Here is a 72,089-nt window from a genome sequence, read left to right as displayed (position 1 = left end):
AAAACTACACTTTTTAAACATGGCAATTGAGCTCATGTTGTTCAGAAGACACCTTTACTGTACATGATTATAATTTACAGATAAAGCCCTTTGTTGTTAGTGAGTTGTGGGCCTGGTGATGTAGTTACACGATCCAACTCCCTTCATTGTTCATTTTCATAGTTGTTGCAGATTTTTTCCTGTGTTGAGAATACACCTGTTCTTGAGCATCGGATTGCAAACTTTACTCACCAATCACTCTTACTTATTTTAATTACAAACTGGCTAGCTAGCAAAGACTTTGCTTCGGCTAACGAGAACATTCAGAAAATAGGCTATTGCAATTAAATCATTACAATCATTTGTGGCTGTGTACAACCAGAAACTCAAACACATTTAAGGTGATGAGTTTTATTTGCAACTGTGGCTGATGGAACTTATAAAAAAAGATAGATATCACAAGTCTAATTGAATGCCGTTGAGCTATAAATAAGTAGTAGGGCATGGGTTCTCTGGATCCTCAATGGAGTTATCACTAAACCATTCAAGGTAGTTGAGTTCACCTATTCTTCACCTTTTTGCTATAATTTCAGAATTTTAAAAATGAAATCCTTATTTTAAAAACTTGAATTGTGAATTGCAGAGCTGGTCAAACGTTATGCCTCCCGATGCTGCTACCTTTTATCCTAACTAGTTGCTTGTTGAAAGTGTTATGTGCTATTGACGTAGGATGGCACATCAGAGTATCCTCATCTTTTATGAATAAGCCATTTTAGCAAATTCTGAGGCTTTTGTTATGTGACTATGAGTCATTAATGACTGATTAATGGGTAGACCACAGGACAAAAGAACCCAAGGTCACCTTAGATCACTGGGAGTGCACTGAATGCTTCCTCTTACAGCAGAAATGTAACAGCACACAAATGAATGGTAGAAAATCCATACAAGAATAAAACATGCTCTTTTAACATGATGACTATCTGCATAAGGGGATAATGTAGAGTGAAGGTGAAAGTATGTAAGGATGTAACTTTCTATTGTAAATTTGACAAAATAAAAACAAAATGGCAAACCAAATAGGATTTTTAAAGATGGAAGTACAGCTTATTATTGAGTGAAATGAAATCTCAGCATTGAAAGAGGCATGTGAAATATAAATCTACAATTTCTCTTTTCAGGTGATGACGGATCTATTTATTTCCAGCCATTTCTACAATTCTATCTGTCGTTTAATTTTTCTCGACATCTTCCATACTTCTCAATCCTAGTGAAACCAGGGAAAACTGGGAACACATTTCATTTCAGGCAGCAGCAGTAGCAGCAGAGGGTGGGAGGAACTGGTTTCAAGCCAGTGCCCTTTTGGTAAAGCTAGAAAAAGGATCCCACAGGTTTCAAACAAGACGATAGTTGGGCAAAAGAATAAATTAGAAAATCTTTAAGATGAAGTTCAACCTGATTAAATGACAAAAAGGATGATGCAAGACAAAGAGAGGATAATGTTACAAATAGAAGAAACAAACAATGGGTCTGGAGGCATAAACAGGAATAGCAAAAACCATGGCAACAGCTGCTGTCAGAGGAATAACGAATGGGAACATATAGTGGTTACCTGAAATTGTTGAACTCTGCTGAAACTTAAGTGCACTTGAGAGACTGTTGAAGTTTTATCTTTATTTTTCCACAATACTATAAGGGACTAATATTAATATAGTAGAAAAGTTCAAGATTAAGAATAACAGAATTGCTTTACTTCTAACTTTGTTGCTATATTACTATTCATACTTAAAACTTTGCACCTAGGTATCTCTTTACCTAAGATGGTGCCCTGTGTGGTGACATAGTACACTTTTCACTGTACTCCTACACAAGTGCACAAGACAAAGCTTAAATCATAAATCAAAAATTTAAAAAGCTTCAAGCTTAGAGATGTGGGTGCGTACAAAGTGAAGAATTAACAACATAAAAGTTCACACTTGTGGACTGCATGGAGGTATTTTGTACTAGTGCTCACTGCTGTAGCTTTATCGTGTTCTCAGTTGAAGAAACAAGACAAGGCACAAGGAATCTCCAATGGATCTGAGAGAAGGGAATGGTGCTTTTACAGGTTTTGGGATGAGATTCAAGGTGGTTACGGGGGTGACGTTTCTGTGGCCTTATAATGGATATCGATCAATATATCTCGTCAGAAATGGAGGGAAAGTCATTAAGGAAGGGAGAAGAGTCAGACATGTACCAAGTGAATGGAAGACAAGTGGAAATTGGTAATAAAATTGATTAAATCTTTCTATTCTTGGCCAGAATGAAAACAATCAATAGTGCCATCAATTTCCTAAGAGTAAAAGAGGTGAGGGCGAGCTATTGAGTAGGATTGGAACAAGGAATGCTCCCCATTGCTCACAAATAGGCAAACTTGAATCAGGCTTTTCATGGCTTTCAATAGCAATACATTTTAACTTGGAGGATCCAAGTCAAGTCAAAGGAGAAGTTGTTTAATGGGAGAATAGAGGATGTTGCAAGAGTAATTGAAGGGACTAGACAGTTGGATTAAAAAGAGACCTGGCACAAATTCATTTTGTAGGGGAAGATAGATTTAAAGCTTGGCCTGTCAGTTTTGCGGAGCTTGAGAGGGAGTTCGGACAGGCTGTATGGACATCAAAGGCTAGGATGTTGAAGGTCTTTCCCCCCCCCCCCCCCCCCCTCTCCACAGGTGCTGTGTGCATGTTGAGTATTTCCAGCATCAGTATCCATAGTATTTTTCTTTTGCTAAATCTGTTTTGTGATAGCCAAGTTGAAGCGGAGTTCATTCGCTTTTCTGAACACCACATTAAAATTAGGCCTAGAAATTTGATGCTGCTACATATGTTTTACAGTTGCCCAATATGGTAGGTTGTACACATTAACATGGCTGCAAGGCTGAACATGCTAACAGCATAAAGAGACACATCCAAGAATTTTATCTTAAGCAAATGTTCCCTTTTCATATGCACACACAGACCCAATGGACTGTTCATGTTTCCTTTTCCAAATTGCTTTTCCTTGAATAGTGCAGGAGTCTACCAGGTTGACAACACACCAAGACCATACTTGTGTACCATATGATTGAATTTTAGAATGGCATTCTGCTTACTCCCTCTGCACACCTCCCCTCCCCAATCACAATTGTCTTCACGCCTAGTCATCACGTTCCCCATATTTGACCCAAGCCCCAAATTTAGATCGTCAAGCTGAAGCACATCTGATGTGAAAGTAGGCCTCAGTCCTGCTCAACAATAAACAATCTAGCTCTCATTTCAACAGGTGCCTAGTTTACCTCAGTGTAATATTCCTATCGTACAATACTATTGTAACTAATTTCATATCTCAAGTAATTTAGCAAATGAACTCATCTTCAACTTGGCAATCACAAAACAGATTTAGCAAAAGAAAAATACTATGGATACTGATACTGTAAATACTCAACATGCACACAGCATCTGTGGAGAGGGGGGAAAAGACCTCCAACATCATAGCCTTTGTTGTCCATGCAGCCTGCCCGAACTCCACAAACCTGACAGGCCAAGCTTTAGATCTACCTTCTCCTACAAAATGATTTTGGACCAAGTCTCTTTTTAATCCACATCAAATAGGTCAGCTCAGTTTTCTTGCAGATAACTGCCTTGATTGGACTAAAAAAAAATTGGCTGCCATTCTGATTCAAACTGAGCTGCATGCCCCACCAGCTCTCTTCAAATGAGCAGAACATGCACCAGCAGTACAGTCCAATAGATAACACATGTGCATCTAGCTCTCCCATAGCAGCAACCACAGCATCTTGCTTTTATATTGCATCAGTAACAGTAAGACATTCTAATGTGCTTCATACAAGCTTAATCAGAATGAAAACAAATCAACAGTGCCATCAATTTCCTAAGAATAAAAGAGGTGAGGGTGAGCTATTGCTTAGGACTGGAACAAGGAATGCTCCCCATTGCTCACAAATAGGCAAACTTGAATCAGGCCTTTCATGGCTTTCAATAGCAATACATTTTAACTTGGAGGAAACAAGTCGAGTCAAAGGAGGAGTTGTTTAATGGGAGAATAGAGGATGTTGCAAGAGTAATTGAAGGGACTAGGCAGTTGGATTAAAAAGAGACCTGGCACAAATTCATTTTGTAGGAGAAAGTAGATCTAAAGCTTGGCCCATCAGGTTTGTGGAGCTTGGGAAGAAGTTCGGGCAGGCTGTATGGACATCAAAGGCTATGATGTTGGAGGTCTTTTTCCCCCCTCTCCACAGGTGCTGTGTGCATGTTGAGTATTTCCAGCATCAGTATCCATAGTATTTTTCTTTTGCTAAATCTGTTTTGTGATAGCCAAGTTGAAGCGGAGTTCATTCGCTTTTCTGAACACCACATTGAGGTACACCAGGTACAGACATCAAATTTCTAGCCCGAATTTAATCACAATAAAATGGCCAACAGCAGGTGGAGAAAACAAAGCCTCATCTCAATGCACTTGTACTCCACACTGTTTTAATCTTACAAAAGATACTTTGGATAGCTTCAATTAAGATAAATCTAATATTTTGAAGTCTGAGACAAATTACAGCTTACTTTATTAATAAATTCTTTTATTTCATTACCTCAAGTGAAGATAAGAAATTATATGCTAAACTTTGTGCTCAAGTCTGCAGAGAAACAAACAGGCACAGAACATGTCCAGTGATTCTTGCTAAGTAGCATCTTGCTGTATTTTTGATCATAAATCAACAGACTAATCAGATTGACACATTAATATCAGGATTCTAGGAAGAGGATCAGTGAGACCTTGCGGGAAAGATTCTTGAAAGTATCCGGACAGGTTGATTAGGTGGTTATGGTATACAACATACTTGCCTTTATCAGTCAAGGTATTGAACATAACAGCAAGCAGGTTATACTGAAGCTGTAAATAACGTTAGACCATACAGAGTGGAATGGCAGTTTTGATCACCACATCCTATTTGAAGGATGTGATTGCACTACAGGGTGCAAACTATGTTCACCAGGCTGTTGCACAGGCTGGAGTGATTCAGCTGAGGGGAACTACATAGGCTGGGCAGTTTTCTTTAGGAGTAGAGAAGACGGAGGGGGTTCTGATTGAGATGTACAAAGTTGAGGGGTAGTGATGGTTTTTTTTATCTACCCTTCCTCCTCTTGAGAAGGGTCAATAACCAGGGGCAGAGTTTTGAGGGGCAGTTTAGAGTGGATTTGAGAAAAATTATATTCACACAAATGGTGGCGAGCACTGGAGCTCACTACCTGAAAAGGATTAGGACAAGGATTTTTGAACTATTTAGATGAGCTCTTGAAACATAGCATTCAAAGCTATAGGCCAAGTGCTGAAAAGTGGGATTGGAATAGATACTTGATGACTGCCATGGAAAACATTGCCAAAAGGACCCTTTTCCATGCTGGAAGAACATCCAACAACTTACCAGTTGCATGTGCATTGAGAGCACATTAAAATCAGTAAATGGCAAAACCTCATGGTACTTGACCACTATTCACATTTTTAAAATATCTGGAAAAGTTAGGGCCATTGCATTCAGGAGAAAATGATTACTGAACATCATTTCCAGGTCAGTTAAACTAATTGAGTACCGAATATAATTCCCTAAAAGTCATGTTGGAGATTTAATGTTATCTCTCACCTTTCTCCTTTCAAGTCTAGCTTTATCACCAAATCTAAAACGATGATCATCTATTGTCAACTCTAGTCATCTTTGGGAAGGCAGAGGGAAATGAACCTGACACTATCATGTACTGGCACTGGATGAACTGCAACGCTGTTTGGGAGTGAGGTCCAAGATTCAGGCTCATCATAAGATAACATGTCAAGTGCACAGTCAAGAGTTAACCACTTTGGGTCTAGAGTTACATCTAAGCTAGTACAGGAAAGGACAGTAGGTTTGCCCCAAAGGGTATTAGTGAATCAGATGGGTTTGTGACAATCTGGTAAGTTTCATGATTGCTCTCAAGTTTAAATGCACAGAAACCCTTTATAAACCCAGTCATTTATAGCCAGTACAACTCAACTCTATTCAAACAAAAGGTTAATATAAACCAAATTATTGAACAAATCCTTTGATGGGCAACCGACAAAGTAGCAGTTTTACGTACCAAGCATAGTGTCCTGAGATCACAGGGAATTAGGTTTAATGACTCAGAAAAGCAGTAGGAAAGATTAGTTTGAGAAGTAACATGACAATGACAGGCTTAGAAAAGGAATAATTGAGGAAAGGGATCGGTTTTCAACAACGAGCATAGAACCAAGGAGAGGAATTTGGTGGGAGTGAGATCAGAGTAGCAGCCAAACTTCTGATTAGATTGAGGTCAGAGACCACAATGGTGGCAAAAGAAAACGTGTTTGATTAACAATCAGGAGAAGCAGAGAGGAAGTTTTAATTTTATCTCCCACTGTGAAGCTGGAGTAAGCCAGCACAGAACAGAGGTAGTATCAATTTCATCTGTGAAGGTATGCTGCAGGATGGAATTTGGCTTCTAATATCTTCAGTCCAATAGACTTGAATTCCATTTATGATAGATTTTAAATTGATTCCAAATTCATGCTCTACTAGAGGAGGAAAAGGGCAAAAGAAACAATCCAAGATAGTAATTATGAAGAGAACATTTCAAAAGCAGAAAAAAATCAAAAGGTATTTTGCTCACATACATTTTTTTCCATTATTCAAGTGTCATATTCACAGCTTTAATTTGATAGAAAATATTTGATCAGTCCTGCACTTTAGAAAGTGTGTTTCAACATAGATGCAGAAAAGATGTATTTTCTGGCTGGACTGTAGGGTAGCAATGTCTAGGAATCGCACCAAAATTTGGGGAAGCTATTTAACATTGAGGAGTTTCATTACTCAAGAGGGCAGTGACTGAAATTCTCTGCTCTGGAAAGCTGTCATTAAAGTGTTAACACCACAAATAGATGTCATTAGTAACTGAAATCTAAGTCTACAGCAGTGTGGAGAAAATGACTGACATAAAATGATCAATCATGATAGAGAATGGCATTGCAAGCTCATAGGGCTGAATAGCCTGTTCCTTGGTTAAGAGGAATTACCTGTAATGAGTCAATGTAATTGTACTGAAATTCCAATTTGTGAAAACCAGAAGCACATTTTTCATATCAGAATTAAATCCAAATGTCCTGTAGTACTAAACCAGGATTACAGGTAACCAAGTGCCACATGCCTGGAAGTTAAATCTCAGGATCATGAATATCAACACTTTTGAACATTTTGCACCAAATATGTTTATAGAAATGTTTTCCCAATCCATGCAATTCAGAAATTGTAAAACACCACTTTATGTTGTGGTAAACAGACAGTGCCTTCATTGTTTAAAGTTTGGAAAAAATCTTCAGCAGCTCCAGGTGCACAAGGGACATCAAATATGAAACAATTACACGATGGCCAGGGCACAAAGCAAACATGAACCAAAAGTCTTCCAAAAGGAATTAGTTCAGTTGTCCTTGAAGGATGTTGGCGGTTAGCATAATTTCTATTAACTCTGCTTCTGAGGAAACTAAATTAGTGATTTCCTACAGTTTTGTCATGGCATTTTAACCTGAGACACACTGACAAAGGGCAACTTCTATACAAAATTCATTTTGTTAGCATTATAGGATATGTTCAGGAACAAAAGGGAAGCTACTGGGAGTTCATTTCCAGTGGGCGGTTTATCAAATTTAGTTCAATTGTTAATTGAATAAAAGTCTTTTCTTCCACAAAAATTCCTTCTTGGGATGTTTAAGTAATCTTACAAATACCTACCATAACTTCATGGTTTGTTTGTAAAAATGAGTAAACATCAGTATTGGGTACACATTTGAAAATGAATTTTTTGTTAAAAAGTTTCAACAGCAGCAGGAATTTGGAATCAATTTAAAAATCTATGGTAAATGGAATGCAACTCTATTGGATTGAAAATATAGTAGAAGGCAAATTACTGTGTACAACATCATTGATTAGCAGTCAGAACTGGCAATCTAACAGCACTTTCACACTACAGTGTGTAGTGTCAGCTTATCTCTAGTGCAAATGGATATTTCGAAGCCGAGCAGTGCTCACATTTATGTAAGTGTTCATAATTCAGACTTCTATGCTGCTTTGGAACTTGCCAATCATTAAAACAATAGAGAAGTGCATGCACATGAAAACAGTTCATTTAGGTGGCCAAAAGCAATTGCAGTCACTTTTTACATAAAACAGCAGTCAATTGGTCTCAAATATTGCACATTTGAGAAACAAAGCTTGATAAAAATGGTAGAAAAAATGCTTTAACATTTTTCCCCGTTTAAGAGTCAATTTTAAATACAGCACCAATGATGGAGAATGACCAGAGACAAAGTGTAAGCTGGCCTGTTGCGAGGTTAATTCTGATGAATTTTCTTCCTTCCCCTGCACCCGCACAGCCCGCCTCCCCCCAAAGCAAGTAGGGAATGGTATAAACTCAAGTTTCAACTTTGACAGAATGCTTTGAATGATAAGTAATCAGATTCCGATGCAAACATGAAAAGAATTATATAGTGGAATTCAAACATTTACGTATTAGCATATACATGGCTGGTTTATGCAGTTTATGCAGAGTAGCAATATTTGTAAATATCATTGTGCCATTAAAATCACACATTAGGAAAAAATATCAATTCCTCAGACATGAACATATCTAAATTTGATTCTTTTGTACAAGTTGATTTTCCCCTTTTGAATCAAAGGTTTTTAATCGGGGGGGGGGGGGAAGAGAGAGGAAAAGAAAAGACATCAGGGAGAAGGCAAAAGGGATTGAGAAGCATCAGCCATGATTGAATTGTGGACAGACTATAGACCAAATGGCCTAATTCTTCTGTATTGTATGGTACAGTCTTAAATAATTGACAAGTGCAAGGAGCAGATGTTAATTTCAGAACAGCACATGGGGAAAACCTAACCATATTACTCTCCAGGGCCAAGTATTAAATAAGCATATAGGTTGGTGTTCATTGCACTATACTGATACTTGGCAAAGGTGATAGTTTTACCAGATTTCAGAGCTGATCCACATTTGCCAGCCGAACTGCTGTCTGAAGGAAAAGCAGCCCATTTGAAGTGGTATGGATTCATTTTGCAGCTAGATGGGCTATAGAAACAAGATCAGATCTTTAGATGATTGTTCAGGTGACAAGATTTTAAAAAACCTTTAGGTAATGAGCCTCTGAAGTCACAAGATGTGCATCACTGGCAAAACTATGTTACCCATCCCTCATTGTCCTTGAGGTGGCATGAGACTGTGATTCACTTTGAATCCCTTAAGATGTGCTGGAAATATTCACTGCTGCTTATTCCTGAGATATTTATCTAAATACAGGATAGTAGGAGAGGGTGGGGCTTGGAAACAGACTCAACCCAGTCCTGCTTTTGCTAGTCTCATTTTATGTTCAATTAACACATTACTACTTGTATATAATGTAAGCCTTTGGAGACAACTAGTTTGGTAAAGAGACCCAAATGCTCGAAGAGATTTGACAGGGCTGTTCAAATGTCTCACCTACATGCCTTTATTTCTTAACCAGAAAACTATTGCAGTGAAGATTCAGTGGCTTTGCGTCAAAAATGGAAGATCAGATCAAGCTGCTTAGACTTTTAGCACGTCCACACTGAAGCACCCTCCCAAACATTAATTTTACACTAAATTTATATCCTAGTGTCTCCATGAAATGGAGATTAATGCTGCATTAAAAGTTAATCTGGAGTTTATGAAAAGAATAAAAGTGGTTAAGACTAAAATTGGGCCTTTGAAGACAGAAACAGGTGAATTTATTACAGGGAACAAAGAAATAGCAGAAGAATTGAATTGCTACTTTAGATCGGTCTTCACACGGGAAGACATGCGCAATCTCCCAGATGTAATAGCAGCTGAAGGACCTGAACTAAAAGGGAATTTATATTAGGCAGGGAAGAGTATTGGAGAGACTGTTCAGCCTGAAAGCTAAGACCCCGGGGCCTGATGGCCTGCATCCCAGGGTACTGAAGGTAGCGGCTCTAGAAATAGTGGAAAATGATCAATGCATCCAATGTTCTATAGATTCAGGATCAGTCCTTGTGGATTGGAGGGTGGCTAATGTTGTCTCACTTTAAGTGAGGAGGAAGAGAGAAAACAGAATTATAGACCAGTTAGTCAGACCTCAGTGGTGGGAAAAATGCTGGAATCAGTTATAACAGATGGAATCACAACATCTGGATCGCAGTAATAGGATAGGTCAGAGTCAGCATGGATTTATGAAGGGGAAATCATGCTCGACTAATCTTCTGGAATTTTGAGAATGTAACTATGAAGATGGACAAGGGAGATCCAGTGGATGTAGTATACCTGGACTTTCAGAAAGCCTTTGATAAAGTCCCACATATTAGGGCACATGGTATTAGGGGCAAAATACTGACATGAATTGAAAATTGGTTGGCTGATAGGAAACAAAAGTAGTGATAAACTGCTCCCTTTTGGAATGGCAGGTAGTGGCCAGTGGTATGCCACAGGGATCAGTGTTGTACATTGTAATGATTAGATGAAGGTATTAAAAGTAATATTAGCAAATGTGCTGATGACAAAGCTGGGTGGCAGGGTGAAATGTGAGAATGGTAGGAGAATACAGGGTGACCTGGGCAGGTCAGGTAAGTGGATGGATGCATGTCAGATGCAGTTTAATGTGGATAAATGTGTGGTTATTCACTTTGGTGGCAAGAGCAAGGTGGCAGATTACTACCTAAATGGAGTCAAGTTAGGTAAAAGGGGTAGTACAACAAGATTTAGGTGTTCTTGTGCAGTCAATGAAAGCAAGCATGCAGGTACAGCAGACAGTGAAAAAAAAATCTAATAGCTTGCTGGCCTTCATAACAAGAGGAATTGGGTATAAAAGCAAAGAGGCTCTTCTGCAGCTGTACAGGGTCCTGGTGAGACCACACTTGGAATATTGTGCAGTTTTGTTCTCCAAATTTGAGGAAAGACATTCTGGCTATTGAGGGAGTGCAGCGTAGGTTCACGAGGTCAATTCCCAGAATGGCAGGACTATCTTACGCTGAAAGATTGGAGCGACTGGGCTTGTATACACTTCAGTTTAGAAGGCTGAGGGGGGACCAGATTGAGATTATTAAAAGGATTGAACACTCTAGCGGAAACTTGCTTCCTGCCTCCAATGCGCGAGTCCCAAACCAGAGGACAGTTTAAAAATAAGGGTGTAGGGCCACTTAGAACAGAGTTGAGGAGAAACTTCTTCACCCAGAGAGTGGTGGGTGTATGGAATGCTGTGACCCAGAAGGGTGAGTAGGCCAAGTCTCTGGCTACTTTCAAGAGTTGGATAGAGCTCTTAAGGATAGTGGAATCAAGGGTTATGGGGATAAGGCAGGATACTGATTGTGGATGATCAGCCATGATCATAATGAATGCTGGTGCTGGCTTGAAGGGCAGAACTGCCTACTCCTGCACCCATTGTCTATTACCACCATCACTGTTGATTCCCCAATAGTGGAACATTAACTTCAGTTTTTGTGCATCAGGCAATAATTCCATCACCATTATCAGAATCTTTCACTAATGTTTACAAAAAGATGCACTTATAAGCTCAAAGTTAAAACTTTCCAAGTACAAGTTGCTTATTTAATCAAAAATGTTGAAAACTTTTAATATATAGCCTCCCTTTGAGATTAGATTTGCAAAAGTGTGATTCGACAAGTTCAAATTCTGCATAGGACTGCAAATATTTTATACAAATCAAACTCCTTACTGAGTTGATTGCAAACAGTCCCTGACAATATAAAACCATTAAAGAAATTTTTATTTCAGTCCCACTACAGTAGGCGAAAGTCAATGCTCCAGTTAGATTTCAGCTTTTCTTGCCATCACATTTTTGAATCAGCACCTTTTTAAGCATCAAGGATGCAGAAAATGCATTCAGGCAAATCAGTAACTTTTCCTTTTAAAGGTTAATGGGATTACATTCTTGATTCTCACCTACCATGCAAAGTACAATTGAATGAGTACACACGGTTAACAGACAGGTTCTTAAACTGAAATACCTGGAGTCAAGTTTGTCCAGCAGAAAACAAGGCCGTTTGCTGGGGGGCAGTGGCATGTGTGGTGTCACACATTCTAGAAGTGCTGCACAGATTAAGTGGAGCAAAAATCACTGCCCTGCACATTCATCTATTGGATTAAAAATATAGTTTGGGGTATCCAGCCTCCTCATTTAAGAGTTTGATCATTCTGCCTTAAAACTTGCAATAAAACGTGGGGGAAATAATCACTAAATATCTAGTTGACATTAGTGGTGTTGGTCCAAACTCAGGTCATGATACCTTTGTGGAGGTAAGACAGACAACATTGAGAACTTAGTTGCTTATATGAACAACTCTGGAGCCAAATTCAAGGTACCTGCAAACTCATTTGTAACTAAAAAAAAAACAAAACCTCAAAAACAATTGTACAAGTTGTGGCACATCTGCAATCTTTACGCCTTCAATTATGAAGACTATAATTTGATCCAAGTATATAAAGTCAAGACAACAGATGAAGATCTTACAGAAATTTTCATTGAACTAACTTCACGAAATCATTCAAGTGCAAATTTTCCAGGACTGATCAATTTTATGTGTATTGGTTCATTTCAGTATGATCATGGGCTGGGAGTTTAAAAAAGTCAATGTTCACAAGCAGGAACATTTAATTTCCTTTAATGCACACCAGTAATAATAAAATTGCATTACATTTATGTAAAATAAATGTTCCAGTTTATATATACAGAAACACTGTACATACCCTCCCAGACCCAACATCACAAAACATACAGGCAAAGCACTGCCCAGCTAAACAGCACAGCTGTGCATCTAAAATCTTAACTGCTCAGTGTTGGAGAAAGTTACTTTAATCCATTCCGGACTAATTTGAAGTGTTGCAAGCAAGCTGACAAATGCTCTCCATTTTTCATTTAAGTGTTGAACACCCCCACAACACTTTAGAAGGCCATGGACAGATCACTGAACTTGTGATGAGAAACTTCCATTCATTGCCCCTTCCTCATAGTCCATTTGGCAGAGGATCATATTATTCTTCAGGAAAAATTTGTCACCCACACAAAACCTAAAGAAAAGATTACAAGTATGAGGGAGTTAGCACAGTTTTCATAGTGAGTGGTCACATGCCATTTTTCACAAGGTACACTGTACAAACTGGGCATCTGGCACAGATTCTCAAATGCTATGCCTTACATCCACACAAAGCGAAGAGTAGAGTGTTCCTCCAGAATTCCTTTTTCAGCCAAATGTTCATTTATGCATAGAGGTATTTGTTGTGCAGGTAAACAACAAAACAAATACTACAGAGAGGCAGGCTCTTCAGCTCACCAAGCCAGTTTTAATTACTAATCCTTATTTAGGTCCACTTAGTGGCCAGACTTTGTTTCTATTCCTCTGTTCATGTGTACATCAAGATTTGCCTTAAACATTGTTGAGGTGATGGAAGGAGGCACGTTAGCAGAACACATTCCAGGCACCCACCAACCTCCGATAAATATACCCCCTCCACTCTCCCCCCTCACCTTGAACCTGTGCCCTCTTGCAATGGGCTTTTCCCCTCCTGGGAAAAAGCAGACTATCCACCCAGTGCCTCAAACTTGGGGTGACTTGTCAGATCACCCTTCAGCCATCTTTCCAATGATAAGGTTGTCCAACCTCCCCTCAACGCCATCCCTGCAGACTAGGCACTATCCTAGTAAACCTTCTCTGCACTCTTGCCAAAGCTTCCATGTCCTTCTGGCAATGTGGTGATGAGCACTACATGCAATATTCCAAGCGTGGCTGAAGTTTTATACAGCTGTGACAACTTGCCAAATTTTATATTCAATGCCCTGGCTGGTTGAAGGCAAGCATACAGTATATGCCTTTTTGACCACTTCCACCTATGTTACCACTTTCCAGGATGTGTGCACTTGTACACCCAGATCTTTGTCAATGCTCTAAGAACTTGTTTACTGTATAATTCACATTAGAATTTGAGCTCCCAAAATGTCCCCTCTCATGTCATGATTAAATCTCTGCCTTTTCTCTGCCCAAATCTCTAATCTCTATCCCACTGTATCTTGTAATAATTCATTACCTGCAACTTCAATTTTGGGGTCATTTGAAGTACTAAATTAGACCTACACTTTACTCCATTTATATTACTAAAAAAAAAAGGCCCCAACACTGATCCCTGCAGACCACAGATCTCCATTCTGAAAAGCACTCTTCCACCAGTGACCAAGCCAGTTCATATCCATCTAGCCATCACATGCCAGATTCCACAAGACATTGAATTTTATATCAGCCTGCTATGGATGTACCTTATCAAATGCCTTAAGTCCATGTAGACATCCACTGCCCTTCCCTCAATCATTTTATCACAAAAAAATTGGAGATATACCCTTCACACAAACCCATGCTGCCTGCCAGAGCACAATAGTGCTTACAACATAGATTTAGATTAAATCCAGGAAGGATTTCAAATCCCATTTTGATCATTTGAATTGGATATCAATTTAGCCTAGAGTTTTTAAGAACAACAATAGTTTGGACTCAAAAAATGCTCTGATTCATGTCAAAAGGGAATTCACGATACTCAGTTGTTCCAGTCTACAGTTCACCTTTAACTGTTCTCAAAAAACATGGGATCAATGCGTTCAGCTCAGTTGCACCAATATCCCCATTGACTCAAAGCAGATCACCAGTTCCACCATTTAATGGATAATATGCAACTTTGTGCAATACCCACAGCTTGCGAGTATAGTTCAATTTCTCAGTGCATACTTCATTATGGTTATTATAGTTGCCATACTAGTGCTCAATCAGCAACAGCCAGCTATTTTTACTCAAATGGTTACTGCTTTAACTGAACCAACAAGGATGCGCTCCTTCCAGTCACCGTAAACTTTCATTTCAGTTACATGTTAACCAGTTGCCCACCCAGCCAACCCCACGGGGAAGATCAGATGTCAATTTCCTGTTCAACTAATAGCAGTCATAATGAGAGCTTCCTTCCTGTATTAGTGCCAACAGGTTGGACAATAAGCATTAGATCTACAAACAAGGATGTATCTTTCTAAGCCAAAATGATCCTGTAAATATTTCAAAACAATTTTTTGAAAGCAATCTGAACTTAAAGGTATATTCAGCCTCCAAGGTGCCAGACAGCTTGGCATTCCATTTCAAAACTCAATTAGCATGCAAAACCGTATTCCATACTTACCCAGCTTTAAAAAAATCAAAGGATTACCTAAAAATATTCCTTCTTGGCATGTTAATTAAAACCACACACCAGACACGTAAAGCAAGTACTTCTGATGTGGGTAAAAGAAATCAGGAACTTATTCTTGAACTAGTCCTAAAGTCAATTTAACATTTTAGTCTTTGCTGGATGCAACTTAGTTCCGCACCTTCTCAGGCTTACCTCTGATTACAGAGCTGACAGGCAAAACAGTCCAAGTGGTAGACATTTTCTCGGGCCCTCATCACCATCTCAAAGGCAGGAATCAGTTTACTGCAGGCTGCACAATTTCCCGTGGTACCAAAAAGCCTGGACAAAAAGATGATTTGATCAGTTCAGTACAAGCCATTTGATAAGTGCAGCACATAAGCTTTGCCAGATTCATTTTACCTTAATAGCTTATTTTTTGTTCACAATGCAAAATTCTGGGATTGGTTTGAAAGCTTAAATATGACAGATTTTGTTTTATGTACTTTCATATTCCACATCTCACTGAAATTACTAAAATGGCTGAGGGTTTCTGGCCAGAGTAGCAACACATCCCCATCAAAATGGATTGTCACCGGTTCAAGCCCACTCGAGACTTGCACAGAATCTGGCCAACAATGCAAGCACAGAACTAAAAGGGATGCAATTTGATGTTAACTACAGTAGCCAGGTTTGTTCAGCTAGGCATGGATGGTGCTAGATCAAACATGTGAAAATAGTCTTCAGACTATTTGTCTTTTTGAATAGTCTCAAATAGTAAGTTGCCTGCTGCATTTATCTGCACAATGGAAAGCAACTATAATTGAAATGAAACCAGCAAAAGGCGCTTAGATGGAGCTCAAATGGAGAATTTGACTACAGCATATTGCCCATCACATTGAGGTATGCGGAGGTTTGTTAAATACTCCTTTAATAACAGGCATGTTTACGCTGCCTGACTCATTGCTTTAATTTCCATCCTGTCTCTTTAAAATTACATAACACTTTACATAATTTGTCTTGCAAAGAGGATCAGATATCATACCAGTTTCAAAGCTGAATGTAAACTACATAGACAAGCTGCACACTGTTCCATCACATGGCAAGATGCAATAAAAACCAGTTAATTTCATTTGAATTTATGTAATTATGCACAAAGTGACTCAACATCCTTTGTTAATTCACCAATTCAGTAATGCTTTTTGAAATCTGGAGTCAAGGGGTTGATTCAGACTTGTTTTAAAATAATTTGGCAGTTTTCAAAAAAAAAAATTTGCTCTACAACAGCTTAGTTTTGAAAGCTTGATCAAAGTAAACCTCAGTTCAGCCAATAAGTTCTGTCCAAGCAAATGAGTATTCAGAAAAGCACTGCCAAATTGTTTTAGGTCTCAGAAGACATTTTCATATTCGCATTTGCCACCTTCCCTTCTGCCCCCACCCTCTCCCTTTGTCTGAACCTCTACTTTCCTCTCACCTTCTCAGGTGAATTTAAAGTATACACTTCAAAAAAATTAATGACAAAATTCACATTTCCTTTCTCCCATCCCTTACATAATTTCAAATAAACCAGATTTTCAGCTTCAATATTGTACCTGCTGTGCAATTTCTTTATTTCAGATTGGAAGTTAAAGCTGAGTCAAATGACAATTCCAGATCATTTTCTGCCCACTGATCTGCCTAGAACCTTTTACAACTTTCTTCCTGTTCCCTACCCATACCATTTCATATAAAACCACAAATTGATTCCACGTCAAAGTTTTCAATTGTTTTAAACCTTCATAATCCATTTCCATTCCATAAATATCAAAATTAATCACTACGTGTATCAATTTTTGTCTATGTTAGAACCTTGGCAAGGGCACAAAGTTCTGAGTAGGAGTGGAAGATGCAGCATCAGGAAGAGGTTTCCTTTTATCCATGTTTGATCTAGTACCATGAGACTTCATAGGGTCTGGAAGCAATGTAGAATACTGCAGAACAACTCCCTCCCAAGTGTATACCCTTTGCCACCACTCCTGCTAAGTATCTTGCCAGTGGGACAAGACAGAGATGGTGGTAACGCTGTCTTGGACATGGTCATAGTCACACTGAGCAGTTAGACTAAATCTGGGAGATAGTTTATCCAATTGTGGCACCAGCTCCCAGATATTGGGAGCAACTCCAGTGAGTCAATAGTTTTGGTGCAGTTTTTGCTGTTGAAGTTGATGCCTGATTGTCTGTCCAGTTTGTTTACGAAGGCTCTTTACTAGTTCATCTAATTGAAAAAAAAGTCTCAAGCCAGAGGGCAGAGTGACCACACAACTGAGTCCAAAGTCTCACGCGGGCCAGACAGGGAAAGATGTCCTTCCCAAAAAAAGTGTTGAAGTTTTAGTTCTAGACTTTTAATGGATTCAGTTGCAACGTGGTGTGGATACGAATCTGTAGATTTCTCATCTAGCAAGTGCTTTTTCACCTCAGAGGGAGATTAAAAAAACTTGATTTGTATGAACTTGACTGAAGTTTCATGTCCATTTCCAAGTCTAACTCACAACAGATGTGAAAAAAAGTAAAGTAGCACTTGACTACACCCATTGTCCTTTCCATCTTAAAGGTCTGCAGATAGCTTAAAGGACCAGTCATTGAGCTCCTTTTCATTGAAGTCAGTATTTTGTGATGTTAATGACTGCTCAGACTTTTACACCCTATTCCCCTCAAGAGGGGAGGAGAGGATATACAGGAAACAGTACATCAAATTCTGAAGAACACAATGTTCTAAGCCCACAAGTAATGTGGTTGGATTTTCCAGTGAAGTCCCATTCAGACTTTTCCTTAACTGCTTTGGTAGTGGAGAGATCTGTTCAATTTTATAAACCACAAACCTAGAAAGCAGGTTAAAAATCATAGGGAAATTTGTGGAAATATTCTGTTAAACACTAAAAAGGAGGCACAAGGTGACTAAAGTGGCTTTTGCTTTCAAGGCTAGCTGCTTCAGTGTTGGATGTATTTTTTTAGATTAGATTAGACTTACAGTGTGGAAACAGGCCCTTCGGCCCAACAAGTCCACACCGACCCGCCGAAGCGCAACCCACCCATACCCCTACATATTACCCCTTACCTAACACTACGGGCAATTTAGCTTGGCCAATTCACCTGACCCGCACATCTTTGGACTGTGGGAGGAAACCTGAGCACCCGGAGGAAACCCACGCAGACACGGGGAGAACGTGCAAACTCCACACAGTCAGTCGCCTGAGTCGGGAATTGAACCCGGGTCTACAGGCGCTGTGAGGCAGCAGTGCTAACCACTGTGCCACCGTGCCGCCCACTAATTATAAAGACTGCTTAAATTTCAGTTCATGTGCATCATCCACATGAAAATTTGAAAAATATATGTGGAATGTTAAATCAATTTATCAAGTTTTCTACAAGCAAATACTACTGCATTATGTAGAAACACATGGGAAGTTACTGCACAGTTCCACCCAGATTTCAGTCCAAGGTTCACAGTCACACTGACATTTCCATCAACCATTAGCAAGTGTTATCCTCTTGTTAAGAAGCTCAATGTCAAAGCAATCAAAAACAGCCAAAAAGATAAACCAATTCAAGATGCAAGGATTTGAGAAACTGGATTAAAATGACAAGTCTGCTAGCTAAATCAATTCCAGTAGTAGAGAAGGGGGAAAGCCAGTGGAGTGGTTTGGAAACACTCAAGGCTTTCAATAAAAAACGGTCAGAGATGAGCATGTCAAATTAAAACATGGATTGGTGGAAGCACACCGACATGGATGTGAAGTTGGCTGGCAAATAAGAAAACAGCAGGAATAAAATGGGTCAGTTTTCCTTTCCCTGGTACCCCCCCCCCTCCCCTATTAAGTGGTAGACACTGACTAGAAGGGTATTGCAGGGATTAAATACCCAGTATTCACAATATCCATAATTTAAGCAAGGAATCTAAAAAGGTAATATTGCCCATTTTTGGGGACAATACAAATCTGGATAAGAGTGATCTGTGGGGGGGATACAGATATTTATGATTTGAATAAGTTGAGTGCATGGGCAAATGCCTGGCAGATGAAGTAGGATGTGAATAAATGGTTATTTTGGCTATAGTTTTTGCTACTAAAGATAACCCACAAACCAGCAGCTCCTGATGCAATGATAGGAAAGCAGATTATTCTCCAAATAGCAATAAATTAGGAAGGGGAGGCACAATGAGATCTGTGTCTTTGCAAACCAGTCCCTGAAAATAGCAGGAAGGTGCAGATGGTATGTGGCCTTCATAGTGACAGGATTCAACAGAAGAAATGTCTTATAGCAATTTGTTGGGAAGCATTATTAAGGTTAGGTAGTGTAAGAAACTTTATTGTTAGGTAGTGCTCACGTAAGGTAGTATTAGCAAGTCTGGAACTTGTTAGCTTCACTAGGCAGCAGTAAGTCATTATGTTATACTAAGAACAGACTGAAAAGCTGATGGCATAGCCTGAAGAGGCCCCAGGGAGGGTGAGAGATAACAGGACATTGGAGCCGTGTCAAAATGCACATAGCTCAAACTGAGGTAATAGAATGTTATCAGGTAAGAACCAATGACATACTAGCATACTGCATATTACCAAATAAGGATGCACTGAGGTGCGAGGGGGCTAAGAAGTTAGGCAGAACAGAACAATAGAATCAGAACACGCCTTCTCCAGTGAGCTAGACACCTCACTGTACTGTGTACGATTCTCTCTCATTAAAACTGCTTATACTTTTAAATCAGACCTGGTGTCTCTCTCCTCCAAACGAACACGGAGACAGAAGTCCTGTCCCAACAAATTGTATGGGGCCCTTGGGAGATTACACCTGTAGTATACAGATTTGGTCTGAGGATGGTGGTTATGGCTATGGAGGGAATGCAACAGATGTTTACCAGATTGATAACTGAGGTGACAGGACTAATGTTAAGAGCTTTGATCAATTAGGGATAGAGATGATCTCAAACACATGAAATCATAACAGGACTGGACAGAATAAGTGCAGGAAGGATGTTCCTGATGACCAGGGAGTCAAACTGCGACTTTTTTTTTGAAAAAAAAAGAGGCCATTTCAGACCAAGCACAAGATTAAAGTGTACTGGAAAAGCATAAGTCAGGTAGTATGAGCAGAAAAAGGAAAATCATTATTGATGTTTCAGGCAGGAGCATGCCTGAAACGTCAATTTTTCTGCTCCTGGATGCTGCCTGACCTGCACTTTTCCAGCACCACGCTAATCTTGTTTCCGATCTCCACCATCTGCAACCCTCACTTTGATCCATTTCAGAACAAAACAAATGAGTGGAGAATCTGCAGAATTCTAAAACAAAGCAATCAAAGCTAAAGCACTTTTTAAAAAAAAGGTGTTAGATATAGTCCTTTCAATTAAAGGATCAATGTGAACAGGTACAGGGTACCAAGCTGAATGATCATCCAAAACCATAATGACTGGCAGAGCAGATCAAAAGGGGCTGAATGGCCTACTCCTGTTCCTAAGTGCAGTCACAAGGACACTAGCCATTTTACCGTCAAAAACATAAAAGGAAAGACAGTTAAGAAATTAACACCAAAGTCCCACAATTAGCCTTTAAACTAATCCTTCAGCCAAAACAGGATAGCTAACGAGATATTGGAGAGGCTAGTAAATTTCAACAAATAACCTTCTAGCTCGGTTGTTTTGACAAGTTCTTAAAATGTCAAGTTTCACAACCTGAATGAAAATTCTGTTCTGCCTGGGTCTGACTGCTAGGTGTCTTTTCTCTGACAAGAATGGGATCATTAGTGGTTGGGGTGGGGGAAGGAGAAAAGGAAGAGACCCCTGCAATGAAGGATCTCCTTTGAGACATGCCCAGAATTAACCACAATCCCCCAGATTTCTCTTGATCAAGGCTTTAGAACAAAAAAAGCTAACTTGATCTTCCAACAATTCTATTATATTTTGCATCACAGCAAAGCTATTACTGAGTGTAGAAGTGTATCATTTTAAATGATGGATAGTTGGTCAAATCAGTATGCAGTCCTAATTGCTACACTATGAAAAAGGAGCTACAAGACAACTTCACTCTTGTTAAGTATGGAGCTTGGTAAAACCCAAAGCCAAAATGGCTTGCAATGAGGGTCAGGATTTCAACTCCTTTTACAAAAGCATCATTTTATCACAAAAACATTGACAGTCTTGCAGAGGAGGGCTAAAATGCTGGAAGACCATTTCTCAGACTCAAATCTGTCACCTTAAAGGCACCCAATATTTGGGCAAAACATTTCAAAAAAAAAGGTGGTCTCAATCTGCTTTAGCATATTTGATCAAGGGATATTCCTTTATAGCTATGGCAGCTTGCAAAGTTGATTTCCCCCTTCAATTTACCTTAAATAATCTCTACGACAGAGAATTAGGTTTGCTTTTGTATAGAGTGTTGATCCGACTTCTCCAAGACGGCAGTCACAACAGGCACATTTTAGACAGTCTTCATGCCAATATTTGTCCAATGCCTTGAGCAAGTAACGATCCTTGATCTTGCGATTGCAACCAGCACAACCCTTCTGCTTGCCTTTCGGTTGCACAGAAAGCATTGGTACACCTACAAATTTAAAAAGCAAGCTTTTAGTCAGAAAGATTTACATTTGAAATGCTTCGCTTCAAGTAGGGAGAGAAATGAGAGTTTACTCAAACTATAGTAATTAGCTCAAGTTAAAATTTCTTACCCAATGACAGACCTGGAGCATTCTGCTTAAAAAGGTCCCCATCAAGTCTTTTGTAGTTTTAATGTGATTACTAGATAACAAACTGGGTTATTTTTAATGACTATTATCCATGTGAAAATACTACATTCCACTACATGTTGCACATAGAAAATACAAAGTTAAAAATCACAACACCAGGTTATAGCCCAACAGGTTTAATTGGAAGTACACTAGCTTTCGGAGCAACATCGTTATCACATGGTGGAGTGTCACTCTGAAAGCTAGTGTGCTTCCAAACAAACCTGTTGGACTATAACCTGGTGTTGTGATTTTTAAACTTTTGTACACCCCAGTCCAACACTGACATCTCCAAAAATCACAAAATACAAATAGCATGACCACAGAATCTCAACAGCATTTTGCTGTTCAAAAATACTTTGCTTTTAAAAGTCAGGAAGAAATGCAGTCAACAATTTATAGAAAACAAAAACAAAACAGCAAACCTTGATGATCAGGGTAAATTAGAAGGATAAATAAGCCAGGATCATGCTCCAAGTAACACTGGTTTTATATACACAAGGCAATAGAACCTAATTTTAAAATCAAGTCAAAGTTAGAATCTTAACACAGAACTCCTTCAGTAGTGCACTAAGTTGTCGATTTGGGCGGAGATTTCTGGAGACTCAAACCCACAACTAACTTGACAGAAAGCAGAGCCTAAGTTATAAACCCAAGTTGCTGACAACACTTCCCTTCCATCTTCATAATTTGAAGATGGATCAGCACTTTTCATCTCTGCCAAGTGTCAAGACCAGCTTCCACAAAATGCTGGAGGTAACTGTTCCCAATTTCACGCAGAGTTGCAATGATCCTGGCATGCAAAGCTTCATTTCCATTTTCTACATTCACACTATGATGTACAAATTAGGCTGATATTAATCCAGTAAAAGCACATTACAAAAACAGTGAAAGTAAAATTGAGGAAGTTGCCTGTTAGAAGCCAATAAGAGCGCAAGTTGAAAATATTTGGAACTGGAGGGAAAAAGTTTACATTTCTTGCTGGATAGAAAAATTGAAGAATGTCTCCAACTGTTCAGTTGCAGGTCCAGCTATGCCAAGAATACAGTATAGACATTTAACATTAGCTTTGTGCACCCAATTAAATATTGCTGCCTAAAATAAAATCCAACTTTGCATTTGTTAAACATCTACTGCTACACACCATAATACATTCACTTTCAAATGGGTTGTTTGAAAGCAACTTATTTTAAATGCTGAATTTGGCAAGGAACTGTGCATTTGAGCTACCATTCCAACCATACAAAACTACACTGAAAACAGGAACATAATGCAATTAGATTATTTCTGATGTTCACTTACACCAATTAGGCCAGATTTACCACTGTCCAAAAACTCAAACATACTTCCTGTTCCCCTCCACACCCAAAGAACCCAAAGCTAGAAAGCACACATTCAACTAAAACAACTCCAGATTTAGATTGTAGTCCTTTCTTAAATTTTATGCAAGGAGATATTTTTAACCACTTTCATTGCACATGTTCCCACCTGTTAGCAAATATTGTTTGACAATACAAACATTCCCATCTTAGTAATAAAACAGGCAAAAAGGAAGCAAATGCCTTGCATCTTTGAACGTTATCTTCTACCCAATACAGTGAGACCAGTCTACCTCAACCTCTATTTTGGACAATCCACAAGTCCTATTTCATATAAATCCAGTGTTACACTGGACTCTGGTACCAACCACTCACGGTTTGGAAAGGAGGAAAAAAGTTCACTGCCAGCAATCCTTTGTACTCCAGGAGTAAGGAGACAGCCTCTAAAGGCACTTAATAATCAGCCAAAAAGATAGATGTCAAAAGAGCCTATATTAAAATCAGTGCTAAAAAGTAAGCTACTAAAAGTTCTGTAGTGGCTGTCATTTACAAAGGCGGTTAGCTGCACAACTAGTTACTTGTAACTCTTGGGCCCCAGAGAGCACATTGGTCTATCAGATGTGCTAGACTGCCTGTTCCTCCACACAAGGTGAGATATCAGATTGAGTGGAGCTAATGCAAATATTAACTTTCAGTACAGAATTGAAAATATCCCAAGGCTGAGAACAATGAGTAATGAACCTACAACCATCTGGGGTAGAGAACACCAAGATTCTCAGCTATCATTCAAGACATCATATTTCACTATAAAACATTAGCCCAAGTCTACACCCGGTTTCAAATCTCCCCAGCCAGAGCAAACACCCAGCTTGTATCCTGACTGTGGGTACAGGAACAGTGCATGCCCAAAAGAGCCATCCCAAGTGATGTTAGATTACATGAACTGGAACCAAAAAGTTTGTAGGGCTAAAAACAAATGCCCACTTGGCACTTCAAGTCCACAAACATTAGATTGTTTCAACTTGATCTTACTGCATGGAGCTCAAAGTCTAGTCTACTTGTAGCACAATTCCCTCAACCTAGAGGTCATTACAGAACCTTTTGAACTCCTAATATCTACCTTGCATAAAGAAGCTGGATAAAACATTTCAAATGTGATCTCACCAAGGGTCTTAAATGATTTGGTTACTTGGTGCATAGTATTAGTAGATTGTAATCTCAATGCCAACCATTTAGTGCAGAAATTAGTTACTTGAAAAGATGCTACAAAACGACAAGAGAAATAAACATCCTTCAGAATAAGCAATATAACCAGTTCAGTGGGTCATTTAAACAATGAGAACATAGTAAGAAATTTAGGTATATAGGATGCAAGCACCATAGAATTGAAAAGAGTCTCATTTTAATGAGATGAGAAACCAGGAAACAGCCTCAGTCCAATAATGTCATGAAAATTTAAGAGAACTGGGTTATTTCAGGAAGCTTTGTACAAATATGAAAACTTTGCCTCCATCACACTGGTCAATTTATTAGATAAGGCTATCACTAATTAGACTGGCGGCTGAAAGGCCTGATGTTTAGACTCTATTCTGAATGGCTAAACAAAAAAAAAGCTTGGACTCCAGTCTGCCCAGGTATCTTGCATTTTCTGTACTCAAGCAAGCAGCCAATTACTCCAACTTTATAAATCAGTCAAAAGTAGGTGGAGGATCAAAGAAAGAAGAGTGAGCTCATGACTTGCTATAAATAACTAAAAACACTAGCCCAACCTAAAAATGACCTGAAGTCTCCACTGATATCACAACAAATAAATATTCCCCTGAGCATTGTCTGAAGCCCTCCACCTCAGCAGCTTGACATTCCACTTCAAAGTCAAAATTTTGATAGTAAAATAGGTGTTCACCCCTCAACCTGATTGGACAAGTTAGTGAATTACTTGGTATATCTTTACAGAAAATTAAAGACTTTCCAATCGTCAAAGAGCTAGACAGTTTTGTACACAAATATTGTCAAGGTCCATATTTGGCATCGGACTTTAGCCCCCATAATGTGCATTTTCTACATTTGTTCCCAAAAGACAGGTGGCTTAAGTACAGTTCCAAATAGGGTAGGGCAGTGAGTTGTTTTGACAATTCATTTTAACTGAGTTTTGAAATTGCTCATTCCATCTGCACTATTCTCAACTAAAACGGATCTACATCCACAGCTCATGTTTGTTATTTCTTGATCCTTGCACAGGATTAATCCATATCCCTTACCTACATTTGAAAATTAATAATCCAAGTTGGAGCAATTTTCAAAAACTGCAATTGGAGGTCTACAGCATTGGTGTCCTTCAGCCCACTACCAAACTATTCAAAAATCACTTCAGCACTTGCAAGTGCACATCCAAGTATAGTACTTGGATGTTACATGAGTTTCTGCTTCTCTTCTTTCCCCCCCTCACCCTTACAGGAGAGTTCCAGATTCCCACCATCCTTTGGGTGATAAGAGGGTCCTCACTTTTTCTAAATTGTAACCTGTAACTATACGTCTAATGCCCCAGTGATAGAACTTCCCATTAAGGGGAAAACGTCATTTGTCTATGCCTGCCAATTTTATATCAATTATCCTCTGCTCCAAAAGAAAAGCCGCCATAGTCAATTCTGAAGGCTTCCCATTTTCCAGCTGTCCCTTTACCTGTGAGCATCTGCCTTCAATCAGCTTTCAAAAGTTCTTGCCTAATACAGTCAAAATTGGCCTTTCTCCAATTTAGAACTTCAACTTTTAGATTAGGTCTATCCTTTGCCATCACTATTTTAAAATGAATAGAATTATGGTCGCTGGCCCAAAAATGCTCCCCCACTGACACCTCAGTCACCTACGTTGCCTTATTTCCCAAGAGTAGATCAAGTTTTGAACCTTCTCTAGTAGGTACATCCATATACTGAATCAGAAAATTGTCTTGTATGCACTTACAATTCCTCTCCATCTAAACCTTTAACACTATGGCAGTCCCAGTCAATATTTGGAAAGTTAAAATCCCCTACCATAACTACTTTATTCTTACAGAAAGCAGAAATCTCCTTACAAGTTTGTTTTTCAATTTCCCTGACTATTGGGGAGTTTATAATACAATCCCGATAATGGTGATCATCCCTTTCTCATTTCTCAGTTCCACCCAAATAACTTCCCTGAATGCATTTCCGGGAATATCCTCCCTCAGCACAGCTGTAATACTATCAAAAATGCCACTCTCCCTCCTCTCTGGCCTCCCTTTCTATCCTTCCTGTAGCATTTGTATCCTAGAACATTAAGCTGCTAGTCCTGCCCATCCCTAAGCCATGTTTCCGTAATTGCTAGGATATCCCAGTCCCATGTTCCTAATCATGCCCGGAGTTTGTCTGCCTTCCCTGTTATGCCCTTTGTATTGAAATAAATGCAGGTTAATTTATTAGTCCTACCTTGACTGTTCACTCATTCTCAACTGTACCAGTCTGATCTTGTTCCTCACTATCTCCCTGGGTCTCTTTCCCCCCCCCCCCCCCACCTTACTAGTTTAAATTCTCCCAAGCAACTATGGCAAGTCTAGCAAGTCTCCCTGTCAGTATGTTAGTCCCCTTCCAATTTAGGTGCAATTCATCCTCCTTCTACCCAGAGAGATTCCAATGATCCCAAAAAAAAAAGTGATTCCTTCTCCCATACACCAGCTCCTCAGCCATGCATTCATCTGCTCAATCCTCCTATTCCTGCCCTCACTAGCTCGTAGCACTACGAGTAATCCAGATATTACTACTCTCAAGGACCTCCTTTCTAAGTTTCTGCCCATCTCCCTTCAGAATCTCAACCTTTTCCCTTGCTATGTCATTGGTTCCAATGTGGACAATGACCACTTGCTGGCCCATCTCCCCCTTGAGAACATTCTGCACCCTCAGACATCCTTGATCCTGGCACCAGGGATGCAACACAGTCTGATTTTTTGCTGCTGGCCACAAACATCTGTACCTCAGACTATTGATCTCTTGGAACCAGACGATTCCCTCATTGCACTGGAGTCCGTCTCGATACCAGAAACTTGGCTGTTCGTGCTATGTTCCCCCGAGAATCCATTACCCACTATTTTCCAAAACAGCATACACTTGTTTGAAATGGGGATAGCACAAGACTCCTGAACTAGCTGCCTACCCGCTACCTTTCCTGGAATTAACCCAACTATTGACTGTATCTGCAACTTTCCCCCTTCCTATAACTATCATCCATCACATACTGTTGCAAATTCCTCATTGCTTTTAACTGTCTCTCCAACCAATCCATTCAATCGGATAGGATTCTTAACCAACAGCATTTTAGCAGATATAAATCCGCAGTAACTTTTAAACGCCCACATCTGACAAATGCACATCACTCTACTAAAAGCCATTTTTTCTCTTTCACAATCTACAGACCCAGAAATTCAGTCTTATTCCTCTACAAAACATTGCTCCAGGTTAAATTAAGAGTTATGGCTTATATTTTAAAGTTTAAATCAGTCCAAAAAAAATGAACCCACACACAATACACGATTCATTTGTTTCTGTGCTGTGAACTTCACCCAAAAAAATCTGTACAGTTGTGAAATTCAAAATACTTGTTCCTCCTTAGCTGTGAATTTCACGGTTTGTTCATTTTCCCAGACACACTCAGATGTCCAGCGATACATGAATTCAAACAACAAAGGCAGTAACTGCGCAGGTTCACTGATGTCAGTTTTATTCTCTCTCCTTTTGAGAGCGCAGACTAATGAGTGATTGTTAGCAATTTTAAAAATCCTGATCAAGTAATAAATGTTAGGGTTAACCCTAACCCTAACAGATTCAGACAAAAGCAAATTCTGATCTTCAGAGAAAACTGGAATCCCAGTTTTGTTCTTCTCCAGATTGAGATCAACAGTGCATTATCACTCCCTCTTTGGAATGCAATGGCCATGTTGCTGGACTGCCAAGCCAGATGAGAGAGTGAAGTGGCTCAAGTTAATAACAGATGTAAATTTTATGTACAGCATCAAGATTCACTAGTTGCTGAGGCTTGAAGTGCTTACTGTTCAAATTGTATTTTTCCGGTGATTCGAGTTGCATCATGCGTGGACATCCTCAATTCAAACTGCAGAAATCCTGGTATTCATTACAGGCAACAGAAGTCCTGCCTTGCCAAAAACCTTCACAAGTATTTGAACAGTTAAATGCAGCACTGGACCCGATTTATGCACTACTCAGCCAGGTGAAAAAAAACAAAATTAGCCAAAATACTAAATATTGAAAAACCTGCCTCCGGTCAGTAACCCCACTTCAGTGTTTACTTGAACCCAAGTCAATATTCTACCTATTTCACATTCTCTCCTCCATCTTTGAAATGGACATGGATATGATCAGACATTTCTACTTCAAAATGCCTGCACTAATTTAAAATACATTAGCACAATTACAAAAAATTGAAAATCTTCAATGTTTACAGTTAGGACAAGGTTGAGAATCTGAGGTTAAAGCTATGCTATACTGGAACATTCCACAATCCATGACGGAGGTTGATACTTTAAAACATGTTATGCAGGTATAATGAACTGAGTTAGAGGTGGTAGGGAACGGGAGTAAACATTCAACTATTCAGTCCCAACTGATGGAGGTTACACATTAGCAAACAAAAGCTGAACATTTTAGGTGATAGTTCTTAAAGTTTACAATTTTAAATTTTGAGTTAACACTCGAGCATATTCCATTAAATAACACTACAATTAAGCTGAACTGTAGATGGGGTGCCTGTTTAATGGCCTGAAGGTGAAGATTTACAGCAAAATGTTCTGGAGCAAATTTCAGTCCACATTGAGGAAGTAACTTTAGTTTCGCAGGAAATAGAGTAAAATCACTGAATAGCTGTTTAAAACCTGTTTTGCCTCATTCTAAGCTTGTGTAGTCTACTTGGCTTTTCAAGTTTGTCTTGTTATTCAGATGTTTGTGTTCTACATTCCCATTTACCCTCAATAACCTGGAAGTATTTTTAAAAGACAAAGGTAGATTCTGATTCTCTTGCTTAATAAGAGGACTGCATTCCATGACTTCAAGGCAGAATTCTAGATGTTCAACAACCCTCAAATTCCATTAATTTGAAAAGTATGATCCAATTTTTAAAAAAAAAAACAGCCCCTTCATTCTATGCTCACCCACAGGACGAAACATTTACTAGTGCAGCTCGAGGACCATTCACAATCATACCTTTCAAATAGGTCAGCCCTCAACTCTAATGGAAGGGAATCTAACCCATCCAACCTAAGTTTACTAGATAATATCTGGAAGGATTAAGTACTTGTCTCCAACATTTGTTTTTGTTTTTAACTAGGACAAATGCAGAGTATTGGAGGAGATGCAGTCTCATTAGCATCTGAACAGAAGCAGATCTTTTTGTATAATTCCTCAAAAGAATAGCATTCCATTAGGCTTAATGACTTGCTGCATTTGCATACTGACTTGCAGAATATCAAATCCTTTTGCACCACAATTCTGCAGTCTTCATTATGTTGTTCCAGTCAAAACTGAACTTCAATTTCCCCACATTATGATCAATATTAATCTGTATAGTTGTCAAATTCAAAATAATTGTTCCTCCTTAGTTTGTAAGTGGCACCATTATGTCTTAAAATTCCCTCAATACCACTTAAGTTACAAAATTAAAGGTCCAGCAAAATTCAATGTTACCCTCTAATTCTTGCAAGAACCTTTGTGGAAGTTTCTGAAACTGAATTTCATAAAGCATTTCACATCAGACTCCCCTTTATCCACAGCATTTTAACTTACCTCAGGTTTAAAAAATCAAGAGGGACATGGATAGAATGAATAGACAAAATCTTTTCCTTGGGTTGAGAGAGTCCAGACCTCTAGGGCCTAGGTTTAGGGTGAGAAGGGAAGAGACCCAAGAGGCAACTTTTTCACAGAGGGTAATGCATATGTGGAATGGGCTGAAAGAGGAAATTGTGGAGGCTAGTACAATTACAACAGTTAAAAAGGCATCTGGAGGAGTAAAATGAATAGGAAGGGTTTGGAGGGACATGGGCCAAGTGCTGGCAAATGGGACTAGATTAGGTTGGGATATTGGGGCAGCATGTAGGAGTTGGACCAAAAGGGTCTGTTACAGTGCTGTATATCTGACTATTGACAGCTTGTGGTAAATATTGGTTTTGTGAAAAGGCAACATTATAACCATGCACTTGGGAGGTAATCTAACATTCTCCATGGAAGTGGTAAAAATGGCCTACAGGTTCTTGCATTTGGTAATCCAGGAAATGGTCCAAAGGAAATTTTGCAACATTTATAATGCATCAAGATCCCACCAGGATGAAGCCCAGTGCCCAGAGACTTGACCCACTGCTTCAGCTTGCTTAGTACTGCTTCCCCGATTGCATTCTCCAGATGCCTTTGTTCCCTTCTAATTTAGAGGAATTACCGGTGGCTTATTGCCTCTTCCTTGGCTGAAGAGAAAATCAAATATGTCCATTAACAACAGATTTTCTAGCAGGAATAAGTAATGTCCACTTGTTTCTACATTTCTACCTAGCTCCTAATGCTGTAATTCATCTAGATTAACCACATCCTTTACACCTTAACTGGCCATCTAAGCTGCCAACTTTAATAAGCTTTTTCCTCAAGTTTGATATTTTCAACATTAACCAGATTCTGGCCAATCCTCTGATTTCTTATGATTCATTTAATGCTATATTATTTCTAATCATTTCCTGGTCCAATATCCCAGTTCAACCAGCACAGCTTTCATGCCCATATAGTATTTTAAACTTCTTGCAACTAAGTCTTAGAACTAATCTCCTCCCTTTCAATCTGGATGCACAGTTCAAATCATGATGGCTGCTACTAGGTGCTGCCCAACTTGGGAGAACATTAATCTTGCCATGTTACACAATACCAACTCAAGCACCACCTTCTCTGGTTGATTCCAACATGTGCTGCTCCAACTCAAAGCATTTTTTGAACTCGGGTCATTAATTACTGATTTTCTCGTCTCTAGATTAAGATCACCCATGATTGCAGTCCCTCTATCACAAACAGCCACTAATGTATGTTGGCCTACAACATGGTTACTGTTCAAGAGTCTATAGATCACTCCCATTAAGTGCTATTATTTGACCTCTACTCAAAACCATATATCCTGATTTCAAACCAAGTTCATTCAAATATGGTACTAAAACACAACCTTGATTAACAGTACTACCACTGAGTTTTTATGTAGCCTATTTCTTGATCATATATCTCAATATTAAGAACCCAACCTTGGTCATCCTGCAGCCATGTCTCTAATGGCTATGGCTCATTTTTAATTGACTTTAATACATGATGTTTAAGGAAACAAACTGCTGAGTCTTCCAAGGCCTGTATAATAGAAATGTATTGATCATATTCATCTGCAAGCACACTAATCCTTTCACAGGAAAGGAAACTTGACAAATTCTGTTGTTTCCTACTACAACATTTATATTTGATATTTTCAGTTGGCCATTCTGATTCTCTTCATCCAATCCATATTCCTCCAGAATGAATCTCTGGATCTTCCACTTGCTACTGTACTTGACAGGCTCAAATTCTAGACAAAAATAAATCAAACTTGAACATGGAGTCCCCTCAAATCAACTATGCTTAGGGCAAAATATAGATCCTTGCAGTACCTTCCAACTAGGCTTCCCATCAAGGAAGCCCAATTTGTTCCTATACTGGTTAATCAGACAAAATCCACAACACTTGCTATTATTTCAAACTAGAAGTCTTGTTTTTGATAAGAAATGTACTGCGGAACCTTTCATAGTTTAAATATATACATTGGTTGAGTGGCTTACTCCTACTCAGTCTAATCTGATCCACCATTTGATACAATTGTGGCTGATCTCATCTTGGTCAACTTTCTGCCCACTCTCCAAAAACCTTCCATTCAAAAATCAGTCCACCTCTTCAAATTTAGTAAGCATCTCAAGCATCCACCACATGCCAGGTGTATGAATTTCATAGGATGCGTGACCCTTGAAGTAATTTCTCATCTGTTTTAATCTGGTGGCCAATTGGCTAGTGGCCTAAACAATGAGGCCCAACAGCTTCTACAAAGTCTGATGTAATGCAAAGGAGGCCAGGTCTACAACAGGTCGCAAACAATTATAAAGACCGGTCTGGGCTGGTCCTTATAATCGAAGAGGTGCTCAATGGCAGTTATGACTTGAAATCTATTGCTCTCGCTCAGTACTTAAATCAGGCAAGACATTTGTGTAACCCCCAGTTGAGGCCGAATCCCTTGGCATCATGAAGGGATCAGATCTTGGAAAGAGAATGGGTATACTTAGGATAATGTGGACTAACCTCACTGGGCACTGAGACCCCTGCTATGACTCCACTTGAGGTCTGAACATTCCAGAAGCACTTATGGGAATAAGGAGCATGATATCCATTGCCTCCCTGAAGGCACAGCTGGCGAAGACCCCATGGGGGACCCAACCTCTTATCACCAGCCACAATATCAGAGCTCAGCAAATTGAATCCAATAGTCCACGCACTGTCAGAGGTGGGTGTTTTTACAGGCAGCTAGCCTAGCTTGAACAAAAAGCTTCCTTAAATTCAGGGTGGTTTTCTTTGTATTTTAAATATTTTAACTGCAGTCTTTAGTTTGTCTCTAAGAACTCCAGGGTGTGTTTGAGGAATAAGCTGGTTGAAGAGAGAGTGTGCAGAATTGGAGGCACTGCTCCACTTTATTGACAAAGTGGATCTAAGAAGTTCCCCTTTATGCATTACGGCAATGTTTCCAACAGCCTCCCTCCCAAAAATCCATCTGTAAATTTGATTCAAGTACTTTATCACCACAACCTACAGATTACACTTCACCTATCAATATTTGGCTAAGTGCATGTTTCAGTTTTTGAGGAGTGGATTTTGTCATCCCCCAAATCTTTAGCAGTTGTTCGAGAAGAAATTGTACAGGAATAAAATCAACACCGGCATCCTGCAGCTTGATAAGCTTAGACCGCATTCAGTTAAATCTGCAGAATGTTACTACTTTCTCCCCCAATAAAGTCTAGCGAGACATGTTCAATTCCTCATTCTTGCTAGTTACTTTATTCCATTATTTCTTCAGGCAATCTGGAAATAAAGTATTCTTATTCTAGCTTCATTGTAGTCCACATTTACTTCCTACTGGTCATGAGAAGTTAGATATTCTATTCTTACCAATTTCATGTTCCTAATTTGCAGAACTCAATCCCAAAGTTTTTCTGTATTTTATGCAAACAGCATTAGCCTCTTGATTTAATCTCTAGTTCCAAGTTAGCCACAGTTGAACTGTATTTGCTACAAGTGATCAGAACTAGAATGCTAAAAAAAACTTTAAAACATCTGAACAAACTGATCTTTAATGCTAGACATTGGGAAATTGTATTGAGATGAGAGTCAACTCAAAGCATAGCTGACTAAAAGGCTAACAAAGATCCCTTTTAAAGAAAGGGAGGATAAGCAAAGCAGATTGCAACATTTTGCTGTTCAAAACAGCAATGTGGTCTAGTCAAAGCAAACCTAGTTAGACTACATATTTCTAAAAATCAGCCTGCTCAGACAAGAAATGACATCCGAATCAGGGCCCTCTGGTCCAGGTAGGGGCATGACGTGTGGAGCCACAAGATGGTTGACCCATTTAAACTGAGTTAGTGGGTCCAATACTCCCCTGCTGTGACAATGCATTGCTAAAGTTGTATGGCTAATGTTTATGTAATATTGTTTTATGGGACCTGCAAAGAACAGATGGGCCAAATGGGCAGAGAAGTGGCAGATGGAGTTCAATTTAAATAAATGCAATAAATGCATTTTGGAAAAGCAAATCTTAGCAGGACTTGTACACTTAAGTGGCAAGGTCCTAGAGAGTGTTACTGAACAAAGACCTTGGAGTGCAGGTTCATAGCTCCTTGAAAGTGGAGTCGCAGGTAGATAGGATAGTGAAGGCAGCGTTTGGTGTGCTTTCCTTTATTGGAAAGAGTATTGAGTACAGGAGTTGGGAGGTCATGTTGCAGATGTACAGGACATTGGTTAGGCCACTGTTGGAATATTGCATGCAATTCTGGTCTCCTTCCTATGGGAAAGATGTTGCAAGTCTTTTCAAAACCCTTTCAAAGTTTCACAAGGATGTTGCCAGGGTTGGAGGATTTCAGCTATAGGGAGAGGCTGAATAGGCTGGGGCTGTTTTCCCTGGAGCAGAGGCCAAGGGGTGACCTTATAGAGGTTTACAAAATTATGAGGGGCATGGATAGGGTAAATAGACAGTCTGTGGTGGGGGAGTCCAGAACTCGAGGGGGCATAAGTTTAGGGTGAGAGGGGAAAGATAAAGATCTAAGGGGCAACGTTTTCAGAGGATGGCACACGTATGGAGTGAGCTGCCAGAGGAAGTGGTGGAGGCTGGTACAATTGCAACATTTGAGGCATTTAGATGGGTATATGAATAGGAAGAGTTGAGGGGCCAGGTGCTGGCAGGTGGGACTAGATTGGGTTGGAAATCTGGTCAGCATGGATGAGTTGGACTGAAGGGTCTGTTTCCATGCTGTATATCTGACTAACAATTTGCACAAGTAAAAAGGCAGAGAAAATTGCTCAATATTAGACAGTTTATTGATATTCCCAATACTAGATACGGTCTGACTGGACAAAAGCAAATTACTACCTAAAAATATTCAACTGAACCAAAACAAACTAGTACAAGTCAGTAGCAGACAGGGATTGCATACTTTCTGAATTTTTGTTTCCAAGATTTAAAATTAGAGATAAGCTAAATGACGACAGATCAAGCAGCGTCTCATCTAACAGCTTGTGGATTAATAGGATTGTGGTCACCAAAAGGGATCACTTGTCAGAACAATTCACTGACTGCTGTTCTGGAACAAGCTTATATCTTACTAAATGCTACTCTGGAACTAAAAGTATATATCAAGATATAATGAAATGCAATTTTTAAAAATTCACTCTTAATCAAATAACTATTAGTGAGGTAGTTTCCATAATTCTAATTGTACACTTTCAAAATCCAGAATTGACTCCGTGGTTAGCATTCCTGCATCAGCGCCAGGGGCTTGGGTTCAATTCCAGCATCTGTGCAAATTTCACAGTTGCTATTCTCCCCATGTCTGTGTGGGTTTCTTCTGGGTGCTCCAGTTTCCTCCCACAATCCAAAGATGTGCAGTTAGGTGCATTAAATCAGGGGTAAATGTAGGTTAACCGGTAGGGGAATGGGTCTGGGGGGGTTACGCTTTGGAGGGTCATTGTGGACTTGAGCTGAACAGCCTGTTTTCACACTAATGGGATTCTACAATTACTTATACCCTAGACCCAAAAAATCCATTTCTACACATTCACTCCTACCACATTCTGGACAAAGCAGCGTTTATAGTACTGTTGCTGGCCTAATCTCTTCCCTTCAGCTTCCTACCTCATTTTGTCCATCCCTCACTCCAACTGAACAGCTCATCTTTCCCCAAAATTCAGAAACAGGGAAAGTTTTGGTTGCACCCAGTGAATTCAGCTTTTAGTGAATTTCTTCATATCATGACTTAACATTTTCTCCTTTTATCAGGTCTTTCCCACATGATCCTGATGTGGATTTTTCAAGCCTTACCTGCCTCTTCAATAGACAATCAATCAATCTCGTACCTATGACAAAGATATAATTGTGGTGGAAGTCATACTCCAGGGCATCTCTGGATAGGTTTTTCAGGGCAAATGTCTTCAGCCCTCAGCACCAGGGATTCAGATTCAATTCCCACATTGCGGAATTTGCAGAGTCTCCCACATTCTTCAGTGTATACATGGTTTCCTTCATGTGCTCCAGTTTCCTCCCACAATCCAAAGATATGTAGGTTAGGTGAATTGGCTAAGTTAAAATTGGCTGGTTTTAATTGCATTAGTTAGGAGTAAGTGCAGGGGAATGGGTCTGGGTGGTTAGTCTTCAAAAGGATTGGTGTGGACTTGTTGGGTTGAAGGGCCGGTGTCCATACTATAGGGAATCTAATCTAAAACATCAGGGCTCCACTTACACCAGATAGCTGCAGCTCATTGCCACCTTCTCCAGGGTGACTAGGAGTGGTCAATAAATGCTAGCCCAGTCATCCATATCCAGTGGGAATTTAAATGATTCAGGGTGGTCTTAGGGCAGTTTCTTCCATTTAAAAAAAAAATGGAAGACAGTCCCTTTCATACCATCTCTCTGACTGGCTCTCTCCCAGCCATTAAAGAAAGTATTGCTATCAGTACCTGCATTGGGCTTTAGGTACACCATGCTTGTGGACTATGTGGAACGTCCCCTGTTGTCATCCTACTTTCCTTCATACCAAAGTGGATGCTGTTTTTTTGCCCCCAGCAGGGCTAAAAGTATTTTCTAATTCCAACTTTTCATCTTTACAGTTCATCACCTACAATTCCCTTTCCTGATAACTGCTGTTTCTGGACAGCAGTCTACAACCAGTCTTCCACAGTTACCTGTACTCAGTGTATGGTTTCTTCCCTCGAAGAAAATGATGTTCCTTACATGCTGATAAGTTTGAGGGCTTTTCTTCCCTCCGGTCTGCCCACAGTCTAATCCTAGCTCTGGGGACAAGGGAAGAATGTCTCCTTGGTCCTCTATTGGAAGGAGCATTCTGCCGAACATTTCCCCTTCAGTCAGCATTCAAGGAGTCTTTTGCTTTGACACCCTGGTACTTACTCCAACGTCCATCTCCCTCCACATGCTATCTAGTGGGTTTAGGAGCTTCTTGTTACCTACTTGCTCCCTAACAAGGTCCCTATGGGTAAAGCAGCACTTGGTTCTCCTCAAATTTAGTGGCCTGTATTCACTGCCTAGAACATGGTCTCCATTGATGCTTTTTGAGGAATTAAACGTGGGAAATTTTTGTGAAATACCTCCACCCAGCATGCAGAAACATCTGGTTGCTTGCCATTTTAAAACACCACCTTGCATTATCCTGCTCTGCTGCAAGATTCCAAGTATCTTCAGGCTTAGAGGTCATGTCAAAAAACAGGGAAGTTCCATTTGATGTTTTGTCTCAAGTGTCAGCAGTATCTGGTTTTATTTTTTTGCTCTCTGTTCCAGCTTTTCTTTATTCTGTCAATAACTGTTATTCTAGACCTATAGTTCATTCCTTTTGTGACCATTACATTTGCTGCCTTTGTTCAATGACAACTTTTCTCCCACAGTAACCCATCCCTGGCTTGTGTACTTTTGAAGCTCCCGTTTCAATAGGATTAGGAAGCCCATTATATCTACAGTTCTAAAGTTACATTAAACTATTTTCCTCCAGACTGTCCGACAAGTTGATGCCATTTTAAAAAGTTCCATTCTATACCATGTTTAACCCTAAACAGCCTGTTAAAATGGAACAGTTACAAAAATCACTTCCATTAATATTGATTTTATCAACAGTACACAGGGAAAAGATTGTTTAAAATATCAAGGGGATACATGCTTTGGCCACTTGGACTTCTGATCTATTTTCAAAGCTGGCAAGCTATTACAAAAATGGATGGTTAGGAGTTAAAATATTTGAACTCTAGTATCACCACTATTATGACCATTAAACTTATGGATTCTGCAATAAAACTGTTAGCTGTTGCTTAGCAACATTCTAGAATACAAAGAGATTCCATCATTTCACTTTCCATGCAAGTGATCGCTATTCACAAGGCCACCAGGAGGCTGCAAACAAGGAGGGATGGACAGAGTCAGGACTTCGTTGGCAACTCTTCAGGACACTACTGTAACCGTGCAATGCAAGTCTTAAGCTTTATTCTTTGAAATCTTTAGTTCAAATAATATTGGGAATGAGGTGATAGGCCCTACATTCACAAGTATTCACTCATACCACTGATTCTCAGTAGCAGTAAGCACCATCTACAAGATGCACTGCATAAATTCAAAAAAGGTTTTAGGTAGCATCTTCCAATTGAATGACCATTTCCACCTAGAAGGCAGCAAATATATGAGAAGACCAGCTAAAGAACCATTAGACTTTAAAAACAGCACTTCCAGGAATCCATCTAGAAGTTGGCATCTACAGTTAAACTTAGGCTTGGGTATTCAATGCTTTTGATTTTTCTCCAAATTGCCAAGGAGCTACAGACAATTACAAGTTTTTAACTAAAATGAAGACCAAGTCATGTTGGAGAAAGGATTGCAGATGCTGGGGATCAGAGTTGAGTGTGGTGCTGGAAAAGCACAGGTCAGGCAGCATCTGAGGAGAATCGAATTCCCGATGAAGGGCCTATGCCCGAAACTTCAATTTTCCTGCTCCTCAGATGCTGCTTGACCTGCTGCACTTTTCCCAACACCACACACTACTCTGAAGACCAGTCACCCAGGGAACTAACAATTCTGTTAAACACTTCCTACATTTGACCTCCTGAAAGAATACTGCTTGCTAGGTAGTTTCACCCTGGGAAGTTCCACCTCCAGGAGTTCATGCTTATGGAACACAGTATTTTAAAATTACTTGTCCATATTTTCCAGGCACTTGCTTAGTGTCTTCAAGATGCCAATTGCCAGTAAAACAAACTTTGGGAATAAAAACTTCTACTGCAAATGCTAACTAGTGGTCATCCTTCCAAAAAGGGAAATTCTGAACACCACCAACTTTCAGTTGGAGATGAATAATGCACAGGCACAGATATTAGCATGATCAGGCCCAGAACCTGTTGCATACCCCTGACTGCTAGAAGCTGGAGGGTGTACTGTATTTTGGAACATTCAGGCCAGACCAGGTATTTCTCCATCCTGAAGGCTATGGTGAAACAGGTGGGTTTTAATAGCTAATAGAACCTCAATTTACATAAATCAAATCTGGAGGCCTTGGCACAATTACTAGCACTGAAGGATAGTAATGCAAGATTTTTGATTACTAATAGTTGCACATTGCCTGTAGTATCATCTCCAGTGAACAGATCCCACAAGTGCAGCACATTTACTATCACTAGTTTTTCCCCAAAGTTGGCACTGAAAGCTAAGAACACAGGCAATTATTGCCAATACACAGGCTTCTCCATTTGATAGGTGAAAACTAGTTTGCTACCTCAACCCAAATAATTTGCATGCTGAGAGTTTATGAACATGGAGTAGCACTGGGTTCTCTTACTCAGATGATTGTATCCATGACTGAATGAACCAACCAATCGTCCATTGTTAAGAAAAACTGGTATTGCAATATATTGTGCAACATCTATATTGCGAGGAGGAGAAGCACTCGGTGCAGGTCTGCACCAGGAGTGAATGTACAGCTACACTTGCTCAATGAATGCGATGCCCAGGGGGACTTCCAGACATGGTTTAAAAGAGTGCCCAGTTGTGTTTCTACTTCACTATACAAGTAGAGTCAAAAGGGAATTCATATTGATAAGCTAGAGCTCAACTGGTGCCAGGTAGTGATGATCACAGTTAGGAAGCATCATGCAATGAATGGGAAAAGCAGCTTTGGAGACCTTCAGGCTCTTAATGGTATTGGAGCTCATTTTGGACCGCATGGAACCATTGGCATAAAATCTTGGGATATCCCAGCTGCCCTACTAGGTAGGATGGTGGACAACTTTAACATATACCATCTGGATTTGTTTGCAACCCTGCAGATTAAATGATTTCAATATCAACTAACATTTGCCCCAAGTATTCAGCATTATGCTCAAAATAATCCTTAATTGCTATAAAATTGCTTCTTTCCTTTGACTGCTTCATAACTTTCCTACATATTGGGCCTTAGCCCTTAAATCATTGTAAATCATTCAGACTAATTCAACCCAAATTACTTCAGACAGGCTTTTAGCTTTAGACATTAAAGATAGATATCTATTTATGATAAACCTGGCTGAGTACTTCTGTAGATGCACCTGCAAAACAAAAAACCATCAAGGCAACTACAACAACTTTTCAAGAATCCAGCTACCATTTCCTTCATCTACATAGCAATGCATTTTATGACAGCAAGTTGGTTAAAAATTAAACTTCAATTTGAAGTTCATTTAAGAGTTGAAGGCACAAATCCAAATGTTAATTTAGGCACTGAAATGTTGCAGCAGCTAGCCATGAAGCAAGAGCTGCCTGCAACCATCCCAATCTGACGGAGGGGGCTGTCAGAAAGGTTTAGTAGACGAGCTTCAATTTGTTGCCACAGGAAACTCAGTTGGAGGAATATATACCCGACTTTGAGCAAAACATTTTCAAAGCAGGTTGGAATGATTTACCAATAGGTTTGTTCTAAGCTAGCATGGAAAACTTTAAAGCAAGTATGAAATTGCTTAAAAATTTGGACAAACTGAATCCACATCACTCCCATTTACAGAAATCAAGCCCAAAAAAGGTCATTTACATCGAGAATTTTAATGATAAAAGACGCAGACTTAAATAACAAAGGGCAAGATTATACAATTAATGGTAGGGCCTTGATGGTTGCTGAATGGAGACCTCAGGGGTTCAGGTACACAGTTTTTTTTAAGTTTGCCTCAGTTAGACAAAAAGGTGGTTAAGGCAATGCTCAGCAACCTTGCCTTCAATGATCAAAGTTTTGCAAGAGTTGCTGAGCATTGGAGGCCTCTTCTGGAGTACTTTGTACACAATTTGGTCACTGCTATAGGATTATTATTAATTTGGGACCAGAAAAAGATTCACTAGGATGTTGCAGAGACTGGAGGGATTCAGTTATGAGAAGAGGCTAGTACTTTGTTCACTGAAATGTAGGTCGAGGGGTGACCTTGTAGAAGCTCATGTATGAAGGCATGGACAAGGTGAATAGCAAGTATCTTTTCCAAGTAGCAAAGTCCAAAGCTAAGGCACTTGAAGGAGCAAAAGATTTATAAAGAAAGGGACTGGAGGGGCAACTTTATTGCCCCAGACAGTGCTGTGTGGAATAATCTGCTAGAGGAAATGGTGGATGCAGGTACAGTTAAAACGAGACATTTGGATAGGTACAGAAATAGGAAACGTTTAGAGGGATATGGGCCAAGTGCAGACAAGGTGGGACTAGTTTAGTTTGGGAAACTTGGTTAGCATAGACAGGTTGGACTGAAGGGTCCATTTCTGTGCTGTATGACCATGACCAAGATAAGTGACAACTTTTTTGTTCATTCATGGGAGCAGACATTATTGGCTAGGCCAGCATTTATTGCCCATCCCTAGTTGTCCAAAGGACAATCAAGAGTCAGCCACTTCGTCCCAGATCACAGACTAGAAAAAAAAAGGACAGAGTACCAAGTGGGGCTTGGCAACAATAGAGTGTTACATTATAGTCATTAAGCTAGATTTTTACTCCAAATGTTAGTAATTTGGAAATGTCACCATCTGCCATGATGGGATCTGAGCCCATGTCACAAAAACACTAGTTCTTGTTTACTAGCCCAGTGACATTATACCACTTCAAAAGTCCCTAAGAACCAGACTGCTTCTTAAACAGGTAAATTTTATAGATTTATGGATGAACCAAAGGTCAGACATTTTCACCACATTAAAGGCACTTAATTTTCTCATTAATGCAAGGAGAAAAGTACACTATGATCCACTTTCAATAAGGATAAAGCTGAAAAACTTGCAATGTTGTATTCAGAAGGGAATGCAAAAAATTCAAATACAACATCTCAACCTTTACTTTCTACAAAAACTTCCCTGCAATCCATTTAGATTCATCTCTACAGACAGCATTAGATGTGAAATATCAGCAAGGTAGATTACGGTTTGAACTGCTTTCATATATTCAGTCCTCTGCTATTGTGTCCCAATGGAAGTTAAGATGTTGCGCGCGCACACAGGACAAAAATCCTACCCAGCTTGTTGCATCAGGCTTTGCCTTGTCCAGGTAACCATGCGGAAATGTAAATTTTATTGAACTCCAAGTCAATTTACAGATTAGAGTTCTTCCATTCCAGTCTAAATCTTAATAGCACGCAACTTAAATATACATTGTAATTTTAAAATCAGTGTCAACAATTTATCAAAGAAAATAATCAAATCACCTTTCCTTCACCTCAGACCAAACATTAGAGGCAGAGGTTGTGTGGATCATGCAAGGAAGATTAGGCAATTCATGACTGCAGTGGTTCAAAGAATCTTATCACCTTCAAGGACAACCAGGAATCAGCAATCAATGCTGGCTCAGCCAGCAACTTGAATGAGACTCAAGCCTATTCTATTTAATATCATGGGGGATCAGACTGCAAACTCAGTGCTAACTTTTCAACCCCTTGCTCAAGAATCTATCCATTGCAACCATAAAGTCTCTGAAAAAAGGTAGAGATCCAAATACTCATGACAAACAAGTAATTGCCTGATCTGATCCTACTTCTGGATTCACCAGAGGAATAATTCGCTACATCTAAGATCATTAACAAGTTTAAATCATTTCTTATCAAAGCTCAGGCAGATACAACCTACCCTGTCCAACCTTTCAAGGCAAGCTACCTAGTCCAGAAATGGTCAACTTTGAATTCAACATCTACATCCTTCCATAATGATTCTAATATTTCACACAGTACACAAGATACATCTTTTTGAAAGGGAGATAACCCAATTTTTGTATTTGATTCCTTCAATTTAGCTTTAGCTTCCTAATTTTGTGCTACACTAGTTTTTAGTGCTTTATATACAAAGACACCTAGAAGTCTCTGCATCTCAGACCTTTTCTGGATCATGTGCAAGCATTGTAAGTGATGGTATTCCTCCATTTCACATGTACTAATCTCAAGTGATCATGCTCATGACACGCTTGCCTGCTCATCCAATACTCCGCTGGTGTTCGAACAATACAGGCCGGATAGTCCTCTAAAGTAGAACAATCTTGATTTTTCAATCCCAATCCAATCATTCTGACCTGACAAAGTCTTTGCTGTGCCTAAAGTTTGTTTCTCACTAACATTTCATCCTAGATTCTCTTACCTAACCAAGGATGTTATATTAAGTACGGGAGTTTTTGCTTTGCCTTCTGTCCAATAGAAACTCAGCTGGAGGCTGACCACTGAAGATCTATTCCTCAAAATGGCTCATTGACTAAGGCACAAATTTAAATGGTCACTTTTAGCCATTAACAATTAACCCCACTGCCTATCCCAAATCCTGCGAACTTAGAAATGATTAACAAAAAAACTCGAACTCCATTCACAAAGTAAGGCACCTAATGCCTCTACACTGGTAGAGGTGGTTAGTGGATTGATGTCAAAGTGCACTAGAACCAGAAGTCAGCACCAAGTCCATGTGAGTCAGTAGCACCATACACATTGAAGTCTTACTTTTGTCGTCTTGCTTATGATCCCTCACTACCTTCTCCCTTCAGGGGAAGATGAGCATCAAGTCTGCATGTGGGAAGGAGTAGGGTGTACAAGGGTTTGAGTAGGCAAAAAGGATGCTGAAAATGTGTTGCTGGTCAAAGCACAGCAGGCCAGGCAGCATCTCAGGAATAGAGAATTCGACGTTTCGAGCATAAGCCCTTCATCAGGAATGAGAGAGAGTAGCCAAGCAGGCTAAGATAAAAAGGTAGGAGGAGGGACGATGGAGGTGGGATAGGACCTGGGGGGTGCAGTGAGAGAGAGACTCACTGAAATCCTTGTAGAGGGAGGAAGAGAGCTTCTTCAAGGAAGGCATCCTTGTAAGAGAATTCGCAGTAGGTTAAAATCTTCGAGTAAAAAAATGAGATGCTGCCTGGCCTGCTGTGCTTTGACCAGCAACACATTTTCAGCTGTGATCTCCAGCATCTGCAGACCTCATTTTTTACTCGAAGATTTTAACCTACTGCGAATCCTCTTACAAGGATGCCTTCCTTGAAGAAGCTCTCTTCCTCCCTCTACAAGGATTTCAGTGAGTCTCTCTCTCACTGCACCCCCCAGGTCCTATCCCACCTCCATCGCCCCTCCCCCAAGTCCCTCCTCCCTACCTTTTATCTTAGCCTGCTTGGCTACTCTCTCTCATTCCTGATGAAGGGCTTATGCTCGAAACATCAAATTCTCTATTCCTGAGATGCTGCCTGGCCTGCTGTGCTTTGACCAGCAACACATTTTCAGCTGTGATCTCCAGCATCTGCAGACCTCATTTTTTAACTAAAAAAAGGATCCTTGGATTCTATTTTTCAAGACTTTCCTTACAGGGGCATTTGCAATCTGATTATGTTAGAAGCTTTATTTGTAGTAATGTCTTTGTTCCACATTAATCTCACACGCCTCTGCTGGGCACTTCTGGCTGTGGCATTGTCGTGGTTCAGTGTAATCATTCTAAGTAGGTGCTGTCCTCATTCCCATTCTAGACATTCACCGGCTTTGGAAGGTGACAATGCTATCTTGGGGCCAACCCAACTGACCAATTTAGACAAAGCCTTAAGTGTTTCCATGGATTGGGCCTAGCTTCAGCCTGTATCATTAACTGAATCAAGTGCTCCAGAATAAAATGCTATTTGATGAAGCCCAATTTAGATATCTATATGACTTGAGCCCTGATAAGCATGTCTTTTAGTGCTCCATATCCATAACAGGGAGCTGGTAAGGGCCAGTAAGCAGTGACAAATTGTTTACTTCTGGGACCTCTGGATTCAAATTTCACCAACTTAAAAGGTCATTTCAGGAACAATTAAGTATCTACACCCAAATATCAAAAAACATCTTATACACTGCCTCACAAAGTCAGATACAGGCTTGATTCCACAAGAAACATCCCATACCTCAAATTTACAGATGAGAAAGTTGACGCCATCCAGCTATTACTGGACTAGTCACTTCCACAGTGCTCCTTTAACCTATGAGCCTTGTTCTCTAACCGCTGTTGTAACAGTACAGCTCTTCCCTTCCTCTTCAGTTAGTGATTAGTTGTTTAAAAAAAGTGCAAGTTAGAATACAATTATGCTATTCAAATGCTGTACAATTACATTATGAGCATTACAATCAATCCTATTAATATGCAAGGCAATGATCTTGTTTCACATCCAGGTTTGTCATGATTCTGACGAAAGTGAGCCAAATTACTGAATTATTCTAAATACACTGAGGTCTCAATACCAAAGCCTCCAATAACATTAAACCTGCATGGAGCTGAAAATTACTTCAAGACTATTGCAATTTTGCCAAAGAATGCATTTATAAAAGTTTCACATAGAAGATTCACTTTAGAGAAAGTGATTATGACCATTCAGTCCACTGGTCAGTTAAAACAGCAACCAATCCCATTGTCCAACAATTGGCCCAGAGCTGTATAGTACAATGCGCCTCAAGTACTTTAGGTATAAAATGCAAAGAGGGCTTCTGTTTTTATTACTGTACAGATAGCTAGTTTTGTTTGAGCCCATACTTTACAGCAAAAGACTGAAGTCTCCAGATCAATATCTGGAATGACAGTTGTCAAGAACATGTTTGACACAGCTGGGCCGGCTTCCACAGAATAAAAGCAAAATTCTGCCGATTCGGGACATCCGAGTGCTGTCTGTTTCTCTGTCTATGTGCTTCCAATGTTTCAAAGTATCAACTGCCTCTCTTCAAATGTTTCCAGACCTGAATTTTATGTCTTGTTTGGGTGGTGAGGGTAACTTGATTGAAGTATGCAAGATCCTGAACAGTCTTGACAAGGAAGATGTAGAAAGGAAGTTTGTCAGTAAGTCCAGAGCTACAGGCATCTTTTCAGAAATTGGAGGGTTGAGTGGACACTCTGGAATACTGCCTCAAAGCTGGGGAGGCTGGGTCTTAACTAAGGAGGCAGTTGAATTTCCTGTCTTAGGAGAATCTAAGGGTTGTGCAGTATTGGAAGTGTGGAATTCAAACTAAAACAGATCAGCCTCGAGTTTATTAAATGGCAGAATGGTCTGCTTTGTGTTTTACTGAAGTTGAACATAATCAGGTTTTGACTGAAGGTTACACTATTACACTTCATGTGCTACAGATATATCAGCTGACTCATGGTTACATGAAATTAAGGGACTAAACCAACATTAACATACATATTTCAAGACATTTTAGAGCCAGGTAAGCTAGTACACTAGTCTGGTTTAGTGTTCTTACTCTACCCACACCATACTATTTACTCTGAGGTGCAGCTCAGACAACATTATCCCAAAGTTCTGAATCCCTGATATGACAGGACCCAGAACCTCATTCTATGAAAATCTCACCTTTTAATCCCTCTATCAAATGGTTTCCAGGTCGATCAAAGTCCTTCAAACTCACCATCTTCACTTGTCAGCTCTACACAAAACTTAAAACTTGCCCCAAATCCAAAAGAATAGAACCACACTAATCACCCCTCAGCTAAAAACGTCTGTTCTTTGAAATAAAGTATCTAAGATAGATTGATCAGACTAGCAGATTTTTAAAAAGTAACAATTTTGGAAAAAAACAGGTCTAGCAGCAGCTGTGGACAGGAAGCAGGGTTTATGTTAACAGTCCACTGACCTTCATATCTCAGGGTGGAGGCCAGGACTACAAGCAGCCACAGCTGAAGCTTATATGAGTAAGAGTAACTTGACTTATATACTATGTTGGCAGCAGTTTAGTGTTCATATAGTTTTAGAAATAATGGGCGGCACAGTGGTTAGCACTGCTGTGTCTCAGCACCAGAGACCCGGGTTCAATTCCCACCTCAGGCGACTGAGTGGAATTTGGACATTCTCCCCATGTCTGTGTGGATTTCCTCCGGGTGCTCTGGTTTCCTCCCAGTCCAAAAATGTGCAGGTTGGTGAATTGGCCATGCTAAATTGCCCATAGTGTTAGGTGCAGAGGTCTGGGTGGGTTGCGCTTTGGCGTGGACTTGTTGGGCCGAAGGGTCTGTTTTCACGCTGTAAGTAATCTAAATCGGCAAGTATCCATGTGCTTAAACTCGTTGTCCTGCTATCTTCAGGGGTGAGAGCATATATACCATGAGATTCTACACTAGAATCTTACCACTGTATTTCTTGCTCAAATACATTATCTCTCCCCCAGGAGGAATTCTATTTGACACTGTCCACTGATAACTTAGCACACAATCTACAGACTTCCTTATCAACCAGCTGATCAACTTTTGCATCATCTGCAAAGTTTTTATAAATAGTGCTCCTAAATTTAGTTTAAATCATTGATAAACAAAAAGTGACATGGAGCAGGTCGACATTCTGAAGTCCTTCAGGCTTCACTGGCTACTGAGATCAAAGTTGGATTATGGCCCAACTCTAACTCTCTTGTCTGAACCTTGCCCCGGACCCTCCTTTCACCATTTACTCCCTTGTCCATCAAAAAATTTAAACTTGGGCTTGAATAACTCAATGACCAAGCCTCTATGGAATTTCCTTCCATGTTAAATAGACTAACGACCCACAAAAAGAAAGTCTTACTCTTAAAATGCAAGACTTTACTCAACTCCCACCCCCAACTCAAGGGGAAAATTCCTGCCAGAATATTCCATTAAAAGGTCCTTCATGGTCAAGGGCATCATCTAAATGAGTGAAAGCATTTAGGATAAACCCTTCATTCCAAATCAGTCAAGTTACTGATATTTCCTCCCTTCCGAGGGATGGGGATGTTTCATACTTACCAATTTGAAAGCGTACCTTTACATTTCCTGCAGTACTAAGTTCAAGACCTAGCACAAGTTTCCTTTTAAAATGCTTCCACCCAATCCTCCAAAGCAAAGCATAACAGGAGGGTAAAGGCCGAATTTGGAGCTCACTTTATGGGTGAAATATTGAACCTTCCACCTGATTTTTATTAACTAACAGTTAAGGAAAACAGTCACCATGGACACAATTATTCACCAAGCCAAATTAAAAAGTAGTGGTTCCACGCCCCATATCCTTTAATGCTCAGTCTTAAGACTTCAGTAATAATGCTCATGCAAAAATAAAATGACTTGTGACTGCCACTTAATGTTTGTCTTCAGTTTACATATCTGATCACGTCACACTGCATCTCAGAGAGATATTCAAAGACATCCCAAGTTCTCATTGCTATAGTAACCTAACTAATATGCAAACCAGTCCACTTAAAATGTCATCCCACACAGCTGGTCACTGATACACCAACAAACTAGCAATTATGATGCTTGTGCTGAAATGCACTTTGAAATTCCAGAATTAATAGCCCTAGAAAAAGAATATTTAATATAAAGTAAGTGCAACCAGTACCTTCATTGAGTGACTAACCTCTCCACAGAGCTTGGTCCCTCCCAGGTCCCCAATTAAATAGGTACAAGGACGAGGTAAAAATGAGGGCCAGTTTCAACAAGGCATGGACAGAACTGCCCAGGTAAGTTGGAAGCCTGGCAGGCAAAGACGACAACTCATGTTTCAACAATTTCATCTTTGAACCATTATCACAAGGTTGGGGTGAGGAAATAGAAGCTGAAAATGTGTTGCTGGAAAAGCGCAGGTCAGGCAGCATCCAAGGAGCAGGAGATTCATTGTTTCATGCCTGAAACAATGAATCTCCTGCTCCTTGGATGCTGCCTGACCTGCGCTTTTCCAGCAACATTTTCAGCTCTGATCAAGCATCTGCAGTCCTCACTTTCTCTGTGGGGAAATAGAAGTTGTATAAGCAGAGTTTTAGGGATGAGAACAGATAAATGGTGCATGCAAAATGTCAGATAGCTTGATCTCACTGCAAACAAAATACAAATAAGTTCAGAAGAGAAATGAAAAGTGTATAAAGAGATAGTGTAATGCTAAGAGTTTAACATTTTGTCTAACATACAATGATTGAAATGAGGGTCAATTCGGAACCAATAAAAGGACAAAGGGTAAGGTGGAGGTGTTAAGTAATTGACTGGAGAAAAAAGGTGGAGAAATTGAATGGTCTAAGGTTTGGTATTAAAAAGGCTGACAATCAAGTTGACAAATCAACAAAACCAGAAAAATGCAAACTATGCCAAGGGAATCAATAAATATACTGCCCATAATCTCCCAAACCACCTTAGAGACAGGACAGGAGAATTGCAAAAAAAGCAGTGATTTTAGCCAGCCACTTCAATAGTTGGCGCACTTTAGAAACTAATAAGGGATCACCCAGATAAACTCAGCAAGGGGATGTTCATTTAGGAGGTCTTTGCAAGTCTTCTAAACAAACAAAGTTTTGGACATAGAATCTTGGATATCACCTTATTGAATGGTAGAAAGTATCAAGGAGCCAAACAGCCTGAGTGACAGGGAAGAGTTTCCCATGTTGCCAGTTAGTGTTACACCTTACTGAGGTAAGGCACTGAAAAATCAAGTCCTGTTTCCACAGTCATCACAACTGCTTCAAAGTTTCAAAATATGTAAAGTCCTAAATTTGTGCCAGACCCAGGTTTGAAAAATGACATTGTTGAGATTTTAATTAGTCTTGAGTATAGCAGTCTTTGTAAAGGTCCTACCTTTATGATCAGGAATATTAAAAAGCATTTTACCAACCATCTTTCTTACCTTGTATGGACCACTGTATTTCAGTTCATTCACCTTGCAAATGCACATTAAAACTGCCTAATCTTTCATTTGTGCAGGTGAAATCTTCAAACTCATGCTACCCTTTAAAACTCCAAAATCTTTCTAGAAAACTGGAAATGTAATCCATCATTGATGATTTGTCTCGGATTGAAGAGCTTCTGATTCAATTTTAAAAGGGACCCCTAATCTTATGGCCATTAAAAAAAACTCAATAGATTACTCCCAAAGATTTGCCAGTTAAATAAGAAATCTCACTTTGCCCCAATCCTATGGGTATCAGTGACAACCCTCAATCATGGTCAAGTCTGAAGGTATCACTTTATTTATGGGTGATATGCTGTTAGTCCAATTTTGTACCTAAACTGCTAACAAACACCTGGAAATCCAGCACATCTCAACTAGTAACCCAGAATGAGCAAGAAACAGTTACTTTTCAATTGTTACCTTAGCTGCTTAAAAGGAATAGATTTTGAAAAGCCAAGTGATGATATCCATGATAGTGGAAAATATACTGTTCTTTTTGCAGGGGTTAGGGAGGGTTGGGGAAAGAGGAGTAAGTGATTCTACACAATCCACTGACGTCAACATATGCAAACACCAAGGGTTCATTTGGTATGCCAACACCATTTGCAGCATCACCTTTCTGCTGGAGGTCACTACCATGAGAGACCTCAGGTCTGCAGGAGTTAGTAGGAATGCTAAGGCATGTCTTAATGGTTCTTAAAACTGGTAGTGTATCAGAGATACTTTGGTTTAATTATATCTTGTTGTTTTCCAACCTGTCACGTAGGTCTTCTTACAAAACTGCTCATTACTGGGGATTATAGGCCATAGTTTTGTTAACCAATAGGAAAATAAAACTTGCCTTCGTCAGGCTTTAGGTATTTTCCTGGAGATGCCAGCACACCGTCTACCCTCAGTGACCTAAATGCTGCTGGTAACATGCACACAGCCAAGTTATTCAACTACTCAGGAGCCAGATAGTAGTCAACCTGGTATGTCATTGGGAAGTCACAGTAACCTGTTGCTGGCTGAATCTCATGAGGTACACACCCCTGGTACCAACCCATCTTCAAACAGCCTCCCTCCCCCAACTTGAACAAAGCAGCACTGAACGAGAATCAAATTTGTGAAGTGCAGCAATTCCTTCCACAACCTATTTATATAAAGATCCTTTTCCTCAGTTGGCAAATCAAAAAAAGAAAAAAAATAAAGTTGGTCTTTACATCATCTTCAAGTTTGGTTTCAACAGAACAAATTGAAGGGGACAGACTTCCAAGAGGACACAGGCTAGTGGAAAAGGGAGTTAAAAACATACCAAAAATCAATCTTTCAGTTAGCACAACCAAAAATAAAATTTTGCCCTTCCTTTATTGCTATGTCTTGTCACAAAAGCCTATTGAACAATTAATATGGCAGCCTTTACCTTAGATAGAGCAACTGCACATTTTATCTTGTCCACACCAAGGTATTTTTTTTTATCATTGCAGGGAAGTCTGAGGAATACATCAGGAAAAACAAGGAGAGAATAAAATAAGGATACAATTCCCAAACAGATACAGGAGCAGTAGAACATGGAGTGTGCACACACAAAGTGACAGATTAAAAACATACAGGAGTTTGGACTCTATTTAGAGGCCTTAAGTACAAAGATAATGGAGGTTTGGTCTTAACTGTAGTAGTGTCCAGTTCTTGGCACACTGATGCCTTTACATCCATCCTAGAGGGGGTTTCTCACCAGGATTGAGGGACTGGAAGCAGAGATTGATTAAATGCTCAAAAGAGAAAACTTCCACTGACGACTACTCAGAATCATGTTGATTTGCCAATAACTGGCAAAAAGCTAAAAATGTGACAGGAAAGCTATTTCTATTTCAATATTAAATGCCTAAACTCTAGAATGCACTGTGGAGACACATTCAAATACAGTTTTGAACATGGGAAGAGACAGAGTGGCATAGAGTTACTTGTACATAAGCTAGCATGGATGTAAGTGGGCCAGATGGCGGCCTCCATGCTATATTGTTGACTAGAGATTACTTGTAGGTGCATCAGAAAATTGAATGTTGTTTAGAATTCTTTATGGAGAAAGTGAGGACTGCAGATGCTGGACATCAGAGCTGAAAACGTGTTGCTGGATAAGCATAGCAGGTCAGACAGCATCCAAGGCGCAGGAGAATAGATGTTTGGGGCATGAGCCCTTCAAGAAACGACGATTCTCCTCCTTGGATGCTGCCTGACCTGCTGCGCTTTTCCAGCAACACGTTTTCAGCTCAAATTCTTTATGGCTAATATTTTGGCTGTAAATTGAAGCATGTGTTCTTGCACAAATACAAGAATTCACTTAGGTAAAACAGGCTATATTCAAAAGGTTTAATTGAATAGCCTGACCTACATCCTAAGACTAAGACTAACAGTGTAATCTGCAAGCAACTTATGTAGAGATTAAGCAGTAGTTTATTGCTAGACTTTTTCCTGCCAATGCTACAGATATGATTACCCATCAAGATGAATACATCAGAAGGTTGCACAGCTCAAATTTCAGATATGAATGGAATGGCCATGTAGGTATTTGACAATGAGTGTAATTTAAGCAGGACAGGTGCCATGCCAGGGGAAGGAGCAGGGGTGAACAGGTGAGTGGGACAGTTTTGTGTCCTGCCTACAGACATCATTTGGATCTCTAGTGTCTTCAGCATAGAATGACAAAAGGGCTGAAAGTAGAAACAGGCAGTTAGTGGAATGTACTTGGAAGAGTACCAGGGTGCTGACAGCCCTCATGGAAAGGGATGTGGAATGGTGTCAGAGAACAGTTTGTATCAAAAGCTACAGTTTTGAAATGCAGACAGTGTAAAGTCCAAAAATCAATCTTTTAGTTAGCACAACCAAAAATAAAATTTTGTCCTTCCTTTATTGCTATGTCTTGTCACAAAAGCCTATTGAACAGTTAATATGATAGCCTTTACCTTAGATATAGCAACTGCACATTTTATCTTGTTCACACCAAGGTATTTTTTATCATTCCCTTTACAAAATCAGGTCACTTTTACCCATTTTCAGTGTCACAGACTTACTATTAGAGATATTTTCTAGTCCACTTGTTTAGGTGTACTACACCTCCTGAGTAGGTGGGTTTTGAACATGGGCTCTTGGTTCAGAGGAGGATACAACCACCATGCCACAAGAGCCCAAAAGTACTTTTTTAAAAAAGTTCCTAATCAGCTTGTTCTGATGTTTATCACACCTCTGGTGCAGATGGGGATTGAGCAAAAGGCCTCAAAGTCCAGGAGCAGGGACACTACCACTGCACCACAAAAGCTCCAAGCCCATTAAGTGATACATGTTTATGAGTCTCACTTAGTCAATGTCTGTCTTAAATTTCTGAAGCCAGTGAAAGTCTGATGCATATGCATAGTTTTGTTTGTTTATGTTTCTGCTATTCTGTTTGAACAAACATGAAATATGCTTTCACTAACTATACAGAAATAAAATGCAAATGATTCCTTTGCAGAGGAAGGCATCTTACGAAGTTCAACAAGCTTTCCTGCTCATTTGACATATCCCAGTAACATGTCCCATAAATGGATTTGACGACAATGTTCAAATTTGAGTATCCAAGATTATGTAACAACTTCAAAAGATCCTTTTTGTGGCAGTGTAGGTTTTATCATAAAGTAAATAGCATTTCAGTGCTCAAAACTAGATTTGTGATAATGAATTATCCAATGCCACCAATTCAGAATTTATGGAAATTTATAGTTTTTCCAGCTTGAATTCAAATAGACATTTCTTCAGTTGTGTAAAAAGAAAGCCATGAGTTAAAGCATCTGAATCACTTCGCCCTAAAACTCAAAATCGACAAATTTTTGAATAAAGGCTGATTAACCAGCTGAATGCTTAATGGAAATTATTTGTTCTAAAAACAAAACTCAGGTTTAGAAAAATGTCATGAAGGCCACTTCAAAACCTGTGGGGCAGGGAAGTGCAAAGCAAGTAGTAATGAGAGAAAAATTAGTGGACATTAGGTTTGAAGTTACTGAAGCAAAAACCATACATGCAGTCATCAACTTTTAGTAATTAATTAGAAGACAAGCTGTAGGAACGCAATACAAGTGACAAGAACATTACTGTCCACTTCTAAGTGACAGATCACTGACAACGTGAAGCAAAGTGTTCTTAGATTTCAGAGTATAAAAAAGCACTCCTAAAGCCTAGATTTCAATTACTGGCAGAAATCAAGCAATATAGCTCCTGATCAAAATAGACTGAAGTGTTATATACACACACATACAAACAAACAATTCCTTCAACTGGTGAGGAACTCTAAAAAAGGTCAACATTTAGATATCTAACTTGAAAGCAAAACTAAGATTCTTTCACAGCTTTCAAAATTTGATCAGCATCTGAAAATAGTTTAAATTCCAAAATGTGTAAAACTGCTTTGAAGGCAGCCTTATGAAGCTTATTAGCAAGCTGTTTATGGAATCAAATCTGGACTGACTGCAAGAGATCAATGCAGTTTTTAAACGGGTTAATGAAGTGTCAATAAAGCATTTTGGTTTAGTTTAGAAACCAAGTTCACTTGCAGCCCTTTCAATTAACAGGGATCTACATTCTCTACAGATTATGAATTTGGATAGCAACGGAAATTGCATATTGCGCTGATAGGTGCGTGTGCTGTACAGAGATGCTGCCATCAATTTCAGAACCAATTCCAATCCATCAGTAAACCATCTTGCATATCAAGCACACTCCATTTCAGAGTAGAGGGTCTACAACATCCTCTCCACTATCAGCTTTTAATAAGGTTAGGCAACTGCCTTGTCACAATAACACTTCACAAAAATCTGTTCCAATAAATCAAAAGAATCACTTTCAAGTTAAACAGTTATTCTGTACATTACATTACATCAAGAGCTGTTATTCAAAAAGCTAACATGACCACGAAACATCCATGCAATGCAAGCACTGTACAGCAGGATTTAAAAACAGGCTTGTGACTAGATGAAATATGCAGTGCACAAAGTTTGCTTTTTTAAATAAAAAGATTGTAAGGCTTTTATTACACAACTATTAACAAAAGTTGCCATTCTTAAAACTTGATGAATGCAAACAAGAGTACTGCTCAAGTTAATGGAAAACACCCAGCAGAATTTAATACATTTAAATGTCTCACAGTTAAGTTTGAAACTTATGCTACCTTTGAACATACATCTGCAACTTGCTTAGCAGAAATAGATGCAATCTTACCATGATAACCAAGTGTAATAATAATGCAAATGACAGTTATTAAAACCAGAAATAAATGATTCACTAAAACCATTTCTAAGTATAAACAGGCCCTTTAAAATAATTAAGCAAAGTTCCATTTTCATGGTTGAGGTTCACTCAACCTGTTCTACCTTGACAGGTGCCTCAACATAACTCTGGCTACTTAGCCAAGACTGTAAAAAGAGTGAATGTACCTGCCTATTACAGATACAAGCCAGGAGACAAAAGCAGATAAAGCTATCAACTCCAAATTGAGGAATGGTAGAGGTGTAATTCTTCTAAGCTATAAGATCAGTATAAGATTGCTTCAACCTGCATTTTTTTTTTAGAAAAGTACAACATCTAGTCTTTATTATCAAAGTTCAAAAAGCAGAAAACAGGCACAGATTTCTTGCTATTATTCATAATGACTGGTTGAACCCAGCAAGCAAAGGGTGAAGCTTTTAGGCAATAAACAGCAGGTGATCTTGCTCTTCTGAAAGTCCTAATGCTACTAAAAGCCACTCGGTGTACTGTAATTGGGCTTCAGTAGTTAATGTAGTATTGACTGCATTATATGGCCCTGTGTATCCTCTTTTACTAATGCCATTTGTATCGCCTTTGTACATTTACCATATTGCTTAGCCAATATCTGTTAAAAGCAATCCAAATCATGAATCATACACAAACTTTTAGCAAGGGCAGACATCTAAAGCAGAAAATTTACAGTTGACTTGGTAGAGTGCACTCAGAAGCAGGATTTAAAGAGGGCTGCCTAACTTTTCTGTACTATGGTTTTCATCAAGGACTGCAATCAGAATCAAAGCAGTTCATCCTCATTTTACCAGCTTAACCCTACCAACACTTATGGTATTGGTGACTTTGCTTCGCCTTCCTGGAACTACAGTCGAGCGTTGAACCATATATCCATCTGATGGACATGGTTTTTTTTTGGGGGGGGGGGAGAAAGAGAAGAGGGAGAGAGAAAAGAGGGGGACGAAAGCGAGGGAACCACAAGCCCAATATCTCACATTAAGTTCTCTAGTCCTTAAAGAGTTAAATAGTCGTTTCACCTCGCTCGTATCGACGGGATCATAGCAGGAAAACAGACGTCTCAAGTCCTACTTTAAACCCAAAGCTTTTTTTGAGAGAAGCTGACGACTCATTAAAGTGCTTTATCTAAACGGGAGTGGGTTTATAAACATGCACGTGCTTCTATATTTAGCCCCAAGACAACATATACAGCGGGAAAAGAGCAAAAAGTACGAAGCTTTTGAAAAAGATCGGAAAGTAATTGTGTTAATTGTGTCAATTTCATCTCCGTAGCAACGGGGCAAGCGCCAGTAACTGATCCGGAGAGAAACAAGGACAGAACTGGCTGCAATCGCTCTTTATGAACACGATGGGGAAAAAAAAAGAGGGAGAGAGAAACCTCGAGGCAGCTCGATCGTCGGTAATCCGGTTCCTGATCTCTCAGCGGCGGTACTGATCCGTACATATCGCCCCTGCAACTTCTCCCGGGCGGAATCAAAGCAATTGCATCATTTCCAAGCACAGACTTTCCCATGGCCAAGAATAAAAGCAAAGCAAACGGGGAGTAAGCGTGCAAGAAAGCACCAGCACAAAAGTGAAATCAAAATTGGGAGGGGGGGGGGGGGGGGTAAGCAAAGGAGACAAGAGAAAGGAACAAATACGTACAAAAGAAACGGAACAGTTTAATTTTGGATAAGGATCGGGAAATTTCAATCGCTTCTGGAGCTCTTGAGTTCGTGGGTCCGGACAGGGAGGTACACAAACCGAAACCGGGGGGGGGTGGAGAAAGAGGAGAAGAGGGAAGAAAAAAAGACGCATTGCTGCCACACGGCCCGGTGTAAAAACACGACAGGAACGTGTGAAGAGCATTTCCAATAGGAAGAGAAACGATACAAAACAGCCTAAAAAAAAGTGATCACACAAACAGCTTCCACCGCCGCTGGTATTTCACCGGATTTCATTTCAGGAGACACAGACCAGGGGAGGGTGGGGGTCAGATACTGATTTACTAAAAAAAAATCTCCTTTCCCCCCCCCCAAAGCAGCGTGGCTCACCTTCCTCCTTGTCAAGTACCATCGTCCTCTGGACGCAGCGGAGTCCGGGGCACGGCGCTCCCTCCTCGGCTTCTCCAGCCAACAAGAGTCGCTGGCGGAACTGCTGACTATCTTTCGCCTTTGAAGATCGAGAGAAGCGGCAACAGCCGACCTTTTTTTCCCCCGGTTAATACAAAACGCAGGAGCCCCACACCTTCAACAGCTGGTACCTAGAAACAGAAATCACACTCAGCCGCTCTCAAAAGCCGGCAAACAGCGACGAGCAGCTTTTTCCTCCAATTTATGTGGTTCTCTACCCTTTAGGGTCCCTAGCTGGCGAATAAATGCACACATTTCCCAGTATTCCTCAGGTTCCCTGGTTAATTAAATCAATTCATTATGCTCATATCTGATTAGCAGCCCCCGAATCAATTATTCAATACACAAACATAATTGCCTGTGCCAGAGGTGTCTAAGTTTTAGCTTATTTAACTCCAAGGACACTAATTACCCCTAGGGCAAGGGAACTTTTCTCATTAATTCTGAGAAATACAAAAGCCCATTTAAGGAGTGTGCGTGGTTGACTCACAGAGGGAACATTCTGTAATACACGTGCATTTAGCAATGGAGATTGCGCGAGAGAGAGAAAGGGGCTTGCTACTAATTTATAAATGGGTTATCTTATTTCTTCCAAAGGTACAATAACGAGCCACCCTCGAATCTTTTATTAAACCTTGAAGCAAAATGGGACAGGGGGTAAAAGGGGGAGGGCGGAAGATCGTTAAACTGGATTTTTAACCGATCTTTTATTAAAATGACAGAATAGCGGTGAGATCCAAGATCGTTCCCTCCTCCACCCCCCCTTCCCCTTTTTAACATTCAATCCAACTTTAATCCTAACCATTAAGAGCTGGGCATGCAGAGCTGTCCAGCCACAATTCTAAATTACAATCAAACGGTTACCAATTACACAAATTATTGACGGCAGATTTTCTTTTCAACTGCAAATTAAGGCTATTAAGAAAGCCTTTTTTTAATGCAAAAGTGACTAATTAACCAACGGATGGGAAATCTGCAGCCCAGATATCAAAAAAAGCGCTGTGCACATTGCGGAAACACAAGGGAACCAATTAGTTTAATTATCAAAACAGCTAATTAAAATTGCACAGTTCCTAATTAGTTCTTTGCTTTTGCCTCTAATTGACAGGATGGAGATAAATGGGCAGCCGATGAAAAAAAAGGAAAACAGAAACTCTGGTTGAATATTTATGCTGACTTTATCTCGGTCTGTGTGGCAGCCTTGAAACTGGGAAATTAATGACCTTAATTCCCAAACTCTTTTACTCTAACTGCGCTCCCCTCTGCGTTCCCTAAGCATTCTGATTTTTATGGGTCCAACCATCCCGCCAACAATTTACACAGGGAATAAAAGCCCTGGGAGGTGGGGAAGATCCAACAATTCACTGCCTAATGTGACAGTTCCCAGTTAAAGCCACAGGGCCCTCTTTGTACCTTATATTTAATCGCTGCCAGAAATCTGATCGTCATTACATTCTCCTTTCAACCCCGTTTCTCCTTGTTGAGATCTTCGCGGTGACTTTTTTTTTCCCTTTCATCACGTTAATTAACCGTGTATTGTCTTCGTTGCCTGGGGATAGGGAGCTCGTCATAAGTGAGCCGGCGGTTTCTTTTTGCAACCTGATGTGTTTTGATACAAATTCCATGGTAGTAACGCAGAGCGAAGCAAACCAAACATGAACGTTACTTCTGAATGTGGCCTCTCCATTTAGGAAGGCCGTTCCTGACGTTCCGAAGCGCTACCTTATCTACCATGGCACCAGTTTGAATGGTTGCCAACCTTGAAGATAGGCATAGAAACGGTTTCATTAATTTTGCTTCAAGTCAGTCTTATTAAGTTTATTTCTAAAACAAAGCTTCCCTAGCCATCTTGGCTGTATCTCAATCCCATTCCCCAGTGAAATCACCCTATGCAAATAGAATTCGCTGCATAGGAATTCGATAGACATACCAACTACAAAACTCGCTGCATAGGAATTAGAGATACACTATTAAAGTTTGTTCTTGGAGAAACCGATGTTTTACCGTGACCGAGCTAATAGTTTTATTCTTATTCCAAGCTTGTAACTGGCTTCCCAGCCGTCACATTTTGCAGTTATATTTATCCCCACACCCACACCAACAAATGTTCAATGCACTCCTCATTGAATGGGCATCAGTTGCAGGTAGGAACAAGCATTTTCACGTGGAATACATTTGCCCTGAAAGTCAGACATTACTTGTGACAACGCCACTTTTATCCACCTTCTGCAGCTCAGCTCCGTGTAAAATATCGAACTCCTTTGTGGAGATCATTAGGAATTTGGTGAACTCAGCATTCTAAATTGCTAATAATTAACTGGCATTGACTGACATTGTGCTGGTAGTGATTTTTCCTCACACAATCTTTCTGCTAGATCCTTATAGTATGAAATATTTTATTATGTGAACTAATATAATAAGAAGTGATCACCATCTCTCCACAGTAAACCTCCCATTTCAGATACTCTATGGTGGTAATACCACCCAATGGTTATATGGCATTGCAGCAGTAATACCTTTTTCAGGCTGCAGATTCTGTCATGTACTCTCAATTTGACTTCAGGTTTTGCCATGGAGATAAAATGTCTAAACAACTCAAAATTGTTGCATAGTTGGGCTCAAAATGATGTTGCAAAATTTAACTTTGAAAACAGGATTTTCGGCATGGGGATTACTTGCATCTAGAGCAGGGCAAAATATATTAACTAATGGCTACATAAACACTGCAATACTCTGTTTAAAATACTCATTAAAAAAAAGTATTGAAAGCAAAATTGTCAATAAATGAGTACGAGCAATTGGATGAAAGATCCAAGTTTATTCCATTTTTCTGAAATCACCAAATAATTATACAATCTTTTCTCTAGATTCCCATTGATTACCCCAATTTATGAAAGTGGCAGATAAAGCATTGCAACTACTAATACTTCATGAAACTCATCCTATTCAAAATCACTTTTTTGGTACAAATTACACAATTATGGTATGTAACAGTATCGGATAACATATACTCCCATTTCCTGGTCATGCATGTGTCAGTTTGGTTTAGTTGAAAATACTTCCACTCGAGTTCTGAAAGTTATGGGTTTCAGCCTAACCCAATCCAGGATTTCAGCCATTCCAGTACTAACCCTAACTAATCTATGGAAATGGTGCTGTAGATATAATTTAAATGAGCTTGTCTGGCATGATGGCTCAGTGGGTAGCACTCCTGCCTCACAATGCCAGGGATTGGATTTGATTCTGCCCTAGAGTGACTGTGTGAAGTTTGCACATTCTCCCCTTGTCTGCATGGACTTTCTGCCACAGTCCAAAGATGTGCAGGTTAGGTGGTTTGGCTGTGCTAAATCGCCCATAGTGTTCTAGAATGCACAGGCTTGGTGGATTAGCCATAGGAAATACAGGGCTACAGGGATGGGGTGGGTTTAGGTGGAATACTCTTTGGATGGTTGTTATGGACCTAATGGGCCAAATGGCCTGCTTCCACACTGTAGGAATTCCATGATTCTAATCCAAATGTCCTAAGCTAATGTTCTGAGGACGTGGGTTGAAATCCCACCATGGGAGAAATTTGAATTCAACAAAAACTTGGAGTTTAAGAAAATAATCAATATTGTTGTACAAATCCATCTGGTTCACTAATTGCCTCTCGGGATTGCGGCTGTCAACCTTTCCTGGCTGGTCTACATGTGATTCCAAACCCACAATAATGTGATTAATTCTTAACTGCCCACTGAAATGATCCAGCAGGCCACACACTTCAAGGGCGATTAAGAATGGGCAATAAATGCTGGCCCAGCCAGGGAAATCCACACCTCATCAATACATCTAAACAAAACTGATTCACTGCAGCACTGTTCCTTGGACAACATACCAAACAGAGACTATTCTTACATGTTCTCTAGTTCACCCAGCTGCTACAAATTAATGGCATGATTTGAAGATATCTCTTGAATTATCTGCTTGCCCTGATCAACATTCCTCCCTCAATCAACACTACCAAACACAGGATTAACCAGCCATTAGTCTAATGTTTGAGATTTTGTCATGTGGTAAATGGCTACCATTTTCTTCAAATAGCATACAGATTGGATCATTTTGCTTCACCTGACTGTCCTCAAATGACATGACAATAGTGCTTCCAGGTAATTCACTCTATGTGAAGCACAGATGTGACCAGATGGTATAGACATTCTGGGAAACAATTTATGCATATTGTCTGATTGAAATGTGTATTACTTCTAGACATGTTGTTTACATACATAATTTTAATACCATATTTAGGAGTGAGTTAAATGTTTTAATGTATGAAGACAAAATTAAAAAATATTTACACCAGCTTCATGGTTAATTTTTGCCACAAGTAAAATTAATGCCTGATCCCAAATATTTAAATTTTCAATTTAATAGCCAGGCAAAGGGGTAATTCGGATGATATCAGCCTACAAGTTTGTAATTCATATTAAAATTAGTAAACTTCAAATTCATTATACATGTGCAAATAATCTCTGGTTTATTACCCATGTGACAAAGACATTCATATCACATATTCATCGATTAATTATGCTATTTTTGCATATGGAATAAATTACATATTTGATATTAGTTTCCTTTGATTTATCACTGTCTACTTGCTAATTGAAATGCAGACTGTACTCCATGCAAAAGTATTGTTTACAGTTTTAACTGAAGTGAATCTGTTATGCATCTTTCTATGAGTGTTAAGGCTTGCAGGATTTCCTCAAATTTAATGGTTGGGAGACTGGTGAAGTGGCACCACCCACACTGGGTTCTTATGAGGTTTGAAGACATATGGAAATGCCAAAAGGTATTGTCCTAAGGTCTGACACAAAGACATTATTGTAACATGATACTAACTGAAATAAAATGTCATCACCTGCGTGAGGATATTTCCATAGAAATATGGATTACTATTGGATTCATTATGAACATCTCATTATTAACTTTGAATTACTATCATTCAAATAAACAAACAAACAGAACAACTGCATTATAATGTTATAAAACCCAAGGATTATATATAGATCAGAATTTTACATGAAGTGAAAGACTAGAAAATTACATATGTAAAAAGCTGAATTCAAAGGTTGAATCAGAATTTTGTTTGGATTGGGTAAATACTTTTCTAGTACTGGCAAACTGTGTTCCAGTAAATGTAATTTGAATTTATATTTTATTTATTTTCCATAATGTGAAATAGGAGGATCCTGACTAATAGCGAGTTGTGTAGATTTCATCTCTGTAGTTAAATTTCTTGGTTACTTAGAAAAACAAAACTACATATCCAATACCAACTGAAAGAATGCCATATTATTAAAGGGTCTGCACACAAACACTTGTTAACTCTACTCAGCTAATTTCCAGTCCACACTGGAAAAAAGATTAAGATTGTTTTGGAGGAACATACAAAACAGTGACAAATAAAAAGTTTAAAAATTACAATTGATATTATTTCTTCAGAGCATGGAACCAATAATATTGATGAATAATTTTATTATTGGTAGTCATTTAAAAGAAGCAGCAGTTTAACACAGGCACGTATTTTCATATTTCAACTGTTGGTTAAAATATAGTTTCAGAACCACAGCCAGCCCTTCCACTTGCATCAATGTATCACCTTTTGCCATGCATTGTGCATTTAACGACTGTTAGGCGTTACAAGATTCATGTCTTTGGGCAGCTGGATTGAAACTGACCCAAAACATTTCGCTCAAGAGTGGACACTTGGCGAATAATGAAAGGAAATTTCTATCACATCCATCTGCGTTAGATTTGAACTGAGGTCAGTGACAGGCATGGACAAGTTTTGACCAGCTGTGTTTACCAACTTCCCTGGAGACAAAGTACCGCTAAATTTCAATAGTTAGTGGACTAGATTTTGGCCCAGTCTTGACGGTGCTCTTCTGGTTTCAAAGAAACGTTTAAATTAGAATTTAAAAACTGCCTTCCTTTCATTGGCACTAGATGGTGCCACTGAAGATTTTCTGCACTGCTCATTGCAACTGACCTCTTGACAGGGGGGTCATTCCACAGGTATTAGGCACCTTACTTACACATAAAAAGATGCCTAATACTTGTTCTAAGTGACAGCCCAACACACCCAAAAATGAATCTCACAAATTTAATACTGGGATCAGCACTGGTACAGGTTAGTGCAGACCAGCTTGATGTTAAATTAGTATACTTTGAATCAATCTTATTCATAAAAAATGGATACAATGCACACCAATGTCTGCACATGCCTGTACGTTTAGAAGAAAGAAAAATATTGGGTCTTTGAATGGTTAGGTGAGAAACACATTTATAGAAAATTACATTTCAACCAGTTTGTTGCTTCAGTAACTTCAAAAAAAATGGTCTATTGCTCCCGGAACTGGAAGACATTAATTTACAGAACTTCAATAAAAGCATCCTTTGCTCAGCATACCAGTGCAAACACCACTTTGCTATTGAATTTCCTCCTTTAAAAAAAATTCCATCATGTGTTAATTAAAATGTTCTTGAGGAATTAAATCAGAATGGGTTTAGACTTGACCTTGCGTATGGCAGAATGTTTTATCGATGGAATGTTCTCTATCTTGACTTCCAATTGAAAGGCATGTTATGATACACTCCATGCTTCTTTGAAAAAAAAACTTGTTTTGATTATCCTTTGTTTTGCATTGTATTTTGTCCCCTCATACTAGATAATAAAGTGGTCCAGGTTACAAATGCTATTTGGTATATCCATCAGCAGTTGTGTTTGAGAGTAGAAATTCACTTGCCACTTTCCTCTCCTTGGTTTTGATATATAAAATCTACAGGGCAAAACCAGACCATTCAATCCACTATTACATGCCAATCAATTTGACATTTCACAAAGTCTCTACCCAGAATATTTAACTTGCATACCTATGTATTCCTTTTACCCCTCGTGTCCTTAGCTACCTCTTGAAGACACGGAAGCTATTTGTCTCAATTATTCCATGTATCAGTTCCACATAGGAACCACTCTCTCAGCAAGCAAGATAATCCAACTGAGACTGAAAATCATGTCCCATGAGGAAGCCCAAATGCAATTTTAGCTCAAATTGGGTTTCAAACGGTCACTTGGTTCTGAATCTAATGTTCTGGCCACCTCAGTTAACCCTTTATGTTCTCTACTGAATCAGAAGAATTTTACTTAAAACAAAGTTATGACTGGAGCTTTGTGCCAAAACTATTTAACCTATCCTAAACTCAAAGTTTTTGTGCTTTTGTTTCCCACCTGTTATTTGTCCATCCGGTGCCCCTTTCACCAGACAGGTAGTGCAACAAAGAATATACATGCTGGCACTCTAAATTCCATCAATAAAAAGACCACTTGTGAGAGAAAATGTGAAATCAATTTTTTCCATTGCTATGGTAGAATGCTACAATTTTGTGAAATGAAACCCACTGAGATTTGATTTAAATTTCCACAAGTTTGCCTCGAGGATTCAATTAGGAACACAAGAACAGAACAGGCAATTTAGCCCCCTGAGTCTCTGCTGCCATTCAATGAGATCATGGATGATCTAACTCTCATGCCTTCTACTGGTTTTTGCTCCATTTCCCTTCATTCCTTTCGCTAACAAAACATTTATCAACCAGAATTTTAAAATGAATAATTGATTTGGCATCAATTGCTGTTTGTGGAAGACTGTTACAAGCTTGCAATATCTCTTTGCTTGAAATAACGTTTTCTAATTTCATTCTCAAAAAGATCTGGCTCTAAACTTAATCTTACACAGCTCAGCCCTGGACTCAAAATAGTGGAATTGGCAAGTTGTCTTGGTACGTGAACCCAGAACAATAGATTTTAAAGCTCAAGGTTATTACAGCTATACTGATGGATTAACCAGCACTTTTCAGTTCTAAAAAATATTGCAAAACAAGCTTCCCTACTCCACCACCCATTCCATCAACATTACCTCACTTGAAGATGCAGCTCTTGCTGGGAATCAGTTCCACAGGAGTCAACAACATTTCACTCTTTCAACCAATAGGCTGTCATAAAAACTATAAACCCAGATGGTGTGTGCCAATAGGCTATTAGCATTAGGGTGTATCACTGGTGCCTCAGTTTGATCTTAGTCTCAACTAATGTTCTCAACACTATAAGCATTTTCCAACTGGGATCTCTTCATCTGATCAGGCAGTGTAAAACTCCCGTGACCATTTTTATTACTGTGACTGGTATTCTGGATCATATGTGCGAATTCAGCATGGAGCAGGGATTTAAACCTGGCACCTTTTGATCCAAATGGTTCAGTCTCCTACCAAGTGTTGCATTAAATTACTAAGCCATTAAGAAACCCTTGGTAGAGGGGTTTTAACTGAATGAAATCACAGCTATTTTTTGCATCTGAAGCAGTTAGTAACCTGAACTTTTTTTTGCCTCTGATTGCTCAATGCTAGTTTCAACAAACTTTTAAATTAATCTTTAAAACTGACAAGACTAAATGAAATGATAAAAGGTACATTTTTAATAAAAAGACTATAAAAAGCTTAGAAATTACAAGCAATTCATTAGAGAGTTGCATGAAAAAGTTGAGAATTTAAAAGATGCTGATATTTATATTATTCCTCACCTAAAACCACACTGACATAAACAAAACAGTTGCTCAAAAGCCCATTTTAACACAATGCAATCAGATTTGGGGACCACCCAATCATTAGATATTTATAGAGATGGAACTTATGAGTTAAGTAACTTGAGTCCACAAGTTTTCATATTAAAGGTCTTGGAAACTCAGCTCTGAAAGGGTCATGTGATTAGTGAACCTCATCAACCAAGGCTGAATTTGTATTGTATGACACTAGAGCTGAAGTGTGCAAATTAATTTGAGATGGACAGAGTTCAATAACTAGCCCACCCATGTAATGGGGAACTTTGAGAGTTCAAGGAATAGCCTGGAATGATTACTGGATTATATTCATTTGTTGTAATACACAGACCTCGCTGTCAATCACAATGGAACTTTAATTGAGAAGGCAGAAGCAAGGTTGTTTAGACAGTTGCTTATTCAGTCTGCCCTCATAACTACCACTCAAAATGAGTACATACTAAGCACCCGGAGTACAAGCACACTTTCTGCTACTATTTGCCAAATCGGAAATGAAATTCAGCACTAAGAATTGTTTTATTCATATCCCATATATTAATTAGTGTATAGTTGGATAGAATGAACAGCATTTACAATTCATTCAATTTCTACATGCTTAATCTTTTGAACCAGCCTCATGAGGAAGTCTTGTGTCAAAGACTTGTAATATTACATAGTCACAAAAGTTGCAATATATAGTTTCTGAACTGGTAATAGTGTACACATATATCTATATATCTCAGTGGCTTAGTTGATAATCTTCTTACTCATAAATCACAAGACTCCAAGTTCAGGTCCCACTCAGGACCGAAGCACAAAACCCACACTGATACTCTACTGCAGTCTTGAGGTAGTGTTAGACCATCAGAGGTGCCATATAAATGCAGGTTTTAGTTTCTTTTATTAGTGCATATTTTCATTGTGGTACATATTAAATCATCTTTACTTGAAACTAATTTTTGTTTCTGACCAAAGTAAGTATCATCTTGACCCTGCAATAAATAAATGTTTAAACATTGTTTGTTGCAGCACATTGGGTTAATCACATGATTCAGTGAAAACACTTCCACAGCAGGCAGGAGGGACTCTAAACAGCCAAGTGACTCCAGGGAATCCTCACACATATTGAGTTGCTAAAGGTGTAGTATATGAAGAGGTACGGGTTCCTGCTTCTTATTTGCTTGCTTGGTTGAGGAATGATACAGCATCAGTGGGGAAGGAGATGAAAGAATCATTATAAAAAAAAGTTTATCATGAACACAAATTATATTACAGATCACATTAGGATAGATAGGTGGAGATGAGCAGCCTTTTAATAATGAAGGATAAAAGGTGAACAGAACTGTAAGTACTCAAGTGACTTTGCTTCTTAGATGGGTCAACATGGACGTGATCGGTTGAATGGCCTTCTGCACAATGATTGAGATTGTTCTTTGCTTTATCTTTCACAGCATGTTAATCAGTCTATATATTGTAACTATCATTGTGCATGAGAGCACAGCATTGCTTAACTAAAATTAACTTGTATTCTTTCACAAGTCCTGGGTACACATTAAAAGCTAGTTCTGAATAAGCACCAAAATAAGTTTTAGTTAGCATTGATTAACACAAAGCATTTCAATCACAAGAACACACAGGGTTTGATGGCCCTTTTGACACAGGCATATGGCATTGGGATAAAAATGGGTCAACTGGAGAAATTTCATTAAAATTAGCAGTCAGAATTCCAATGTTAATTGGTTTGCAAAGAATTTATGTTAAATTTGAAACCAAGCCTCCCTGGAATAAAAGGACAATACAAATTACATAAAACCATCTACTTTAAGTTCTAATGATTAAAAAATAATGCAGCTGAGCCTAAGGTGTGCTTGGTTAGTAGAAAGTGGGCTTTATATAATTTATACACCAGCTGTTGCAACAGTTTTCTCTATATGCTTTTCTAGGCCATTTCCTTACTGATGAAATTCTGTTGTGAGAGACTTGGGGGGGTGTGGGGAGCTGCAGGAGTTGGTGCTATGTTGGTGAATTGAGGATTCTAATTCCACTGGTGTTTCTGAATGGAAAGGCATACTGGTGGGAACTTTTAATGGAAGCTCTGTAATCAGAATACACTTGTATTCAGCCCCTACTATAATGAATCTCATCAAATGTTAAAGCACAGGCATGTGTGGAAGGATAGAATTTCAAGGTTTTAGACTGTCCCCATTTTAGACACTCCTCCGGGAGTGTGTGATTACTCAGGTTTAGCAGTTTATTGCCTCATCTTTCAATATCCAGTGAAGCACAAAATTCTAATCTAAGTTGTTCTTTCTACTTAAAGAAAAGGCGTCGATATGCTCAGAGACTTTTGTTAACATTGTGGTGAATCATTTCTTGCTCTGATTCAATATGATGTGGGTAAAATGATTTTCTGATGTGAACAGGCAGCCCATTATTGGTGAAGTTAACATATTTAAAAAGAACATCAGAAGGTACAGGCTGTGCAATCCAAGAATAATTTGGATCTTTTGCTGTTTAAAGAAAAAACTAAGCAGTCGATCAAAAGCTTAGCATCATTATAGGGCTTTCATTACAGGAAAGACTCGTTAATCTGATTTTATGTTCAAGAAATCATAACACTTTTATTTGGCTACTGTATGGATTTAACACTGAAGCTATATGACACTCCCTTGTACTCAGAGTATTAAAGCACAATCATAGAATCATAGAGATGTACAGCATGGAAACAGACCCTTCGGTCCAACCTGTCCATGCCGACCAGATATCCCAACCCAATCTAGTCCCACCTGCCAGCACACGGCCCATATCCTCCAAACCCTTCCCATTCATATACCCATCCAAATGCCTCTTAATGTTGCAATTGTACCAGCCTCCACCACTTCCTCTGGCAGCTCACTCCATACACGTACCACCTTCTGCGTGAAAAAGTTGTCCCTTAGGTCTCTTTCATATCTTTCCCCTCTCAAATTAAACCTATGCCCTCTAGTTCTGGCCTCCCTGACTCCAGGGAAAAGACTTTGTCTATTTATCCTATCCTATCCATGCCCCTCATAATTTTGTAAACCTCTATAAGGTCACCCCTCAGCCTCCGACACTCCAGGGAAAACAGCCCCAGCCTGTTCAGCCTCTCTCTGTAGCTCAAATCCTCCAACCCTGGCAACATCCTTTGTAGATCTTTTCTGAACCCTTTCAAGTTTCACAACATCTTTCTGATAGGAAGGGGACCAGAATTGCATGCAATATTCCAAGAGTGACCTAACTAATGTCCTGTACAACCGCAACATGACCTCCCACCTCCTATACTCTGTACTCTGACCAATAAAGGAAAGCATACAAAACGTCTTCATCACTATCCTAGCTACCTGCGACTCCACTTTCAAGGAGCTATGAACCTGCACTCCAAGGTCTCTTTGTTCAGCAACACACCCTAGGACCTTACCATTAAATGTAGAAGCCCTGCTAAGATTTGCTTTCCCAAAATGCAGCATCTCGCATTTATCTGAATTAAACTTCATCTGCCACTTCTCAGCCCATTGGCCCATCTGGTCCAGATCCTGTTGTAATCTGAGGAAACCCTCTTCACTGTCCACTACACCTGCAATTCTGGTGGTTCAAATTTACATGCACAGAAAAGATAATATCAAATATTTAAAAATAAGCATAGCATAGAAATTCACTGACGATTTCTGTGATTATGGAAGAATGAACAAATTGCCAACATTTTCTTTAAAAAGCTCATGGAAACACTAGAATTGGTTTCACAAGGTGTAGTTTCAAACTCCCAGTGCTACCTCTATTTTCAATCTCAGTTTTGTCATATTTAAAAAAACCTGTTCCTTATTTAGGTGTGTGCCTGACATTAACAGATTATTGCAATAAAGTTTAAATAGCTTACCAGATAAAAGACATCAGTTCAAGTGAGAATCATACACTTGCAGATTTTGTAGCCTTCGATGTACAGCCTAGAAAAAAACAAAAATCAGAGAGAAATGTTCAATATTTAAGGAGTTATTTTAATGAGATGACCAAGTGTACCAGAAGAGAGCATGTCTTTTACGTTCTGCCATCTTCCACTATTTTTTATCCAATTGTGCAATTTTCTGTGAAAATTAAATTTAATTATCCAATTACAATGATTATCTTGCAGAAGCTGCCCACAACTGTGCCTTTATTATCCAGTCACAGCTGTTATATAACACAGCAGAGGACTTGGTAATTATTGAATTGAATTGAATTGAATTAGATTTATTGTCACATGTACAAACATGAGTACACTGAAAAGTTTACAAGTCGCCACTTACAGCGCCATCTTAGGTGCGAAGGTACCTAGGTACAGAATTTTAGGTACAAAGCAGAAAACTAAGGATAACAAAGTTAAAAAGTTACACATTTCAGTCCTTATTAAAATATGGAAAAACAAAGAAACACAGTTAACAATTCAACGCCACAGTCTGTAAGTGCCTGCCCATGCTGGGCTTGTACTCCTCACAAGGGTTTGACCTCCCCTGCTTCAGGCTCGACCTCGCCCCCATTGCTGCCCGCTCTCACTGCCTTGCAACTTGTTCCTGTTCCTATTCCTGCTGCTGCTGCTGCCTTGTGCAATGACCACTTGAAGAGGATTGCAACAGACCTGGGTTCAATTCCCGCCTCAGGTGACTCTCTGTGTGGAGTTTGCACTTTCACCCCGTGTCTGCGTGGGTTTCCTCCGGGTGCTCCGGTTTCCTCCCACAATCCAAAAATGTGCAGGTTAGGTGAATTGGCCATGTTAAATTGCCCGTAGTGTTAGGTGAAGAGGTAAATGTAGGGGAATGGGTCTGGGTGGGTTGCGCTTCGGCGGGTTGGTGTGGACTCGTTGGGCTGAAGGGCCTGTTTCCACACTGTAAGTAATCAAATCTAATCTGATCTAATTGGAGAGATGCAAAGCATCAGTAAATTTGAAAAGACAATCACTGAAGAAGAGTGAATGTCATCACTCCAATGTTCTTTTTGTATGTTTATGGACTATTGATGAGATATTTTTGTTGATGGCATCATCAAAACTAGTAGCTGGGGAGAGCTTACTGAATTGGATGTAATAACAATGAATCAATGGTGATACAATTATTAATCCAAAATAGAAATGAATATATATTTCTAAACAGTTTAAATTTTGTTGATTTAGCTCCCTTAACATCTTCTCCAACTCATACCTTTAATGATACAATCATATATTGTACTGCTTAAGTTCAAGGCAAATAGAAAGAAGGTGTTGATCACATTATTTTGGTATTGTTCTGAAGTGTTGTATTGTGGGTGACAAAAAAAATTATGTTGTCTGTTAAAAATTCTAATATAGAAATCATCACAAAAAGCCTTAGTACTTCTTCACAAGGTAAGAAAGCAATGAAAGAAAAAGAACATTATACCATTAAGTGCAAACCTTCCACAGATTGTATACAATCCTATTGGTGTCTATCCCACTTAGTTAACCTCTTGAGGGAAATGCATATATATTCCCTTTTTCCCAAAGGCTTACATGTAGTATTCGATTTATTGATCCAATTCTAAATCTTCACTAGCTTGTTGCTTTCACAATTATTATTCCACATACCCCAACTTCCCTGGATATGCTGGAGGTAATGTCCTCTGTGCATTATTTTATAACTTCAGTCTTTACACATCTCACAAGTTTCCTAGTCCATTCTCAATTAGATATTCATCTTCAAAATAACATGACTGATTTAACTTCAACTACTTTTGGTAGCAGGCTTTTTCATATAGTTAGTTCTCTGTGGATTGAGGACATAACTTTCAGAATGAGACTCCCATTAGTTTTACACTCAAAAACTCTATCTCTGACATCACATAACTAAGTGGAATAGCTTGCTCATCTCAATGCTAACTCTGCCTCTCAGGGACATTAAAGATCTGGGTATTATGCTCCTTCCACCTTTTCTCCAGTAAAATTAAACCCAACACAGTTGTACAATATTATTTTCATACGTTAAGACGTAGATTTTTGTTTCATCTCTGAATGTTCTGCAATGCATCAATATAATCAATTGCTGTACAGGTAATAGAACAGTAAGGGCAATGCCTAAGAATGAGACCTAAAAAGGAAAATAATCTACTCAAGATTGTACCTCTCAACTGGCAGATTTTTCATTACAACTTACAATACATTCTGATGTAACTGCCAGAAATTGAGCAAATGTTCCCTTTATCTCAGCACTCACTAACTGGCATATATTGTTTATCTGTTTCCTAGAAGTCTGTTTTACATTATATATTGTTTCTCAATATAATGTCCTGACCAAATGAAAAACTGATAGATGATGATA

General features: G+C 39.3%; 1 protein-coding gene across 3 annotated transcripts; it reads right to left on the bottom strand.

The window, feature by feature from the left end:
• Nucleotides 1-12,711: 12,711 nt before the first annotated feature.
• On the bottom strand, nucleotides 12,712-57,672 carry lmo1 (LIM domain only 1). Of its 3 annotated transcripts, XM_060838508.1 has the most exons (5): nucleotides 57,633-57,672; nucleotides 57,065-57,273; nucleotides 21,601-21,814; nucleotides 15,459-15,584; nucleotides 12,712-13,115 (listed from the first exon to the last, which is right to left on the bottom strand). In XM_060838508.1, exons 2-5 carry the CDS (start codon nucleotides 57,084-57,086, stop codon nucleotides 13,010-13,012), a joined length of 468 nt encoding a protein of 155 aa, XP_060694491.1. In that variant the 5' UTR covers nucleotides 57,087-57,273; nucleotides 57,633-57,672; the 3' UTR covers nucleotides 12,712-13,009. The 3 variants fall into 3 exon arrangements, with proteins under 3 accessions (XP_060694491.1, XP_060694490.1, XP_060694492.1); XM_060838507.1 differs by having other exon boundaries at nucleotides 57,065-57,658; XM_060838509.1 differs by lacking the exons at nucleotides 57,065-57,273; nucleotides 57,633-57,672 and adding an exon at nucleotides 56,410-56,488.
• Between the last annotated feature and the right edge of the window lie 14,417 nt (nucleotides 57,673-72,089).

The sequence above is a fragment of the Hemiscyllium ocellatum genome, chromosome 18, assembly GCF_020745735.1.
Source record: "Hemiscyllium ocellatum isolate sHemOce1 chromosome 18, sHemOce1.pat.X.cur, whole genome shotgun sequence".
In the NCBI taxonomy this organism is placed as follows: domain Eukaryota; kingdom Metazoa; phylum Chordata; class Chondrichthyes; order Orectolobiformes; family Hemiscylliidae; genus Hemiscyllium; species Hemiscyllium ocellatum.
The sequence above is the reverse complement of the archived record's forward strand: the minus strand, read 5'-3'. Positions and strand labels throughout refer to the sequence as shown.

Bases quoted from the DNA above. Each gene is read 5' to 3' on its own strand.
- lmo1 (XM_060838508.1), bottom strand. From the start codon at position 57,086: ATGGTACTTGACAAGGAGGAAG. The intron at 21,815-57,064 runs GTGAGCCACGCT...TTAAATTTGTAG, and splicing joins GGTACTTGACAAGGAGGAAG to GTGTACCAATGCTTTCTGTG. The intron at 15,585-21,600 runs GTAAATTGAAGG...CTTTTTGTCCAG, and splicing joins TGTCGTAGAGATTATTTAAG to GCTTTTTGGTACCACGGGAA.